This window comes from Vipera ursinii, assembly GCF_947247035.1.
Source record: "Vipera ursinii genome assembly, chromosome: 6".
NCBI classification, from domain to species: Eukaryota; Metazoa; Chordata; class Lepidosauria; order Squamata; family Viperidae; genus Vipera; species Vipera ursinii.
The window spans coordinates 62,127,355-62,199,443 of record NC_139515.1 but is presented as its reverse complement, the minus strand read 5'-3'; the positions used below and the strand labels follow the sequence as shown (position 1 = coordinate 62,199,443).

The 72,089-nt window shown below is 41.9% G+C and overlaps 1 protein-coding gene across 5 annotated transcripts; it reads right to left on the bottom strand.

Moving 5' to 3' along the window:
- Positions 1 to 19,895: 19,895 nt before the first annotated feature.
- On the bottom strand, positions 19,896 to 60,409 carry CSNK1E (casein kinase 1 epsilon). 5 transcript variants are annotated; one of them, XR_014492856.1, is made up of 13 exons: positions 60,215 to 60,409; positions 57,643 to 57,757; positions 56,384 to 56,471; positions 41,714 to 41,824; positions 41,424 to 41,572; positions 40,329 to 40,557; positions 28,843 to 29,013; positions 27,126 to 27,274; positions 26,005 to 26,197; positions 25,359 to 25,498; positions 22,917 to 22,982; positions 20,513 to 21,569; positions 19,896 to 20,028 (listed from the first exon to the last, which is right to left on the bottom strand). XR_014492856.1 is itself a non-coding variant. In XM_083365794.1 (11 exons), exons 2-10 carry the CDS (start codon positions 56,457 to 56,459, stop codon positions 22,950 to 22,952), a joined length of 1,251 nt encoding a protein of 416 aa, XP_083221920.1. In that variant the 5' UTR covers positions 56,460 to 56,471; positions 60,215 to 60,409; the 3' UTR covers positions 19,896 to 21,569; positions 22,917 to 22,949. The 5 variants fall into 5 exon arrangements, 1 of the variants encoding a protein (XP_083221920.1); XR_014492857.1 differs by lacking the exon at positions 57,643 to 57,757; XR_014492858.1 differs by lacking the exon at positions 57,643 to 57,757 and having other exon boundaries at positions 20,611 to 21,569.
- Positions 60,410 to 72,089: the final 11,680 nt, after the last annotated feature.

The window sequence follows — 72,089 nt, the reverse complement described above, 5'->3', positions numbered from 1 at the left end:
TCTGTGGGCACGCCGACCCTCCGGAGCTGCGGACAGCCCCTGACGTTTGGTCTTTCCGCCATGACCTGAAGACTTGGTTATTCCAACAAGCGGGTCTGGACTGACTATGTTTTTTAAATTTGGTTTTTTATTGAGTTAAATTGTCATGTATCTATTATATTTATTGTTTAATTCTTTTTTAAATTTTGTATTCCATGTTTCTTAAATTTTTTGTTATGAGCCGCCCTGAGTCCTTAGGGAGAAGGGTGGCATATAAATTCAATAAATTCAATTCAATTCAATTCAAAAAACAAAACAAAAAACAGTAAAAGAAATGATTGGTCCATTAGTGGGTGAAAGTGGCAAGAAGGTGAGAAGCAACAGGGAGAAAGCAGAACTATTTAACTCGTTTTTTGCATCTGTCTTTACACAAAGGGAAAAAACAGTCCAACCTACAAAAAACAGTGCCATAAAAAACAGAATAGAAACACAAGTTAAGATAGGCTAGAAAATGGTAAGTGAGCACCTGTCCAGCCTAGACAAGTTCAAATCACCAGGACCAGCTGGATTACACCCCAAGGTCCTCAAGGAACTGGCAGATGTGATCTAAGAACCAGTGAACTATATTTTTCAAAGATCCTGGAACACTGGGGAACTATCAGAGGATTGGAAAAGAGCTGATGTAGTTCCTATCTTCAAAAAAAGGAAAAAGATAGATCCAGGAAATTACAGACCTATCAGCCTGACCTCAATACCTGGGAAGATTCTGGAAAAGATAATCAAACAACAAATCAGCGAACACCTAGAGGCAAACAAAGTCATCACTAAAAGCCAACATGGGTTTTTCAAAAACAGATCATGCCAGACAAATCTTATTGCATTCTTTGACAAGTGACAAAATTAGTGGACCAGAGGAATGCTGTAGATATAATTTACTTGGACTTCAGTAAGGCATTTGATAAAGTAGATCACAACCTACTACTTGATAAGATAGAAAAATGTGGGTTAGATAGCATCACCACCAAATGGATTCGTAGGCAGGAAAAATCAAATGCACAGGTATAGTATAGGTGGTACCTTGCTCAATAGTAGTAACTGTGAGAGGGATCTCGGAGTCGTAGTGGACAATCACTTAAAATATGAGCCAAGAGTGTGCTGCAGCTGCCAAAAAAGCCAACACAGTGCTAGGCTGCATTAACAGAGGGATAGAATCAAGATCACGTGAACTATTAATACCACTTTACAATGCCTTGTCAACCTTTAATTTTATTTGAATACTGGCAGCATATTTCTGAGTCCCTGTTTTCTATCTCTTTCTAGTTCCTGCATCATTTTATCATGTAATGCTCAGTGTTGTGGAGGTGGTGGTCTATTTTGCTCAAAGTTTAGCAATTTATGATACTATGTTGTTCAACTGAAGTTGATTTTTACAGTAATATTTTACACCATTGCCACTAGCTGAAAGAGTAGACTAAAATACACACACAAACACACACGACAGATAGACATATCCCCCAAAGCATGTTGTCATGGATTCATGACAGTAGTGACAAACTGAGGCAGAGCACAGCGATGCCAATTCTTTGGAAAATTGTTTTTATTATAAAAGTATGTTGCTGTATTATAAAAGAAAGGCTACCTTTGTTTTAAAAAGCCACCCTGTTATGTTCTTGGTTCAGTTAGGCATTGACGAGGCAGAACGGTGAAACAGCAAGCATGTTTATTAAATAACAATAGAAGCAGTCCTAATGGCTGCTGAACAGGTTTATATACAGTTCGCCTCTAGGCAGCAGCCAATAGATTTAAAGTAACAATTCCCGCCAAAAGCATAGTTAAGTGCCTGGAGACAGGCAGTCTGGGCTTCAGCAACAAAAGCGTTAAGCAATCATTCACATTGAGTACAGCAATTAAGGTCAATACATTGTGCAACTGATTGCAGCAATTAAGGCCAATACATTACACCCCTTCCCCCTAGATAGCTCATACTCTCAAATGCTTGACACAGTCCTGCAAATACTTAGGCGGTAGTTGTGAGCATTCCAAACATCTAGGGGTTGCTGGGGACTCCCGGTCTACACATTTGCTTGCCAGGCTGGGTAGACCAGGACTCTGAGAGCCGGTGGAATCGGGTCGACTCGAATCCCCTTGGCTGGGGATTGTTTGGTAGGTCCAAGCCAAAGTCCACCTGGGGAACGGAGTCTGTCAGCCTGGTGTCTAGAGCCGCTTGCCAGTACTGCTCAGTGGGTGCAATCCGTGTGACCAGAGGGATTTCACTTACGGACGATCTGCCATCTCCTTGGCTGAGAGTGCTTTTGGAGTGTTGAGTTACCGAAGGCTCTGCCATCGGGCCGCTGCTGCACTGTCCTTGTGGTTGGCCCTCTTAAGAGCCCTGAACCAGTGACTGGTTCGCTAGCCTTCGCCGCAGTTGGTCGATGTACAGCTGAATTACTCGACCATCTTCCAAGGCCACTTTGTACTAAAGTGGCCCTGACACCTTAGCAACCACAGCTACCACCCACAAAGCCCCTTGACTGTAATTCTTGGCCAAACCCGGTCACCAGCTTGCAGACTTCGCTGTGGTTTTGGCTGTGCTGTGTCCGAGGCAACTTGGTCAGGGTGCAGCCAGTCCAGCTTTGTAATTAAGCACCGGCCCCATCTGAGTTCAGCCGGGCTCCTGCCCATGGACGTGCAGGGAGTTGTCCATTGGCAGAGTAAGAGATCTGTCAGCCTATGGTGCCAGTTGCCAGTGAAGATTCTTTTGAGGGCTTCTTTGGTCATTCGGGCCATGCGTTCTGCTTGGCATTCAAGGTCGGGTGAAAGGGAGCCGAAGTGGAATGCCTTATTAGATTAGCCCTGAGGAAGGACTGGAATTCTGTGGCAGTGAACTGGGCCCCATTGTCTGAGACCAGCATGTCTGGTAACTCGTGCGTTGCAAAGATCCTGCGCATTTCCTGGATGGTCCTGGCAGTAGTCATGGTTGGGACTGGTGCGACCTCTAACCATTTGGAGTAGCTGTTTACCACAATAAGGAACAACTGTCCCTGAAAAGGCCCAGCAAAATCAATGTGAATTCTTGACCATGGCTTGTGTGTAGCTTCCCATTGGTGGACATGGGCCTGAGGCATTTCTGGCCTTGATTCCTGGCATGTGAAGCAACTGTGTACTTGGGCCTCAATATCTTTATCTAGCCCAGGCCACCAGAGGTAGCTCTTCATGAGTGCCTTCATCCGGACTATTCCCAGATGTCCCTCGTGCAGTGACTTTAGTACCCTGGGCCTTAACGAGCTCAGGACTATGACCCAACTCCCCCATAGAAGGCATCTCTTATGAGCTGAGAGCTCATCTCTCCTCATGAAGAAGCTCTGGAATTCTGGCCCTGGACATTTGTCCAGCCATCCTGTGTGCACCAGGTTTAACACGCGGCTAAGCATTTTGTCAGCGGCTGTCTCAGCAGCCACATCCCCACTGTGAAGGGGAGAGTCTGGCAAATACTGGATAGCCAGGATGCGTGCAGCTGGAGCAGGGTCTGGCTCTGCGTGAGGCAGGGGCAACCTGCTAAGGCCATCTGCATGGCCCATTTCCTTGCCTGGTTTGTGAATCAGCTCGTAGCTGTAAGCTGAAAGAAAGATAGACCACCTCAGCATCATGGGGACAGAATCTGAGGTGTCTTCTTGTTCGTGGTGAACAACCCTAGTTTGTGGTCTGTGAAGACCATGAAATGGCGGCCATACAAGTAATCAGGGAACTTTTTTATGCTGGCCACTATGGCCAGGGCCTCTCTGTCGATTTGAGCATAACTGCGCTCCGCTGATGACAGAGTCCTAGAGTAGTTCGCAATGGGAGTCTGTTTCCCATCAGGCCTCAAATGGCTCAACACTGCCCCTACCCCATATGGCGATGCACCACATGCGATGCAGACAGGCAGCTTTTCATTAAAGTGAGTGAGTACTGAGTTTAAAGACAGCAGTGATTTGACTGCTGCAAAGCTTTTCTCATCCACTGACACTGGGCCTTCTTGTCCAAGAGCCAGTGTAACGGCTCTGCCACTGCGGCCTTGTGTGGGAGGGAGGCATGATAAAAGTTCAGGAGTCCCAAGAAGGCCTGAAGCTCCCCCTTAGACTTAGGGCTGGGAGCTTGCTGGATTGCCTTTAGCTTTGAATCCGCCAGGTGAATGCCTGCGGCATCTATGCAGTAACCGAGGAACTCAGTCGAGTCTACCCCAATCTTACCCCAATCCTTTAATTTCAGCCCTGCTTTGCGGAACTGCTGAAGGACAGCCTTGAGCTGTTCTGCTAGTATTTCCCTTGACTCCCTGGCGATAAGGACATCATCGAAGTAGGGACACACTCTGGGATTCCCTTGAGCGTACGCTCCATCACTCACTGGAGAAGACCAGGGGCAATGCTGACCCCAAACTGGAGGCGCTTAACCCTGAAGGCCCCCCTGTGGGTGACAATTGTCTGAGCATCTGCCATGGTGTTGTCCACGGGCAGCTGCTGGTAGGCTTGCACCAAATCTAATTGGCGAAGATGTGACCACCCTGTAGGGATGCCAGAATGTGGCTGACCACAGGCGCTGGGTATGTGTGTTGTTGAAGTGCACGGTTAATCGTGCACTTATAGTCCGTGCATATTTGCACCTCCCCATTGGCCTTAAGTGGCATAACTATGGGGGTCTCCCACACCCCACTATCAACTGATTGTAACACCCCTTGTTGCATGAGCTTGTCCAGCTCTGCATCTATTTTGGGTTTGAAGGTGAAAGGCGAGGCTTGATGTGTATCGGGGTTACTGTAGGATCAAGGTGAAGGGTGATAGGAAGACCCTTGTACTTCCCTAAACTTGAGTTGAAGACATCAGCAAACCCTTGGCGGACTGCAGACAGGTCTGCCACTTGTGTCCTGTGAATGCCATTTACTTGGATGCCCAAGGCATCAAACCAATCGAAGCCGATGAGGCTTGTGCATTGGCCTTCCACTACTATGATATCTAGTGGCCCCTCAAACCCCTTGAATTGCACCAGAAGTGTGGCTTCACCTTTGACCGCTACATGGGAGTTTTGGAAGTCTGTTAGCAATAGTGTAGATGGCCGGAGTTTGGCCCGTCTGCTGCTGTGATTGCAAATGTGCCTGAATGTCCCTTGGGAAATTATAGACAGGGCTGACCCTGTGTCCAGTTCCATGTTGCATGGAAGTCCCTGAAGCTTGACCTGGAGTCTAAGCTTCTGTTTAAGGGGGCAATGGGGACCAGTGCAGAACACGATCCTCTGGCTGGAGCAAAAGCCTACTTGGTGTTGCCCCGGGGCCCTGGTACCTCTCCTGAATGTGTCTTCTGGTGGACCGTCCCTCTGACAACCTCTGGAGACAGTGGCAATGTGGCCTGGTTTGCCACATGCCTGGCATGTTGCTGTTCAGAACCGGCATTGCGAGTGCTGATGGCAGCCTCTGCAGCCCATGCATCTAGGGAAAGGAACTGTCTTGTCAGCTGGTCTCTGTCCCCTCTCTGGTTGCTTTTGCAGCTGATTGATTTTGAAGTCCGATTCGCAGTCTTCTGTATGTCAGCGTCCTTGTGGTGGATGGCTTCTGGGTTGGGTGTCCTCTTGGAGGGCCGCAACGCTTTAACTGCCCCTCCGGCGGCTTTGGTGGCCATCACCTCCTTCAAGGCATCTTGTAGTGAGAGGGTCTCTTCCCTCAGTCTTTCCTCTAAGTCTGCAAAGTTGCAAAGCTGGGACGCCTGTCAAGGGGCGGCTGTCGCAGACTCACCAGGCTGTTGCTCCTGCTGCTCAAATGCATGCCTCCACACTATTACGGATAGTTTCGGCTCTTCAGATCCACATAGGTGACTGACTCGAGCGGAGCAGGGGTGACCAGGTTTTTGGTTATGTCAAAGGTAGCCAGGCCACACACGCACAGGAGTGTCACGGCCTTCAACCGTCTTATATTCACATAGTACATTCTATTCGCTACCTCAGAGTCATTTAAATTCTACACCATGTCTGGTCAGAAGAGTTGCCTGGTAATCAGCAGCCACCTCAAGAAGTCCTCTATGGAGACAAGTGGTGGACAATGAGTTGTCAACATGGGCTCAGCTGCTGTGGCATAGCACCACAAAAAGAAGTGTCAAAGAGCTAAAAATGGAGAAAAGTTGAGGCAAGGGGTCTAGAAGAGAGAGGAGAGGAGAAGAGAAGAGAGGGGAGGGAGGGGAGGGGAGAGGAGACGATTGCTTACCCAAGGTCAGTGGTGGCAACAATGTTCAGTCGTGTGCAGGATTTAGTGGCAAGAAATAAAGAGCTTCAGTGAGACTGTTGGTAAACCAAGTAGCTGCAGAGTTTAGGCACAGGCATCCTTGCCTGGAGTAGAAGGTAAGTATTCTTAAATGGGTTCCCACATTAGGCTAAATAATATGACAATCCTCATGTTTTTGGTTTAGCACTACAGTGCCTCTTAAAAATATCTTGTAAATTAACCCCCATTCTGAGAGGCCTGAATAGACAGAACTAAGTCCACCTCGCACTTTGACTGCCATTGACCTTTACCTAACTCTAACCAAGATCAGACTGTTAGTTGAGAAGAATCCTATGCTTAGGTTTTTAGCAATGAATTAGTTAAATTGAGCTTTCATATGTGGACCTGATGCCTTTTTAATATAGGGTTGAAACAGTGAAGAGTAGTTGGTGCCTTTATCATTCCAATAAGGGTCACTAGAAAGGGAGATGCAGCCACTAGATAATTTTCTGATTTAATAGCCCATAACATCAGAGATGGAATATCAATGGACCAATAACATTCAATATTACGGATGTGACAGGTGATGAGTTTATTTCATTTTGTATAAACTGAGACTAGCCAAAGAGGAAGCAGCAGTAGCAGGAAGGCCTGCCTAACAACATCTGAGCAAGAGACACAGTTGATCTCTCTTCAACCACTTTTTTCATCTGTAGTGTGAAAAAATGTATTGAAACCTCAGGTCTTATTTCAGCAAGTAACTGAACAATAGTGTAGCAATTCTACTGCTCTTATTTCAAATTCTTGAAATAAAAGAATGGTTGTTACTTTTTAATTTGTTCCTGTCATTCCCTTTTCCAAATACATCAGGTGTATTTAACCTACTGATTTAACTACATTAAGAAAGGGGCTTCTCATTAAAGTCTTTTCCACATACAATACAGGTGTACTTGTGTTTCAGAATTGACACCAAGTTTGTCTAGTTCTGCATTTCTGGATTTTGAGCTGGAATAACCAAGATATTTTTCTTTCTTTTTGATTGGGCTAGGTAGAAGGAAACGTCTTCAGTACAAGAAAGAATTCAAACCACAGAAACTAGTGGATATTGGTAAGTTCAGCCTAATAGGTGGCAGCCAATTATAATTGTTAAATAGTGGGTTCTTGGGTGCAGGAATGACGACGCGAGGCTGAGTACAGGATAACTCATACTTTTATTTCTTGCTGGAACTGTACTGAAGCAAGGGCTGCAACCAGCCGCAATATATAGTCTAGCCGCTAGGCGGCAGCCAATAGGTTTGAACCAACCATTGCCGCCTGCGGCTAGCCAATTGCAGGACAGGAGACAGTTAGTTTGGGTTGCTGGAGAGCCATTAGCTGCTCCAGCAACCCATGTGGTGTAACACAAGAGCCCAGTACATAACACCCCTTCCCTCTTAGATCAAACTATGACAATAACATTTAGTCTTGACAGTCCATGTGAGGGGTGGCTTGGCCGCAAGTTTGAGGACCTTGGGAGGGACTTATGACGCAGTCCTCGCTTAATGGCCATTCTGGAAACCTTTTCCTGAGCTGATCAATGTGTCTTCTGACAACTCGCCCTCACTCCAACCCCACTTCATAAGATAAGGGTCCGGATGCCTTGGTGATTTGACCAGGAACCCACAAATTCCCCTGACCATAGTTCCTCGCCCAAACCCAATTGCCCATGTGCAGCCCCCTCGGGGGTTTTGGTCGAGAGGCTTCTGCTGCCACTCTGTCTGGATGCAACCTGTCCAGTTTAGTAATCAAACGCCTATCAGCAATTGCCGGTTGACGAGGCCACAGCCGCGGCTCAAATGATTGTGACTCACAGAGGGGCATTCAAGGTTAAATGCTTACAGTTTGGATTCAATGTTGCACCGGGTATTTTCCAAGGGATTATGGAACGTAAACTTAAGGGTATTCAGGGCGTCTGCCCTTATTTTGATGATGTTCTTATTGCTGGGGAATCCCCTGAAGTGTTGGCCAGTAGGCTCAGGGCTATTTTGCAGAGGTTTCGCGAAGCAGGCCTCAAATTAAAAAAGAACAAGTGTAGTATTGGGGTTTCATCAACAGAATTCTTGGGTTTCCACATTGATGCTAACGGCATTCACCCCGCTGATTCTAAAGTGAAGGCCATTAAAATGGCTCCTAGGCCCAAATCAAAAGGAGAGCTTCAAGCATTTTTGGGTCTCCTAAATTTTTATCACACATTCCTACCTCACAAGGCAGCAATAGCAGAGCCCCTCCACAGGGTACTAGACAAAAAAGTTCCTTGGAAATGGACTAATTTACACGAAAAATGTTTCCAGGACTTGAAAGCAATACTGTCAGAAAAGTCCACTGTAACTCATTACATAGAGTCTAAACCTGTATGTCTTGCATGTGATGCATCTCCCTATGGGGTGGGGGCAGTCTTAAGCCACATAGATAAAAATGGGAAACAGGTTCCTATAGCATTTTACTCAAGGACATTGTCCTCTGCTGAGTACAACTATGCCCAGATTGACAAAGAGGCTCTGACCATAGCTGCTGGAATAAAAAAATTTCATGATTATTTATATGGCAGGGATTTCACTGTCTACACTGACCACAAACCTCTGTTGGGACTGTTCACAACAAACAAATAAACCCCCCACATACTATCTCCAAGAATGTTGAGATGGTCTATTTTCCTGTCTGCATACAATTTTAAACTAATTCACAAACCGGAAAAGGAAATGGGCCATGCTGATGGCCTCAGCAGACTACCACTGCCACTAATGGATCCAGATCCGACTCCTGCTGCTAGAATACTATCCATACAGGACATACCTGAGTTTCCCCTCCATGCTGGGGACATTGCTGCTGAAACTGCCACAGATAAAATACTTAGTAGAGTGTTGTCATGGGTATACACGGGCTGGTTGGAAAAAAGTCCAGGCTCTGAACTTCAAAGCTATTTTGTCAGGAGGCATGAGTTGTTTGCACATAAAGGGTGCATTTTATGGGGGAACAGAGTCATAATTCCCACTTCCCTAAGACACAGGGTTTTACACTCATAACATGAAGGCCATCCAGGCATTGTCAGAATGAAAGCTTTATCTAGAAGCTATCTTTGGTGGCCTGGCCTTGATAAGGCCATTGAGGCTCAAGTCCATGGTTGTTATACATGCCAGCAATCTAGGTCTGAAATGCCACAGGCCCCAGTTCGCAGGTAGGAGGAAACGCACACTCCCTGATCTAGGATTCACATAGACTATGCTGGGCCTTTTCAGGGGCAGCTCTTCCTGATAGTAGTGGATAGCCACTCAAAATGGCTGGAAGTAATTCCAGTTCCTAACATGACTACTGCTAGGACCATTCAGGTGCTGAGAAAACTCTTTGCACCACATGGGTTGCCTGATGTCTTAGTTTCTGACAATGGGGCCCAATCCACTGCTGCTGAATTTCAGGCTTTCCTTAGAGCTAATCTCATCAGACTTGCAATGTCTGCACCTTTGCATCCATCTTCTAATGGTCAAGCTGAACGCATGGTGAAGACAACGAAGGAGGCACTCAAGTGCATTGTCACAGGTGACTGCCATCACAGATTGGCAGATTTCTTACTCTGCCAGCATTCTACACCCTGCACGGCCACAGGTAAAAGTCCTGCAGAACTATGTTGGGGGAGGCATTTGATTACTAAACTGGACAGGTTGCATCCAGACAGAGTGGCAGCAGAAGCCTCTTGACCAAAACCCCTGAGGGGGCTGCACATGGGCGATTGGGTTTGGGCCAGGAACTATGGTCAGGGGAATTTGTGGGTTCCTGGTCAAATCACCAAGGCATCCAGACCCGTATCTTATGAAGTGGGGTTGGAGGGAGGGTGAGTTGTCAGAAGACACATTGATCAGCTCAGGAAAAGGTTTCCAGAACGGCCATTAAGGGAGGACTGTGTCATAAGTCCCTCCCAAGGTCCTCAAACTTGCGGCCAAGCCAGCCCTCACATGGACTACCAGGACTTTTCCTTCTCAGTGGAGATGGAACCAGAGGGAGAACCAGGGAGCTCGGGAGTGCAACATGGACCCCCTGACGAAGCGAGCTAACCAAACCTCAGCAACCGCTGTGCCTACTCTGCCGAACAGACTGACTCTGGGGTGGGCCAACCTGGTGAGGCCAGTCAGAGTGTTTCAAATCCCCTTGACTCTGGAGCACAAAGGGACACAAATCTACCCAGCCCACTGGGTAGACCACAAAGTGATGGGAACTCCGAGACGTTCCTCTAGGGCACACAAGCCTCCTTCGTACCTTAAAGATTACATTGTACAATAAAGAGATATATATTGTTGTAAAACCTGTTGCCACTAAACTACAGAAACTAGTGCTTTGTGCAGCAGGTGTAGGAACAGAGGGCCGTATCGATCTCAGGGAAGGTCTCTCCGCTGCTTACAAGCGGTGAGGCACTCCGACCCTCTGGTTCCGCCCCGAGGTCCCGGGAGTGAGGATGTGCAGCCTCCTGAGCTCCGGCTGGTGTACTTGAATGCCAGGTCGGTCGTTAACAAAGCTCCTCTCGTCCGTGACTTGGTCGAGGGTGAGCAGGCGGACCTGGCTTGCATCAGGGAAACTTGGTTGGGCCCAGAGGGCGGCATTCCTCTGGTTGATCTTTGCCCACCAGGTTTCCGGGTGCTGCACTGGCCTTGGGCTCAGGGTAGGGGTGGGGGAGTGGCTGTTGTTATGAGGGAGACCTTGTGCCCACGGGAGGCCACCGTTCCCCAGATAGTCGGGTGTGAGTCTCTCTTTTTGAGATGCGGCCCTGGTGCGCAGTTGGGCTTGCTGCTGGTGTACCTTTCGCCTAGTCACGCAGCAGCAGCCCTGCCTGAGCTTCTCGATGTCCTCTCTGGGTTGGTGATTAAGTTCCTGAAACTTATAGTTTTGGGGGACTTCAATCTACCATCTCTGGGAGGGTCATCTGAGTTGGCTCGGGAGTTCATGGCTTCCATGACAGCCATGGACCTGATGCAAGTAATTTCGGGACCGACTCATGAGGGAGGCCACACCCTTGACCTAGTTTTCTTATCTGGATGGTGGTTAGATGATCTTGGTGGGGGCTCCCCAATTGTTATGCCCCTGTCATGGACCGATCATCATCTCCTGCGGCTGGTCTTCCGTTTTGCCACCCCCCGCCGTGGGTGTGTGGAACCTATCAAATGGTACCGCCCCAGACGCTTAATGGATCCCCAGAGGTTCCAGGCAGCGCTGGGGTCCCCACCTGCCTCCCTTGCTCACAGCTCGGCAGACGCCTTAGTGGAAGCCTGGGAAAGAGCAGCCACTGAGGCTCTTGACCGAGTTGTACCCCTGCGGCCCCTGACCCGGTGCAGATCCCGTCGAGCTCCATGGTTCTCCGTGGAGCTCCGGGAGATGAAGCGTCGGAGACGGGGCCTAGAGAGCGGTTGGAGATCCAGCCGATCCGAATCCGATCGATTGCGACTAAGAACCTATACTAGGTCTTATCTCGCTGCGATAAGGGAGGCGAGGTCTAACCACTTCGCCACCCTTATCGCGTCCGCAGATAATTGCCCGGCCGCCCTGTTTAGGGTGACTCGCTCCCTCCTGAATCAGGAGGTGAGGGAGGATCCCTTGCAGGGTCGTGCCGAGGAGTTTAACCAGCATCTGTCGGACAAAATCGCTCGGATTCGGACCGGTCTGGACTCTGACTGGGCAGAGTCTGTCGAGCAGGACACGGGTGGTCTTGTCGATATCACCTGGGAGGAGTTTGATTCTGTGACTCCGGAGGAAGTGGACAGGATCATGGGGAGGCTGAGCACCACCACATGTTTATTGGACCCGTGTCCTTCCTGGCTGGTTTATGCAGCCCGGGAGAGGACACGTAGCTGGTTCCAGGCAGTTATATCGGCCTCTTTGAGTGAGGGTAGCTTCCCCGCCGTCTTGAAAGAGGCGGTGGTGAGGCCTCTCCTCAAGAAGCCTGCCTTGGACCCAGCTATATTGAACAACTTTCGTCCTGTCTCCAACCTTCGCTTTCTTGCGAAGGTTGTTGAGAGTGTGGTGGCACATCAGCTCCCTCTGGTCCTGGATGAAGCGGATTATCTAGACCCGTACCAATCGGGTTTCAGGCCCGGGTACAGCACGGAGACGGCATTGGTCGCGCTGGTGAATGATCTCTGGAGGGCTCGGGACAGGGAGCATTCCTCTGTCCTGGTCCTATTAGACCTCTCAGCGGCTTTCGATACCATCGACCATGGTATCTTGCTGCGGCGTCTCGGGGGATTGGGAGTGGGAGGCACGGTTTTGCAGTGGTTCTCCTCCTATCTCCAGGGACGCTCGCAGTCGGTGTTGGCAGGAGGGCAGAGGTCGACCGCGAGGTCTCTCATTTGTGGAGTTCCTCAGGGGTCGGTCCTCTCGCCTCTCCTGTTCAACATCTATATGAAACCGCTGGGTGAGATCATTCGTGGTTTTGGAGTTGGGTATCATCAGTATGCTGATGATACCCAGCTTTTCTTTTCGACCCCAAACCACCCCAGTGATGCCCTCACCGTGATGTCCCGCTGCCTGGAGGCGGTTCGGGTCTGGATGGGGAGGAACAGACTTCAACTCAACCCCGACAAGACCAAGTGGCTTTGCATACCTTCATCCCGGGTTTATTCGGACATTCCACCTCTCGCTATGGGGGGCGAATTATTACCCCCCGTAGATAGGGCTCGCAACTTGGGAGTCCTCCTAGATTCACGGCTCACCCTGGAAGACCATATAGGAGCTGTGACTAGGGGGGCTTTCGCCCAGGTTCGCCTGGTGCGCCAGTTGCGGCCCTATCTAAGCCGGGATGATCTATGCACGGTCACTCACGCACTCGTGACCTCTCGACTAGACTACTGCAACGCCCTCTACATGGGGCTGCCCTTGAGGACCACCCGGAAGCTCCAACTGGCACAGAATGCAGCCGCGAGAGTTGTGTTGGGAGTTTCCCGATACTCCCATGTCACACCTCTGCTCCGTGAGCTGCATTGGCTGCCAGTTGTCTTCCGGGTGAGATTCAAGGTACTAGTTATGGTATTTAAAGCCCTACATGGCAGGGGGCCGGAGTACCTTAGGGAACACCTGCTGCCGGCGTCAACTTCCCTCTGCCCTGTGCGTTCCCACAGAGAGGGACTCCTCAGGGTGCCACCGGTCAGAGAATGTAGATTGGTGGCCCCCAGGGGGAGATCTTTCTCTGTGGGCACCCCGGAGTTATGGAACCAGTTACCGGTTGAGCTCCGGACGGCGCCCGATCTTCGCTCCTTTCGCCGCGATCTGAAAACATACCTGTTCGAACAAGCCGGCCTGGCCTGAGGGTGGGATTGCTGGGGTTTTTATTATCATTTTATTGGGGGTTTTATTAATGTATTTATTGTTTTTATGGGCATGTATTTAATTACTTTTTAATTTTTGTAACTTTATGTTTTATTCTTGCCCTGTACACCGCCCTGAGTCCTTCGAGAGAAGGGCGGTATAGAAATATTAATAAATTAAATTAAATTAAATTATTACTGCAAATGGAAGCCTGATCATTTAGACGTTGTTTAATCTCATTATATTCCACAGTGATTTTTATTATTTTTATTATTATCACTTTATTGTGTGTGTGTGTGTGTTGATTAATAAGTCTTGACAACTGTTAAGACTAAATGTTATTGTCATAGTTTGATCTAAGAGGGGAGGGATGTTATGTACTGGGCTCTTGTGTTACACCACGTGGGTTGCTGGAGCAGCTAACAGCTCTCCAGCAACCCAGACTAACTGTCTCCTGTCTTGCAATTGGCTAGCCCCAGGTGGCAATGGTTGGTTCAAACCTATTGGCTGCCGCCTAGGGGCTAGACTATATATTGCGGCTGGTTGCAGCCCTTGCTTCAGTACAGTTCCAGCAAGAAATAAAAGTATGAGTTATCCTGTACTCAGCCTCATGTCATTATTCCTGCACCCAAGAACCCACTATTTAACATACCATTTGTTATCTTTCACAGTGCAATCAAACTATAGTGTTGGGGAGGGAGAGAAAAAACACGGGGCATGATTCCTTGAGCACAGATGAAAAGATACAATAAAATGCAATAAAAATAGCAAAAACTGGAATTGTGCTCTATGGCAGCCTCTTGCTATCACAATAACTTTAATATCCAGTGGCAGAATGGCTATTGTCATCTAAGAAACTCCTTTCTGGGCCCTGCCCCAGATGTGTGCAGTGTGATATGCTCTTCGTGAGGGTTGACTGTAAGAATCTGTTCAAACCTCTGCTGGCTTAACTTTCTCCCTGCAGTGTAGCAGTGTCTTCCTGTATTTGTTGACTTTATGACTGGCTTGGCTGTAGAGTTCCACATGCTTGTGATCCTGGGAGACTTCCTTGGGCCTGGAATAAGAGGTAGTGTCTATGGCTACCATGAATAGGTCCAATTTAGAGCTGGCCACACATTACATTTTGTTTTTGTTTTAAGGCAGTGGCATGGTGATCTGGGTTGCAGAATATTAATATCAGTTCCATGGACAGATAAAACTCTTTTGGCCACTGATTTCCGGTGGCCATCCCCCACTGCAAAAAGACAGGGTTTATTTAATTGGCCTGCCCCAGATGACTGACGGATACAATGAAGTTTCAACCAAGGCCTCTGTCATAGTTTGGAATAAGCACACGGCAAAGGGCTTTGGACTAGATCACACCGGTATGGACTCTCTGTGGTTGCTGGTCTTGTAGAAGTCCTGCAGGCTCACTGCAGAGCAATGTGAGATAGAGTGATGCAAGAATTGCCAACAGAGCTGCTGGTAAAAGTTGAAGAGAGAAGGTGACCAGGCACAGATAAGAGCACATCCTGTGAAATACCGTTCCTCAAGGATCTGGCAGGCTCCCACTCTTCTAACCTTCTGAAAAGCCTTAAAAAGCTGGTTCTTCCCACAACCACTAGGATTTAGCAAGGCTAGAGTCCAGTGATTGTAATTGTTAGGCTGCCAGGATTTGGGTTTGAGAGTTGGTTGGATTTTTTTATGATTTCGTGAGTTGCCCAGAATGATGACACAGAGAATTCTTTTGAATAAATGAACTAAACAATTTGTGATCCAACTGTCCCATTCTAGTTTTTAGTACATCAGCAATAGAAAGGGAAGAGATTAACATCAATGTGTACTTCTGGCATGCCTAAAGTTACGCTAGATGTTAATTAATTCAAAGGGAATTCCATCACAAAGCTTTACTACTTCAAAATATCTGCCGGCTTATAATCAAATAAAGATTGATTGATACATCATAATATAAACCACCAAAAGAGCAGGCGAAATTACATTTTTAGAATACTACTCACATGGTTTCCCTGATAGACTTTAAGATGATCATCCTCAAAAAAGGTTAGACCAAAAAAAAAGGTTATCTATATTTTTATTCTCAGCAGTAAGAAACTATTTAAACGTAAATTATTGGAGCCAACTACTAAGCTTTCTTTTGGGTAAAGAAAGTGAAAAGGTGTGCATGTACACATGCTTCTATGTATACAGCACTTTTGAATAAAGGGGGATAAAAAGACTACAGATTTTCTTATAAATATGGTATAAGAAATAGATTCTTCCTTGCCTTTTCATCCTTCCTGTTAAAGCCTTTGAGATTGTATCTTGGAAAGCAACCCCAGCCCCAGGAAACTCACTCTCCTCCTGTGCACTCATATTTCAAGTCCCAATTAGGACGAGATGAGCTAGCAATAAAGGCACTGCTGTTCCTCATAGCATAGTTCTTGCCTCCACCAGCTGATCTGATGACGGCAGTTGGGAATCTACAATAGGAGGGCATTGACTGTCTGTGCCAGTTAAGTACAACCAGTTCTGATCTTTCTCCGCAGAGGCTCCATCTGACTAAGAGTAGCAGATTCAGGTTGGCTTCTGTGCCAATAAAACAATTGTTTTTCTTGCTATAAATTGGCAACAACGAAATCTGTACCTATAACAAGTCTGTTTTCTCTCTAAGTAATAGTTAATTATTCTTATACTTGAAACTGAGGATTGTTTTGCATTTTATGTGGATCAATTGTGGATGATAAATTATTGTTCATGGTACAGCATGAAGTAAACCAAAGGAGATTTATTTGAATCATAGCTAAGTAATTAATAATTAATACAAATAATAAAGTAGACTGGACTTTAATGTGATGCACGAAGCAGATCAATGCTTTGGTCTGTTCCAGGTCAACTGAGCAAGAATATTTGAAAAATTCAATGACGTGTATTTAATATCGCTTAATTATTTATATAATCTAATCCCTGTTCCAGTTTTTAAGGTTGTTTTATTTAGAATAAGGTTCAATTGTCTATTTCACTACTGTGCCAATAATTACACTGTACTTTCAATTTCACACAGTGATGGGTCTTAGTTTGGGTGATTTTTTTATACGTGTCTTGGTGTACATATAAGCATATTAATCAATCTGTTACACAGTAGCACAAAGTGATTAAGCACATAGTGCCTACTGAGACAATATTTTTCTGGTACTACACGTGCCCAATTAAGTTCCAACCATCATAATCACCCAGTTACCATTGACAAAAACAGCTGCAGCAGCTTTGTCGTTCAGAATATTCACTATTGGAAGCCAGTCTCCCTTTTCAAGGAAGACACTTTGTAGATTCTACATAGCACTAAATTCATAGAAACAATTTTGTGATTGTAAAGACTGAGGGGAGTGGTTTTTTGCTAGCTTCTACCATTGTTAAGAGGGACACGGTGGCTCAGTGGGTTAGGATGCTGAGCTTGTCGATCAGATGGCAGTTTGGCGGGTCGAATCCCGAGTGCCGTGTAACAGACTGAGCACCTGTTACTCATCCCAGCTTCTGCCAACCTAGCAGTTCGAAAGCACGTAAAAATGCAAGTAGAATAGGGACTACTACAGTGGGAAGGTAACAGCGTTCCATGTGCCTTTGGCATCGTCATGCCGGCCACATGACCACAGAGATGTCCTCGGACAAGCGCTGGCTCTTCAGCTTTGAAACAGAGATGAGCACCAGCCCCTAGAGTTTTTTGTTTTTTTTTATGCCATTTATATCCCGCCCTTCTCCGAAGACTTAGGGCGGCTTACAATCCAAGAAGCACAAATCAATGTGCTTAGCAATAGGCTTCATTCTATGTATATGCTTGCTTATTAGGACTTTTGCCCCCCCCCCCCAAGTGGCATTTTTACAAAGTCAGCTTATTGCCCCCAACAATCTGGGTCCTCATTTTACCTACCTCGGAAGGATGGAAGGCTGAGTCAACCTTGAGCCTGGTGGGACTTGAACCTGCACTAATTGCAGGCAGCTGGTGTTACTTAAGGAGGCATTAGCCCACTGCTCCACCAAGGCTGGAAACGACTAGCACGCATGTGCGGGGGAACCTTTACCTTTTTACCATTGTTAAGCAGCAATGACTCCATTAAGAGATCAAACTAAAACATTAGAAAATCTCAACTATGCTATCTGCAGAGAACAACTAAACAGGGTAAAGAAATCTGGTACAGCTTTCTCAAGTGTAGGAACAACAAATCCAGGCTGAAGCAGAGAATATAGATAGCCAAGGGGAGCATTATAGTCCAACAGGGCATGAGGAGCCCCCCCCCCCCTGCAATTTAGATGGGCTACTGTGGAAGACATGGGGATTGCAGGCAAAATGCAGCTCCATGAAGTTACCAGTACCATTAGGTGTAAACAATAGGCAGTGGAAAATAAGCTATATAGACTGATAGAATCTGGTGATAAGAGCTTGTGTTATTTACTATACCTTACTATATCTGCAATGCCTTCCATATATTAGGCTGTTAGGGTGAAAGACAAAGCTGCACTTAAGATCTGATATGAAGCAGACAGAACAGATCCATCTCTATTGTTTAAGTCAGTGGAGAGAACATGATCTAGATAGGTTGCCTTTCTGTTTTGGACTATTGAGCGAGAGTGGCAAAAAGACAATCACAATCACTATTAACCAGATCTGATTGCCATGGCTGGGTGTTACTTGTCTATATTTATATAGGATTGTGCTGGATACTGCAGCATCATGTTCAAACACAAGGCAGCCTTTTGACCACTAGTATGTATAGTTAGCATGTTAGGATTTTTCAAATGAAAATTGCCAGATACGTGATATGAACAGAACATTAAAAATTGCTTTTGTTCACTGGAATTAAGTATAAAAGAGCCTTGGTGGAGCAGTGGGCTGATGCCTCCTTAAGTAACACCAGCTGCCTGCAATTAGTGCAGGTTCGCATCCCACCAGGCTCAAGGTTGACTCAGCCTTCCATCCTTCCGAGGTAGGTAAAATGAGGACCCAGATTGTTGGGGGCAATTAAGCTGACTTTGTAATAATGCCACTTGGGGTGTGTGTGAAAGCCCTAATAAGCAGGCATATACATAGAATGAAGGCTATTGCTAAGCTTGTAAGCCGCCCTGAGTCTTCGGAGAAGGGCGGGATATAAATGGAATTAAAATTAAAAAAATTTTTAAAAATTAAAAATTAAATCAAGGGAGACAAACACACATTATTTAAAATAGCCTCAATTAATGCCAGGCTGGAAAATATTTGTGGGTTGATCTGGCTCTGCTGTATTTTTTTTAAAGTCTTTAGTGTAGACAAGGTCAAGAATCAGAAGCAGGAAAAATTCCAAGAATATTTTTCTTGTTATAGAATAGGATGAAAACATCTTGAAAGCCCGTCAAGAGTTTTTCTCTGCCCCATTTTATATCATACAAAATCAGAGCGGGATTGATTTGAAAGTTAAGCATTGCGCTACAAAGCAAAGCTTTCACATTAAGGTGCTTCTGAGCAGAGAAACCAGATGGCATTTCTGCTAGCCAACGGTCATGGCTGGTCAGAGAGCCTGTTTTGGTGGGTGTCAAATGCACCTGTGAAATTTTGAACCTTTGAGTCCAGCCTCTGAATTTCTTAACCACTTTTTAAACTTCTGCTCCAATTTATTGGCTGGAAGACCATGTGCCCCTCTGGGACGCAGATTCACTCAACTGACCAATCAATGGCTTGCCTCCAGAAGTTGTGGGTGCTGCATCACTGGAGGTTTTCAAGAAGAGACTGGACAACCACTTGTCCAGAATGGTATAGGGTCTACTGCTTGAGAAGTGGGTTGGACTAGATGACCTCCAAGGTCCTTTCCAGTTCCTTTCTCACACTTTCTATTTTCTCATGACAGCCATATATTCTCCTTTAATATTTCAATGTTCTTTTCTTCCTTCCCAAGAGGAAATCTACATTCTTTCACATTACTTTGCTTTTAACCTTACATTAAGGTTAAATCACCGTTGGGTGATCTTATAAAGTAAGAACTTAAGCAAAAATAAATATAACAGAATTTTGGGGAAGTACATCGGAGGTTAGAGATGATTTTTCTTACACAAAGGACAGGGAGCAATTAATGCAGGATTCCTTAATTACATACAATGGAATCCTATTAATTTAAAAATGATACATTCTCTACTGCTAAATGAAATTCCAAGCGGTATTTTTATTTTTTATTATTTAAATTCTAAAAGGATCCACGGTTAATGCATTTTTGGAAATATTGATTTTGAGTTAATTTAGATTGGCTTCAATCTAATCTGAAATTTCAATTTCCAAAATCTGTATTGTCTGAGTGCAAAACAAAGATTATATAGATTGAAGCATGTACAATTTGCTTTTCTGCTATTATACCAGAATCAATTAAGAAAATGAAAGCTAAATCTGCTTTATTTTTAGATGAGAAAATGATGTACACACTCTTCTTAGTCAATCTTTTTCCTGGAACTTGGAAATGATGACGTTGCATGTAAAATGATACTTCTTGCCTACATCACAAGGTTGACTGCAGAGAAGAGGAGAAAAAGGCAGAAACTTCTATCACTTTATCATTTTCTACTTTATTACTTCAAATTAACAACCACAATAAAGCTCAAAAAAGTCCAATATTTACACAGGAAAAAAGTACAAAATTCCCACCCCCCAAAGTTCAATTTTTTGTTTTTTTTGTTTTTGTTTTAAAATTACAAAGTAATAAAAAGGTTTTTTTTACTTAATTAAAAAAAAGGAGAGACACAGTAAGCAGGGTAAATAAATTAGGGGAAAAAACCTGTGTTAAATAGAAGAATTAAAAAAAGAAAACCAAAAACGCCAAGGCCGATCCACTTCCAAACATTCCAGACTGCCCAACGTTAAAAAAAAAAAAATCCAAGCTAACGGCTGGAGGACAGGTAATGATGGTTGTGATGCAGAACTAAAGACAGATTGTTTTCTTGAATAAAACCTAAAAATTTAAAAACAATGGGACAAAAAGGTAGAAGTCTTCTAACTGAGGAGGGAAAATGTGTGTGGCCTTCCAAAATTGATGGTGCAAGGAGTAACCTCTGCAACCACATGGCTTCTCCTCCCGCCCCAATCCTTCACATACCCCTCCCTTTTCCTCAGCTCCATCCCCTGACTCCTGCAGGAAAAAAAACCAAAAACAAAATAAAAATAATAAAACTAAACACATGCAAACCGGTTGCTTGAGAGAGAGAAGAGAGGAGAGAGAGAGAGAGAGAGAGAGAAGAAAGAGAGAGAGAGAAGAGAGGAGAGAGAGACTGCCGTCCCTTGCACTAGAAGCAGGGTACATGTCTACACCCTTCACATTTGTTGCTGCCTTGCACAGCAGCTACCGCTACCCACATCCACACCCTTAACACACAACTGCTGCCGTGCCAGTCCTGTTCACCTTATTGGTATGCCTATAGCATCCCACACGAATGCACACACAGGGGCAGCGGTGTCCCAAAAAGAGAATGCTTGAATACAAATAACAGCCTTCGTCCACTGAATCTCCCCTGGAGGCAGTGCCAGCTTACCACGGCAGCCAAATTTGAAACGAATGTTAAACCACCTCCTGAAGCTCCTTGGAGCTGGAATTTTGAGTTTCCTGTAAACAACCTCCTCCCCACCCAAGAACTACAGAACAAAGATGTGATTAAAATTATGTTGGAAACCTTCTTTTCTTAACTAAGTGGACTTTCAAAACAATATTGAGTAAGGCTTCTCTTTCTGTGAATGATACATAATAGATCGAAAAGGGGAGCAGAAAGATCTGGGCGATGGCCACGGCCTGCTGGCGGGAGACGGGCAAGGACTATGGAGAGGAAGCTGCACAACAGCAGCCAAGGTGTTCTTGCAAGGCTCCTGGTATGAGTGACTCGTCAAAGGCAATTTGGTTCGGGAACACAGCCGATGATCTCAGGAAAGACAAGAATGCCAGCACAGGGCAGCTCCTCTCCTTGTTGCTGGCAAAAAAAAAAAAGTTGGCTTTTTTTGCTTGTTTTTTTCCTTTTAATTTGTTTTTGTTGTTTTGTTTTTTAAAAGAAAAATACAGTGAAGACACTAGAAAAGAAAAAGAAAAAAAAACAGAGTTAGAAATGGTTTCTTCTCAGAAATTCAAACATGGAGGTCTTCTGATAAATTAGCTTAGCCCTAAATAAGTTATCACGTTTAATGAAGGATTCCTCACGTCTATCAATCTTTGGAACTTTAAGGGCTAGAAACTCTGTTGAAAGAAGAAAAAGAATCTCATATCTGCACTCACGTTTTTAAAACTGTAAACCAAACATCAGAATTTATGCAATATTGTTTTATTTGCAAGGTGTGCAACGTTATCTCTGGAGCTTTAAGACATTTTCATGTTTGATTATTTTGCTTTTAAGAAATATGCTACCAGTTCACAGTGAATATTTTTAAGAACCAAACTGAAACCACGGAGAGAATCACAAAATTGTCTTAAGTGCTGTATTTATTTTATGTATACTAGCTGCGATTCTAGCTCCCATGATTTGATGCATAGATCTAGATCTGCTTTTTAAAGAAAAGAACATTTAATTCTAGTGAATTGGCAGACAATTAAACAATAGCAATTCTACTTAGTCCATGGTGTTTTTTCTTCAACCTTAACAACTTTAAGATGCATGAACTTCTCTAGCAGGCTAGCCTGAGAATTCTGGAAATTTAAGTCCACATATATTAAAGATGCCGAGGTTGAAAAAAACTGACCTATGGTCATCATGCCCTCCCCCCACCCCAAGACAAATATTCACTAACATATAAATTCTTACAAACAGAAGAAATAATTTTATTTTATTGAATCTATACCTGATTTTCTTTCAGGAACGTGAAGTAATAATATCATTTTTTTCCCCTATGACCAACCTAGTATTATAATTAGCCATAATCAAATGGAGATGTGAAACTAATAACCCTATTCCTAGTCCAACACCATAAATGCTGCACCACACATCTTTAAGAAATGTTACATAATAATTCTTTAGATTCAGCCTTTCAAGAATGTCTCTGCTACTCAGGACTGAAAGCTGCTGCTCCTAGCTCTCACGCTGCCAGTGGGGATCAATAGTTCTGTGAAATATTGTATGACTACACTTGCACAATTCCACAGTAATAAATTACCATGTCACACTGTCTAATGTACACTAATTGAAAGAGCTGGCTGCATTATTATCAGGTAAGTGTAGAACATTATGTCCTTTATTGCAAGGGCAGAAAAAAACAGTCAGGTTTTCTTGTCATGGGATTGGGTCATTTGGGCCTTTCAACACCCTGACCATCCCATTTCCATTACACTGAGATTTAAGCAGAAAATATGTGGACCCTGCATGAGCCACTTTTTGCTTGATCACATAATGCTGTCAACAAGAACAGGCTGCCAAGGCAGACACTCACCTAAGCAAACACTGGTCTGGTGGAATCCACTCTTCATTTCCCCAGGTGATCAAATGGCACACTGGTCTGCAAATAAACAAAGAACTGAATAGGCTGCAGAAGAGGACCATAGGAAAGGTACAGAGGGACGGTCCTAATTTCTTTCTCTCCTTTTTGAAGAGGTGATCCCATCACATTCCCTCTCTTAAAATGTATCCCTCTGTCTATGGAGATTCTCAGTCATCCAGGTCATGGTTGTCCCAAAGATGCTTTTCCATGAGGTAAATGGATTTTCTTGGGTTTTTTTTAAAGACGTTTTGCTTCTCCTCCAAGAAGCAAAACGTCTTCAAAGAAAAACAAGAAAGTCTAGTTGCCTCCTGAAAAAGCACCTTTGGGGTATTTTCTTAACAGGAATGTTATTATTTATTATTATTGTCAGTACTATTTTTTAATATATTGTAAAAAGTGACGTCTATTGCTGGTCTATGACTGTAATAAAGTTATATTCTATTCTATTCCTCTGTCCTCATCCTGAGAAAGATTTTCATCAATGTATTAAGTAGATAACTTAGGGTGAATGCATTTTTAAAATGATATTCCCAAGATGATTTTGATATTTTTGCATCTACTGGGAAATTAATTTTCATACTTAAGTGAGAAGTATGATAAAAGCAAATCCACAAAAAATAGATTATGATGCCAATTCAGGCAGTCCTCGAATTACAAAGGCAGAATTTCTGCTGCTACGCAACACAGTCATAAAGTGCAACATCATGGGACTGTAGGTCGATGAAGATTCCCAGATATCCAGGCAGAGGTGTTTGGAAGTTGAGTCATGGCAACCGGACTTCTTTCCTTGTTGGTTCAAAACATTTCACTGCTTATCCAAGTACCTTCTTCAGTCTGAACAAATTGGTCAGAAGGATCCCATATATGTCCTCCAGGGAGGTTTCATTTCTCATCTAATCTGCACAGGCTCATTAGGTGAGTAGGCAGAGAGTTATTGGGATGTAAAAGTTCCAACTGCTACATCCTCGACCCTAGTTGGTAAGCCTGTGAAGTGGTCTCAATCTTCCTGGGGAATGATGAAAAAGCAGCATAAGAGTGGAGAATAGTTTGTGTCTGAGGCCTCCATCTCTACTGAGGGAAGGATTTTCCACGCTGGCATAAATGGACTCCTTTACTCCTCTCTCAAACCATCTATCTTCCCTATCCAAAACGTGAACATTATTGACCTCAAATAGTTCCTTTTTCTTCTGAAGGTGTACTGCCGATTCTGGCCCTGTGGTTTTTCTTTCTCTGTGCTGGGTCATCCTCTTGTGTAAAGGCTGCTTGGGTTCTCTAATGTAGAGTTCTGAACAGTCCACTGTGCTGGACTGCATACACAGCATTACTCTTTATCTTTTGGTGTCCGCTCTTTAGAGTGGACAAGCCTCTCTCTTAGTGTGTTGGTGGGTTTGAAGAACACAGGTATGTGGTGTTTTCCAAATATCTGTTTTAGCTTCTCCTATACACCAGCGGTGTAAGGAATGACCCAGTTCTTCTGTTGACTTTGAGTCTCAGCTTTGTCTGCCATTCTTTTGTTGGATCCAGATGTTGACTCAATACAAGCCCAATCTGCATACAGGCAGGCCTTAAGAATTGCCAGGTGCCTGATTTAGTTCCTTTAGGCAACCTTGGTGGTGGGGATTTTTTCTGTCCTATGATGTAGTGTCCTGATGACTCCTAGTTTGTGCTGAAGTAGATAGTGTGAGTCAAACAGCAGGTATTGGTCTCTTGTGTATTGGTTTCCTGTTGATCTCTTATTTCTAGGTTGCCAATGGTCCGTCAGAACCTCAGTCTAGGAATGCCAGCCTATTGTCCTTGGTGTCTTACTAAGTATTGGTATTACTTGATGTTTGATCCACAGTGTTTGTGTGGTCTGTGAAGGCTTATATTTCCTGGATTGCTTAGTTACAGAAATCTCTAAAGTTCCTATTGAGCAAGCATCTCCTTGCAAGTTCCTGCCAGCTTCTGCCAATCAAAGTCAGCAGGGAACCTGGCAGGAAGTTGCAAGTCTCAGGTGACTTGCAAGCCAGCCGGCACATAGGGAAATGGCTGCTAGTAGGTGGGAGAGTATGTGTGAGTGATGGGGGAAGCAGAGAGTGTAGCAGGTCTGCTGTGATGTCCAGAAATTGAAGGACCCATCGTAACTACCTTGTAAATTCAATGGGTCACTGAACAAGTGGCTATAAACCAAGGACTACCTGTAGATAGTTCTCAGAATCAAAGGAAGTTGAGGTACCACATATCAACAATATTTATCCTCTCTTTGCCTGATCAGTTCAGTGGGCTAGGATAAAATCTACTTAAGCTTTTATTGCTGGTCTTATTGTGCCCTGCTCCGATCAGTTTTGTCAGAAAAGACAGTACAGAATGTTGGTTTTTTTTTTCAGTGAAAGAGGATCATCAAAAGAAACTCACCTGTGACGCTGAAATCCGTGAGACTTCTTGCCGTCCTGTGAGGTCAGATGAGGAGATGTTGGCGGGGGCTCCTCGGTGTAACCTCATGCTGACCTTGCGTTCCCTGTCTACCCGTGAAATTGCCCTGGGAGATGTGTTTCCTGGCAAGAAGGGAGTAATTGCTATTATTTATAACACTGAACTTTTGCAGTTAGTTATATAAAGAAAACAAAGATGAGAGAAGAAAGAAGAGAGGAGGAAAAGAAAAAGGAAGAAAAAGTTATAGGGTGCGAAGATATGACACACTAAGGGTAATGTTCTATGGACCCTGGGAGAGTGGGTTTGTTGGATTTGTACTCTGAAAGGAAGGAGAGCTCCTACTTCCAATACTGGAAAGGAAACAGACTTGTTCCTCAACAGGTTCCATGATCAGGATTAATCTATTGCAGCTTTGAAACTGAAATAGATTTACTCTTTATTGGCTTTAATAAGAGATTCCTTTTTTTTTTAGCCTTATTTTTCAGATAAATTTTCCAAAACAGAAGATAGGGTTGACTGGTCAGGATTTGAGATGAAAAGAAAGTAGGGGAAGTGGGCAATAGATCAGCATGGCTGGCTACACTTCTGCTACCACTAAAGGCTTAAATGTGATTTTCTGTCCACTCACCAGACTGCTGGATGCGGGAAGTGGGTGTGGAGGCCATGGGTTCAGCGACATTGCGGAGGCGGTTAGCAGTGGCCCCAGCAGGAGGGCCAGGAGGCAGCGCCCGCGTAGCAGAACCCCGGAGCTGCCCCATCCTTTCCTCTCGCTCATGTTCTCGTCTCTCCCGGTCCATATCCTCCGGATTCCGGGCTGCTCCCTGAAATATTTAATGCGCCACAATGCTTTAATAACTGCCGAGAAGTATAAATCACCTTATGCACATGCATGCAACAGCTGCTGAGAAAACCTGAGAGGCAAAACTCCCTGATTGCTGCCTACTGAGTCAGAGTCTATTTTGCAGAGCTTTCCCAGGTTCCTCCACTTCTGCGTGGGACAAGAAGTATGTGTGTGTAAGCCTGTAGCCATCAAGCTCTTTGTTTACACATTCACCTTTTGCTGCACATCAGCATTTATCCTTTCAGTTCTGCTGTCCCAAGGGAAAGCAATATTCCAACTGAAGATTCAGTAAAATATCAGAATCCATTATTGTGGTGGTAAAACATAAAGGCACTTGGAGAACAGATGCACCTTTGGAACTCAACATCTTAAAATATAGAAAATTAAGCTTGTTTTACTGTAGTATCTATCTTAGAAAGAAGTAAAATGTGGGCACTTCCAATTTTTCTGTCTTGCCACAGGGCTTGTGGCTATGGGTCAGTAAGAAAATATACAGGACTTGGATCTATCTTGGGCTGCCTTTAGAATTCTTATGCACTGAGATCTTGATGCTACTTTATAGGCAAGCACTATAAAAGCCACTATAACCAGTACATTGAAAAGCTTATTTCACAAAGAAATCTTCTCAATTTAGAACCCCATAAATACAGGATTTCATCCCAACCACTAACCACCTCCGGCTAGTTGTATATTACAGGAACCAAAGTCCAACACATTGGAGGGAACCAGGTTGAAAATAGTGGCAAATCTGCACTACAGGGATGCAAAAACATAATTCCACATTAAAGAGAGAAAGGCTTCATAGGCATCCTTAGCCTTTAGCCCCTTCCCCATCTCTCTGCAGCTGCCTGGTATGCAAATAATTCTACTATACCAACCAGCCCCCTTTAAAAATCAGGGTTACTCACAAATTTAAGCATATTCCAGTCAAATACATAGTCATAGGAGAAACCCTGACGGTGGAAGAGATTGCGGAACAGCTGCCTCAGATAAGAGTAATCTGGTTTGTCATCAAACCGCAGTGAACGGCAAAAGTTGAGGTATGTAGAGAACTCAGCTGGGGGAGAAATGAGAGACAGCAGCAAGGAATAATTAGCAAGAACAATTTTACTCCTCTCTGGGCGCTGTTTTTCCACCACCACCACCCCACCTATATATAGTTTTGTGCTATAGCTCCCAATAGCACTAGTCCAGTTGAGAGTGTAGAGAAAGCCTTCTGTCTGCAATGCACACATTAATCTTGAGAAGTGAAGTGGGTCATCCTAGTCATCTAGATAAAACACGAGCCTCCAAACATTTGGAGACAGGGGAAAAATTTGGAATTCTGAAAGCCCACTATGAACATTCCTCAAAATGACTGCCAAGATGGATGTGGCCAATCACCATTTATTAATAGCACTTAGCAATAGCATTTAGACTTGTACAGTGCTTCATAGTGCTTTACAGTCCCCTTTAAGTGGTTTACAGAGTCAGCCTATTGCCCCCAACAATCTGGGTCCTCATTTTACCGACCTCGGGATGATGGAAGGCCGAGTCAACCTTGAGCCGGTGAGAATCGAACTGCTGGCAGTCGGCACAATACTGCATCCTAACCACTGCACCATCACTGCTCATATTAAAAGACAAACCGTGGAGACTTGCTCTCAACTACCCTTTCTAACCATCTCCAAATCATTTGCCTTTTTCATAAACAGGTGGATCCCAAACTGAGCTAGAAATGCCTACAATTTTTTTCTGTTTAGAAAAAAACCTGGTATATATCAGTTTACATATATCAGGGGTTTCAGAAAAATCTCTGATATATACCCAAACTACTGAAAAATTCTTGGAAATATTTGCAGTTCTCAATTGTGCCAGCTTTGTAGCAAGGTATCTTCCCATTTAACTTTTTTTAGTTACAAAAATAGAAAAAATGGCTAGCAAACATCAAGACAGCAGTTACTCAATAGCACATTGAGGTTTGTAGATACCAGGCTAAAGGCCCAAAAGATGGAAATTCATCCTTTTTTGATTCTTTTAAAATTAAAATTAAGGTGGATATGTTGGAGACAGGATTAATCTATTAAAATCCTCTCTGGAGATCCCCTTTGCCTCGTCACTAAAAGAAGATCTAGCTATTTTGGCCAAGGATCTCTGGATCTTTTCCAAAACTGAACCTAATTCTGCACTCCCCCCCCCGCTCAAGTAAACATATTATTTATTCACCCTAATCCTTGGTACTATTTTCATCTTTTTCCTCCAGTTCACTTATGGAGCCATCTAAATGTGCAGCTTTCCCTTCTAGATTCATACAAGCTACATATAACCTGCATGCCACTTTCTAAGAGCTATTAACCTCTATGGTTTTTACTCCAAAAATCTGAGACTCAGTGCAACCTTTCTTCACTCAAGGGTACCTCTATAATTGTTTCTGAATTACAACTGCTATTAAATGGCTACTAAAGATAAGATTCACAGGAAACCCTGTAGTGCTGTCCAGTATTTTGCAAACAGCATAAAGACCTTCCACTTAAATTGATAAGATAGGCGACAAAAAACTAGATTAGGATTATTAAATTGGGCGTGCTTATGCCTATACCACTAAGAAGAACCTAGAACTTGCAAATGAGTACAGGGAAATCTTACAAGGATAGCCTTTGCAGAGCACTTCAATTGGTGTTGACATCTTCTTTTCACTGATGCGCTCGTATTTCTGTCGCTTTGTGGCAGCTTTTAGGCCTTGCCAAGGCAATGAGCCAAGATTGAAGTACATCAGTACATAGCCCAAGCTCTCCAAATCATCACGGCGACTTTGTTCTGGAAAAAAACAGATGCAAATACAGGCATAGCTAGAGATGTTCCAGCAACAACTCAAAACAAAGGAAAATTATTGTCATCTTGCAACAGCTCAAAACAACACTAGGGAAAAAGACAAACTGAAAGCTATATAATCTGCTATTTGGTCAAAGCTGCCAGGAATCCAGGCGTTAATTTATGTTTGCATTTAAAATGCATGTTAGGTGTTCATTTCTTCTTAAAAACTGAAAAATTCCTGAAAACTATGCAAGAAGTCATGGGGAAGGCTCTGAAATTGTACAATTTCATGCAAGGGCAGAAAAGGCACAGATGCAGAAATCATCCCTTAATAGTGTAATGTCCATAAAAAACCAGAAAACCAATTAAATCCTTATAATTAGATATCAAAAATATATGTGCTACATCTAGAAAAACTCCTACAGTTTGGTAATGTCAAGTGTTTGCTTCCCCACAACAGAAAGTGAATTAATGATATAAACAAATGTTAAAAATCCAGAATTCTCTAACATTAAAAATAGAATTTTGTATATAATTTCAAAGAAAAGTATAGGCTCTTTTAATTTCTTATTATACACCCTATTGTTGTACCCTATTGATTTCAGAACCAGATTGCACAATACAAATATTTAAATTTGGTCCTATATTTTTACTTTCCATTTTAAATTCAGATTCTCTCCAACATCCAGGGAAATATCTTTAATCAAGATTACTATCCTCAAAGTAGGGACGCAAGGAAACACACGTCATTTCATTCTTATAAATTTTGAGCTTCTACCCTGCTTTTTTATGTACTACACCTTTTTTCCAGCATGCATTCTAAAGCTCAGGACTCCTAATTTAAAACAAAGCAATTATTTCATATTTAAATTGTGGGATGCGAGATTGGGAGGTTAGGAATAGAAATGGGGTGGGGGAAAAATTGTAGTATATAATTAAGCACTCCAATTCAATGAACACTTAGTCAACTATGATCGATTTTGACTAAACTTTAGGCAAAAAAAGTCTATTTTGTCAAAAAAGAAAAAAAATCTGTTTTATAATTCTGAATTTTTGGTTTCTTTGTGTATTACGCCGTTTTCTTATTGAGATTACATCCAGAGCACTGGAAGAAATATTCTTTAAAAATATGAGATTGTTTTCATTAATGATCATATTCCCCCAATCTGCAAAAAAATGGAGATTTGTACAAATGTATGAATTTTTTTAACCCACACTGTATGCTAAAAAAAATCTACTTAATGAGACTTCAAAGCAGGATTCAAAATATATTTTATCCAGTATTGTTCCTATCCTATGTTTTAAAGTCCACAACCCTAGTAAGCTTTTAAATTAGCCAATCGAGGACACTGTAATAGTATCTTTGCATCAGTGCCGAATGAGGTACTAGGATATTCTAGTTCAGCATATACCTTCTGGGTCATGTTGGCTCAGTCATCCTCAGGCTAGCTTACATTTAAGAGTTGCTGCAAGGACAAATTAGAATAGGGAAAAAGAACCAGCACATCATTCTAAACTCCCAGAAGAAGTTCCCGATATAAATGTTAGTCCTTGGCTTATAACCATAATTAACTCCAAACTTTCCACTGCTAAGCCAGGCAGTTGTTAAGCGACTTTTGTCCCATTTTACAATCTTTTTGCCAGTTGTTAAGTGAATCCAGCTTTCCCAACTGACTTTGCTTGTCAGAAACCAGCTGGAAAGATTACAAATGGTGATCACATGACCCCAGGACAGCGCAACTGTCATAAATACATGCCAGCTGCCTAGCGCCCCAATTCTGATCACATGATCATGGGCATAAGCTGCAACGGTTGTAAGTCTGAAAAACAGTCATGTCACTTTTTACAGTGCCATTGTAACTTCGAATGATCACTAAATGAATGGTTCTAAGTTAAGGACTACTTGTACATGTATTACCCAGATTTGACTCTACCACGACACAAGATGCTACAAAGCAATGCCACAGGCTATCTAGGAGGGCTGGGCATTGCTCAAAAATGCTTCTAAGGAACAAAGAGGCTCACACAAGGACCGCTTTGCAATTCCTGAAATTAAACATGCCTTTTCCTGAGACTATCACAAGAAAAAACACAGCTTTATTAAGGAGTTGCAGACAAGTGGGATGTAAGCATCTTTCTGTGTTTAACTCTGAACTCCTGTTTGACCTTAATTTCAAATAGATCTCTCAAGCTATCTATTTTAGAAACAGAAAAGGGGGCCCAAAGATTGTCTCATGCAAAATTCCAGAGGGAGAGCCATGTTTTATATTTTATTCCATATTTAACAGAATACCTTCCTGAATCCTATTTAACGAACAGAATAAAAATGTCACATCTATCAGAATTAGATATGCTGTGACAAACAGTGGTTTTTTTTAAAGCAACTGTATCACATCTATATTAAGGTAAGATATTGGCAATCCATTTTAAGAGAAGGGACACATCTGCATGTTCTTTCCACCCCCACCTTTGCCTGCTGATATATACATTTCTGAATGCATTTTTATTTATTCATCCATCCAACCGTTCGTTCGTTCATCCATTTATTCAATTTCTGTGATCACCCATCTCAGTCAATAATTCTGGGAGGCTTACAATTCAGAAAATATATTATGCTTAAACATCTAAAAGCAATAAAAACTGGAAAACCAGTAAGTAACATTAAAAATTCAACATATACAAGAGAAGGATATTTGATCAAGAAATACAGAGGCAATATAGCCAGGAAATGGGGTTCTTGGCACATCCAGTGCCCCAGGCTCAGGAACAAAGACAGATTTTTAGGCCCTTACAAAGGCTAACAGGGATCTCCAAAGGGAGGATGTTCCATAGAGCAGGGACCGCTACAGAAAAAGTCTGCCTTTTCCCCAAAGATAAAGTAAATTTGTTTAAAATGTGCCATGTATATGCATTTTAATGTACATTTTTCTTTTAATGTATATATCTTTGTATAAATTAGGTAAAGGTAAAGGTTCCCCCGCACATGTGTGCTAGTCGTTTCCGACTCTAGGGGCCGGTGCTCATCTCCGTTTTAAAGCCGAAGAGCCAGCGCTTGTCCGAGGACATCTCCGTGGTCATGTGGCCGGCATGACTAGACGCCAAAGGCGCACGGATAAATTAAAATTCAGGAAATACAAAGAGTTAGTGCATCACAGTTTTCACATTCATATGGAAAATCCAAATTAGTTAAGCCCACACTAATGGGGCAAAAGATTAACCTTTCTTCATTTGCCTGTCCCTTTGGACTCCCCACCTCTAACATATATTTCAGGCAGATCTGCATTTTAAATTCTCTGCCATTATCTATTTGGCACTGTACTGTTACAAAAAGCAAGGTCCCTGTGGTATATGAAAAGAAACTAATGCATCAATTGCAGCACAATTCAACCACAAGGTTATTTCAATTTAATCAATGTATTTAACAATCTGTTGATTCTGCTCTGTGAAAACAATTTCATAGAGCACAGAGCAAAACTGCAGACTCCTTGTTTAAAAGGCAAAAAATAAAAATAAAAACCACAAGATTTCCTGAGAGATTTATGAGTATTCACACAGCTTCTGTCACTGACTTTGTCACAGCTTCATAACAAAATGGATACAAAGCCAACCAAGAACCCATTTTTCATTGCTTCCCTCAATGCTGGAAGCCATTTTACCACATTAATAGGAACAAAACACAGGACTGCCATCCTTATCCTTCTAGTGTTCTCCTTCGTACCTGCCATCTTCTTATGCTGTGAAGGCACCCAGCTCTTTGATATTTTTTTCTTGTCTTAGTCTGGATGAATGAGACAATGAAATCTGACACAAGCAGATACCTGTCTTCCAACGTTAAGTTGCCATCAAAAGGTTGGATGATGATTTATTTCCAAGGAACAGCAGTGAGTGAAGTATCTTATCCTCAGCACCCATCTGTTTTCCCTAGCTTAAATCAGGCTACCAGCAAAGTGATTTGCATTTGAAGATACGAATCTGCTGTGACACTTTAGTTTTACTTCTGTGGCTATTATCCCCACTTTTTACTAGTTCAGATAAATAAACCACATATTGAGCTTCCTACAAGCTCAATATTTTCTTGCCATGTAATGGATTCTGATCCTCAAGTTCTCTTTGTCTGTTGTTTTGACTGTGCCCCTGGACATCTGTGTATTGACCCAAATGGCTCTTGGACAAAACTATGTGGACAGCTCATCAATATGACGTGTGTATGTCTTCATTGCAGACCGGCAGAAGGAACAGCTCAGCTGTGGTCTTGTCACTGTGGGTCTCTTTGTCATGTGTGTAAGCTACTGTTAATAACAACATGTACAAACATAAAGGGGACTATGCAAACATTTACATGGCTACAATTGAGAGATTGAATCCACAACTGCTAAAATTGAGCCTTACTGCATTTCACATTTCTTTCTCTAGTTCTCACATTCAATGTGTATGAAATGCTCACATGGATAGTGATTTATTTCAGCATGTAGTCCCTTATGGGTCCTGGGGAAAATGATCAGCAGGACTAGAAAGATCTAGCCCTCTACTATACAATTCTGAACAAATGTACTGAAAAGCAGGAGTGGAGAAATCACTAGCGTATTTTTATCCTCTTCCAGCTATTTAGACACAGCCTGTTATAGGCCCTTCTTCTGGGCACCCTAGAGTATGCATTTCAAATATCTTGAGCTGATATGTAGGAAGGGGCAGGATATGTAGGAAGTCATCTTGTGAGCATCTGAAAATTGACTGGAATGTATGATTCAAGAGATGCCTTTTCACATTGCTCCTCCCAATTCTAAAGTCTCTGGCTGAAATTCCCCTCCCAACCTTGTGCTCTAATTCTCCTCTTCTATCCCAGCACATTTGATTATAATCACTCCCCAACTCTCTTCCAGACCTTAAACTTGTTCTAGGAATTAAAATAAAGGGTTTTTTTGATGCACGGTCCAGAAAAGCAGAGACAAATACATAAAATTGTAGTCTATCCTTCTCTCCTAAATCTTAATTGTAAAACAACTGGACAAAAGCAAAAGGGCAATCCAAAGGAGTGAAAAAACCAAGCATATTTACTTAAAATTTACCCCACATTTAAGAAGAGCAGAATGTGGTATTTTTGAAGAACTCTAGAATTTCAGTCTTCAATTTTTTTTGTCAAGCATTATAGCTAATGCCTTCATTTCTTGAAAGATTTCCCATCAGTCTTTGAGCACCTGTCTTCCCCAAAAGCCTCAAGACAATTTTCCTTTAGGATGTTCCAATAGTAAAATTGAAATGAAGGCTTGAAATGAAATTGTTTTAAATTTGGAATAGTTTTGAAAAGATTGAATTTTTCAAACTTGAGACATTTTGCACTCCTATTGGTGGCCATCTTTGTCAAAAAAATAGGATTAGGCTCACAAATCTTGCTAAGTCACGGTTTGTTTTAATTATAGTACCAACAAGCCACAGTGACTAAGTTTATAAACATGCTAATCCAAAACCAGATAAACCAAATGTATCTTAGCACACTATGTCAGCTTAATCACAGAACAAAGAACCACACATTAATTATGATATTTCTCAGGTTCATCTTTCTAGCATAAAATTTTCCATGAAGACCCCCAGACTGGTGTTTTCTTAAGGATCCATAAAGGAGGATGATAACATTAACTTCACCTTCTATAATTGAAACTCCCAATAGGTGTCAAAAGCAATTTACATCTTTCCTAGGCCCAAATGTCCCTAAGCTGGGGCTCTTTAAATGCAACGGCATGTTTCTACCAAGTACGGTTGTTGAAATCAAAACTTTAAAAAGTCTTACACTTTTTAAAACACTTCTTAGCCACTTGGGGCTGTGGATAAGTAAATAGCTGTAAAAACTGACATTGCAAATTTATTAATGTGCTATATTTATCACTTGAAACCTGCACAATTCTAGATGGCTTACAGAATTTACAATTTAAAACAAAATACAAAATCAGTATTAAAATGAATTAATAAAACTGATAAACCTAATTTACAGTCCAAATACTGAGAATACTAGCTAAAATTAGACATTATATATGGGCCACTGATTGCAAATGATCCCTAAAGATCCCTTAGAACAGCCACCTTTTCACCAGCTTCTGGGAGGTCATAAGAATGGGTATCTTTGACAAGCATTCCCAGTTGTTCCAGTCAGAAACTATTGGGAAAGGCAGTCTAATGGATATCCAGGTCCTGCTCTATGGATTATAAGTAAATTTAATACAACTCGCCTGTGGAATGATTTAGCCAGGATTGCCGTGCTTAGGAACTACATCCTAAAAACATCTGCAGAACACCAAGCTAAGGAAACAGCACATAAGATTTTAAAATCTATCAGTCTAACTACATTCTTAGGAACCAAAGGCTCCCTGGGAAATATTTATGAGAACCAAATTAAAATGTAGTTTAATCTGGGTTTAATATAATACATGAATTGATTTACTATGTTTAGTCAACCACATTTTTTGGGGGGGATGGATTTATGTCATCCCCATAACAGATACCCAACATGATGGTGTAGCACTGGGAACCAAGCTAGGAGTTCCTTGTAGCAAAGGTTGGATTGCCTCTCTTACTAATCATCCTCCCACTGCATGCTGCCTAAGGGAGAACACTCAACATATCTGAAGAGTATACTGTATAGCTTGGGTTGCATAGAGAACAGCTAAATCAAGGATGCAAGTTGAAATTCTGAGCAAATCACCTGCATTCAAGTAAACCATACTTTTTTTTCTAAGAAAATTTTTGCGGAAACAGATCCTTGGGAAAGGACTTTTTCAAAGTTGGAAAATCATCAAGTCAAGCCCAACAATGTGCACTGCAAATGTCAATCAACGCGCCCACCCCAATTCTAATAACTCTTTCTCTCTCAAAAGGTATTATGCTATCATATTTATTTGTATCCCATCTTTATTATTCTTATAAATAACTCAGAGTAGCATACATATCCGATATTCCCTATTTTTTTTCACAACAACCATCCTGTGAAATAAATTGGTCTAAGAGTGACTTGTCCAAAGTCACCAAGCTGGCTTTCATGCTTAAGATGGCACTAGAACTCACACTCTCCCAGTTTCTAGCCTGGTGCCTTAACTACTAGACCAAACCAGCTTTTATTTGTGAAATCAGACAATAAGCAAAATCAGACTAAATGTTATCACAAATATTGGACTGGGGTGAATCTTTCATACAATTCAGTGTTAGATAATTACAAATGCAGAGAAAAATCTTGCATCTAGTCATTCCTGCTGCTCAGGACTTTCCAGGCAAATGAAAGTGTGTCCTGGATTAAATCAATTATTAAAAATATAATTATTTGAGATAGAGACAATGAAGCCTATCTCTCACACTTCTAGCCCGCTAAAAACAGAAACTTGTGAAGTGCAAGTATTTCTGGGCAATGTTCAAAATGCAGAGCATGTGGAACACTGTCTCTCCACCCCCTGATCTATGTGTGACGTGGATAATGTTTACAACACCCCCCAATTTTCCAAGTAGCAACATTACTTTTATCAGCTTCAACACAGTCAAGTGCAGACATTCTGTCAACTTTAAGTTTCTCTGCAGCTGCAAGAACTATTTCCGTATCCAAACTCCTAAAAAGCAAAGCCACATCATGTCTGTTTGTGGAATGTGGGATCTGTTTTGCATGCTTTTGAAGCCATAATGGTCCCTTCTTTGATCATGCCAGTGGCCAATGCAAGCAACAATTTTATTTTTATCCCAGGTTTATTATATTTAGAAATAACTTAAAGGGGTAAACATACCTAATGCTCCTTTCCCCCTCTTATTTTTAGTTGTGTAGTTATGTATTATTTTTTCACATTTCTGAAACGCCCCTTCCCCACAACAAAAGCTCACTGAGGTACATTGGGCTGAGAGAGAGTGACTGGCGCAAAGGCAGCTAGCTTTCTGCCTAAGGCGGGGCTAGAAGTCATGGTCTCCCAGTTTCTAGCCTGGTCCCTTAACCACTAGACCAGGGGTAGGCAACCTTGGCTCTTTTATGACTCATGGACTTCAACTCCCAGAATTCCTGAGCCAGCATAGCATAGCTAGCTCAGGAATTCTGGGAGTTGAAGTCAAGTAATAAAAGATCCATGGTTGCCTACCCCTGCACTAGACCAAACTGGCTCTCAATCTACAGACCTATATTTCACGGTGTACGAGGTTGGTTAAAATTTGACATTTAACCAGTCAGGACAGGAACTCTAATAGCATACTGTATCGCTGCTTCACATTCTGTAGTGATGTGATTGTGGCAACAATCATGAAAAAGTGATTTGGAACCTGCCTACAATTTTCACTAGATTCAGAAATTGCCTTGCAGCATCATAGCATAAATCAATTCAGTCCCCTTCATCTCCTAATGGAGAGCTAAGTTTCATGATAAGCTATCAAGCAAAGAAAATATACTTAGTTGTTGCAGGCATATTGTATCTGAACCTAGAGGTTTTCAGCTTTTTAAAATAATTGCCATTGAAACATTCACACATTTGTCCAATGCTTTGAAATATCCATTCATGCAATGAATCCTAAAATATCTAAATACTTATTCACATGTTTGAATAATATATGATTATCGGTGTTGGATTCATTGTTTAGATGCCTTTTTACAAACCAGTTCACAAAGGGACCTGAATTTCAGAACTCTGGAATAGAATGAACTAACTCAAAATAATCAATCATTCTATAAGTCTGTCTTCTCTCCTAAAATTAAAGAGTCCAAACACCCAATCTTTTCCTTATATAGCCATTATTGTACTTTATAGTCTTCTCTAGATTCTTTAGCTTTTTAATCTTCATTAGGAGCACTCAGTATGAGTATAAAACATGCCGGCTCATTTTTGAATATTAAGACTACACTGGTAGGATGGGAATGCAAAAATCCTTTGATTTGCCAGCATCTTCAATTAAAACTTTAACCAGAAATTTTAATGAGTCCCTGAATAACTGGTGTTGGTGAAAACGTGTTTACAATAAAGGACAAGCCAATGAACAACTAGCCACAGCCAAATTTAATTCCCAAATAGTAGCCAATTCAATAGTTATAAACTGTTGCCTTCTTTAAAAGGCATTAAAAAACTACTTCTGAAATGTTTCAAATAGCAAATTTGTATCACAACAAATCTATCATTCTAAAATGGGAGAGTCAATCCATTTAAACAACCTTTAGCTGTTTAACAATCTTACAACTTATATATCTGTTACATCCTCACTGAATCTTATCCATATTTTTGAATTTATATTTGTTTTCTAACTATTTTTACTTGCAGTGGGAATTCATTAAGGACTTCCTACGGATAATTCTTTTAAACAATTATTTCATGGCATTTAGTGACATAGGCAGTCTAGAAATTTAATAATAAAATACATGTTCCAATTTAAAGATTTTTTTAAAAAACTGGTGATGCACATTTACATCTCTGTAAAAGCAAGGAATGTTGTGCTAATGCAAAATGTGATTAATGGGGGCATCATATTCAAACAATTTATGGTTTGTGACAATCCGTTTGAGTCAGGATTCCAACATGTTGAATTTTATCAGTGCTTCCAATTAATTCATTTTTAAAATTTTTATTCAAGTTATTAGGGATAATCAGCCATGAAACATGACGATGTCTGTTTCTAATGTACTTATATATAAACTGGTTCCATCTTATAACTGTAGTAGGAGTTCATTAAATCCATCCTTCCTGAGCCAAAAACTATACTGCAATTGAGAACTGAATCACAAAAGTATACATTAAGTCTGGGAAATCAAAATCAATTAAGTTTACTTAGGTTAGGTTTGTATATTTTGCTAATGGTTTGTTTAATGGTTTAACAGACCAAGTAACAGACAATTACTTGGCCTGCATAATTTAGAAATAAACCAAGCTTTTACATACAGTAGCTGGGTTCATATACAAGTAGTCTTCGACTTACAACCATTTGTTTAGTGACCACAGTCACAATGGATGCTTGGAAACTGGCAGGTATTTGTGACAGTTGCGATGTGCTAGAATCACCTTTTGCGACCTTTTGACAAAGTTTGGTCAGGGGTTAAGGAACTACACTAGAAAGCCGGAGACTGTGAGTTCAAGTCCTGCCTTAGTCGTGGAATTCAGCTGGATGACTTTGGGCCACTCATACTCTCTCAGCCCAACCCACCTCACAGGGTTGTTGTGGGGGAGGGGGGAAGAGGAAGGTGTGTTGGATAAATTAGCCACCTTAAGTTATTTGCAAAAATAATAAAGGCAGGATATAAACAAATAAACCAATAAATTCAATGGGGAAGCCAGATTCACTTAACAATCATTTAATCACTGCAGCAGGAAAAGTCATAAAATGGGGCAAAATGTACTTAACTTATCTTGCTTAGCTTAAATTTTGGGCTCAATTGTGGCCATACGTTTAGGACTACCTGTAACACATTACAAACCGACAAGCTGCCATTTTGGCATCATCATCATAGAATTGGAAGGGACTTTGGAGGTCTTCTAGTCCAACCCCCTGCTCAGGCAGGAAAGCCTATACTACAGGTGTCAAACTCACAATGTCACATGACGTACTGCGATGTATTGCGACTTTTTTTTCCATTGCCGGCGATAGGGTGGGCGCGGTTTTAGCGTGATGCATCCGGCCCGCAGGCCAGCAATTTGACACCCCTGGCCTATACCATTTCAGACAAATGGCTGTTCAGTCTCTTCTTAAAAACTTCCATTGTTGGAGCATTCACAGCTTCTGGAGGCAGGTTGTTCCACTGATTAATTGTTCTGTAGGAAATTTCTCCTTAGTTTTAGGTTGCTTCTCTATTTGATTAGTTTCCATCCATTGCTTCCTGTCCTGCCTTCAGGTGCTTTAGAGAATAGCTTGATTCTCTCTTCTTTGTGGCAGCCCCTGAGATATTGGAACACTGCTATCATGTCACCCCTCACCCTTCTCTTCATTAATCTAGACATACCCAATTCCAGCAACCGTTCCTCATATGTTTATAAGGCTCAACTTGCTATATAAATTCTGTCTCAGAAATGCAACCTGAAGGAAATCTAAGATTTAAGTTTCTCAAGTTGTCTCTTCTTTATAATTTCTACAGAATATTTAATCAATTTCTTCATGCATTCCTAATCTGAAAAATAATGTGATCATCTTGCACTGTCATAGGGCAAAATATCATGCAATATGAACAAAATACCTCAAGATTAAAGGAACAATGCTTACATTAAATTGGTAATTAGTATATCCCACTCCACCAAAATTATAACCAATATAACGATACAAATTTTGATTTAATTGATCTCCCACCACCGTATTGGATTTTGAACAATATGGGAACATAAAATAGTTACCAATCCCAAGGTGAGTGTTGATAGAGGCATAACGGGCTGTGCCAGTTAGGTTTTTGTTTTCCCGATAGGGAATGTGCTGGTGGGTACGGGCATCTCGGTACTTCTTAGCCAGACCAAAATCAATGATGTACACTAGGTTGCCTTTTTTGCCAAGTCCCATAAGGAAATTGTCCGGTTTCACATCTCGGTGGATAAAATTCTTGGAATGAATGTACTCAATACGGCTGATCTGGAAATGGATTGGGAAGAACGGAGGAAAGGTGAGAGAAAGGAGAGGAAGAGAGTGCCAATATACATTGTAATCTCATTAACTGGAAGACCCACTGTAACTTCAAACAAGAAATCAGGGGATCTCAATACTTGCCACAGTTCAACACAAAAGTGAAGCCCTACCTACCCACACAGGTGAAAGTGGAATTCATCTAGTCCTAGGCTGGGAGCCAAAAGACAGAAAGTTTCAATGGAATAGCGAAAAGAACATGGAGAACTCTTTAAAAGTTAATACACGTCCTCAACTTTTGCAAGATGTCCCAGCTGCTAGTCTACAGCACAGCACTGCTCCTACCTTTTGCCTTCTACAACAGCTAGAGCAGGGGTGTCAAACTCAATTTCATTGAGGGCCGCATCAGCATTGCGGTTGCCCTCAGGGGGCCGGGTGGGTATGGCCAGGGTGGGCGTGGCCTACTGGGTGGGCGTGGCTAGAGTGCGTATGGCCTACTGGGTGGGCATGGCCAGCTCTACATCGTTCGCATCAAGGGTGCCTATGGGGGCCTGGGCAGGAGTGGGACAGATCTGAGGGTCTCTGCCAGAAGGAGGGTCTCTGGGCCAGAGCCAAGGCAGTGGGGACCGTTCCCTCACTGTTTCCAGGATGGCTTCGTGGGCCGCATGAAACCACTTCGCGGGCCGCATTCGGCCCCCGGGCCTTGTGTTTGACATGTCTGAGCTAGAGAGATAATAGGGACGTGCCAATGTTTTTCAGCTTCATCCGGGTGCCCCAGCTTCATCTGAAGCTGAATGCTCTAGCTTCATCTGAGTGCCCCAAGCAATTGTTGTGAAAGGGAATCAGGAAGAGCACAAGAACAAATAAGAACTTACCATCTGATCTGCCAGAAGCAGAACAGTCTTGAGACTGAACTTGCGGGAGCAGAAGTTAAAAAGGTCTTCTAGGCTGGGTCCCAGAAGTTCCATCACCATCACATTATAGTCACCCTCTGCCCCGCACCACTTAATGGAAGGAATGCCCACTAGAGAGAGATGAGAAGAGGACATTGGCAAGGAGATATGCACACACATCATTCATTCATTCACAAATCTCTTTAGATCTTTCCAAAGCCTTTGTGAAATACTGAAGCACAAGCATCAGGCTCTGAAGCCTATGAACATACCTCCACCTTGCATCATCTTGTAAAACTTGCTTTCAATGTGGAGCTGTGGGTGCTTGGTTTTCACACATTCCAATTTAATGGCTACTTCTTCTCCTGTGGCAATATTGGCACCTGCATATGAGGCAACAGTAAAAAATAAATAAATAAATTCAAGCCTTTGGTATATTTGTCATTTTATCTTTCCCTCAAGGAGCTTTGGGGGATCTTCTTCTCTATTTTATCACTCTCCCAGCTTTGCACTGCACACTGAGTAGGCAGGGCACAATGAGGCTCATAAATATAACCCATATTCATGACCAGGGATTTGACCTTATTAACTCTAGCCCAACACTACTCAATACTATTTATTTATTTTTATTTTATTTATTTTAATGCCATTTGTATCCCGCCCTTCTCCGAAGACTCAGGGCGGCTTACAAGCTTAGCAGTAGCCTTCATTCTATGTATATGCCTGCTTATTAGGGCTTTCCCCCCCAAGCGGCATTATTACAAAGTCAGCTTAATTGCCCCCAACAATCTGGGTCCAATACTAAAGAGAGTTTAGAATGAAATGTATAAAAATAAAAACTAATTTACATTATTCTAGCAAGCATTTGATTATCACTATCACAATCCGTCTCCTGATGTGAATACATAGTCCTGTAATGTTGCAGATAAAGCTGTAAGCATATTTTTAAGAAATGGCATCATTTTTTCAACTCAAGTACATGCCGCCACAGCAAAACCATGTCAACTTTGCAAAAGCTATGAATCAGAATGTTGTAAGAAGCGGGGTGGTGGTGTATGTGTTTGCTTTCATATTTGTTCACTTCACATACTCAGACTACTGCTAATCCACTTCCAACAGAACACAGTATACAGTATGCAGTGAACAAGCGAACAACTAGTTAGCTTTTATTTCTGAAAACCACACAATCCCATGTGAGTTACCTCCTCACATGCTCCTTTCGGGTATCACGGTCTTCAGCTTTAGGTAATTACATTTCACAATATAAAAAACTTTACAGTTCAATCCTTTCAGAAATAAACCATGAAAACAAAAGTTAAAGCACACAGAGATTACTATACAAAAGCTGCTATTATATTTCTGTGTTAATGAAGAGTTGAGAGGGAGCCAAATTTAGCTGCAACTAAATCCAGAGACTGTTTTAAGTGTAGTATGTAATCCTATTTTTACAAATATTTTTTTTTCCAAAGGTGGGGTGTGTGTAAATGTGTCTTTTTTGTTGCGTAAGAGATGTAGCACATATATATATACAGCATATGTATAAAAAAATGAAAACAGGAAGTAGGCACATAAGCTGTAAGCAATTAATCCACAATCTCTTTCCTAATATCAGCATTGTGCAAAGTGTTTCAGTAACCTTTTCCCCCCCTAGACATTACAGCTCTACAGCAGAAGAGTTAATAAGATAGTTTGGGCCCAAAGTAAAGATTTCCATTTGTAGAATACATTCTGCAAGAACAAATTCAACACAGAAGACTGCACAAATAACGGAATGAAGAGGAAGTGTTATAAATTTTCATATCCTTTAAAATGCTCAAATTCTGACATGCCATTCCAAGCTGAAGCACAATTATGCCTGTCTAGCCAAGTAAAATATACATATTAACCATAATTTTAACGTGACTTAAGATTTATCCTAGTAAAGCAAAAACAGGAATGAAACTAGCAGCAGTTATCAAAAATATTTGTACAGCAATCATTCTCCAGTTTTCCAAAATTGCAAAGATTTTTCATGCCTGTGCTAAGACATGAGATCACATTCTCGTTTTTCCCCACACCCCTATTATGTTTTTTGTTAAAGAGTAACCCCGTCTTAACCCTATCCAAACATCCTTTTCAGAATGGAAATGCAGAATGAAAAGGCTATGGGGAGGGAACCTACTCTGTACATGGCCTCAATCAAAATGGGGAACGGTTTTCACTTTCAGTGGCTTTATTTTTATAAGCTTTAATCAGTATCTTATTTTTTTTTCATATAGCAGCTTTTAAAGCATACCTCTATGCTTCAACTGATGGTTCTTTGGAAAAGTGGTTATCAAACATACTACAAGTAGTTTTTTTAAAATAATTTTATGATCTATCTTACAGTCATTCCATCAAGTTACAGGAAGGGAGGAAATAGGAAGCAGGCTATTCCATGGGCTCACATTCAAAATTTTAGGCTGATGCTCTCTTTTGAATTATTTCTATTCTATCCTTAATGAAGGCAAGAACTTCAGCTACACAACTGATCCGAATAACTGAGTATTCATGGTTTTCTTTTTGCCTCCCCATCCAGAGAGCAAAATATCTATTTTACAGCACTTATAATATACCCTAAACCCCAGGATTCTGGGCAAAATACAAAAACTTCAAATAACAAAATGATAATAACATCCAAATTAATCTCTAAACCAAACCTTAATCACAAAAAGGAAATAAAAAAATCAAATCCAAAATAGGCACCGCTGAGACTAAAAGCACACTGGAATAAAACAGACTTAATATGGTTATGGAATTGAAGCAAATTTGGGGCTGACCCTATTTCTAAGGTGACAGTATTCCGTAAGGCAGAAGTTATTATAGAAAAGCCTTCAATCTCTCCTATACCCTGTGAACATTACAAAGAGGACTTTTAACAACTTCTGTAGCCTAAATGGGCAGATTCAATTCAAGCAAAGTATTTGCCTAGTACAGGGGTAGGCAACCTTGGCTCTTTTATGACTCGTGGAATTCTGGGAGTTGAAGTCCACGAGTCATAAAAGAGCCAAGGTTGCCTACCCCTGGCCTAGTGAGAATCCCAATCCCAAGGACCCTTTAGGACTTTACCAGCACTTCAAATTGAGCCTAGAAGTTACAAAGAAAGCAGGGCAATGGCTTTCGTATAGGTGTAATTTGATAGGTGGGCCTGTCCTGTCAGTAATTCTGCTGCCAGCTGTAGCTTCCACATGATCTCCAAGGGCAGACACACATAGAACATGTTGTACTGTCTCATCAAGCGGTGATCAAAGCATGAGTTTCTGAAGCCAGGCATCCTGGTTGGGCTTGGCAAAATTTGGTCCACCTAACCATGTATGTTTAGGCTGTTTAGGCCTTCAAGGGGAACCCAAATCCATTTAGAGTAACTGGTGGGCCAGTGTTATCAGAGTGCACAGATATCTCCTGACCTCTACCATCTGTCTTGATAGGATTTAATCTGATCTTGCTTTTGCTTCATCCCGATTCTCAGAGTGGTCCAAAGATCAGTCTGAGGCTTCCGCAGCATCACCAACTCTTTAAATAAATACACTTTTGAACTTTACTTCCTTAATCCCACACAGCTACAAACCCAACAAATAATTTTTGGTGCAGCAAAAACATTCTTAGTTCAGTAGAACAGCATACAGCAGCTCATGAATCTTTAAAATACCACAGCCACACAAAAATTAGAAACTTGCCTAAGAAAGGCATCAAAGAATGCAGACAGTGCCCACTGAGCTATCAAAACACAGCCCCTTCCTCTGTGGTATTTGTCGCAACCAGCAAAGTACCCTTTCAATATTCTATGTTGAAGGCATCCTTTATCTCCCAGTCAGCAGACTGAACAATCTGTGAGAAGGGCAGAATTTATTTTCCCAGTGCCATTTTTAGTTTCAATATGACAATAAAGCCACATTAGCAAACTGAATGTTATCAACATGCTGAACAAGCAGAGGAAACCTCAGCGCGCTATTCATTAATTGGTGGCTGTTTCTCTATTGCAGCACTATCGTTTTCACCACCATTTTCCCCCAGTGACATCATCAAACCAAATAACTCACTAGAGAATATGAAGCTGTCACGACGTCATAGTTCCAGTCATTGCTGGGTGACATCTCTAAGGCAAACAGAGCGAGTCCTTCGCCCTCTGCCTCAATTGGTCAAGAGGTAACATACCTGTTGCACAGCAACCATGACATGTGATCATTGGGCCATGTAGCATTAACAGACTGTTCTTGTCCTGCTCCATAGCGCTGTACCAGTTAGACATATTATTACTACGCTCCGTTTAGGAGGGAGGCTTGCTTGCTGGAGTGAGAAGCACCACCAAAAGATTTCCAAATATAGTTTATTTCTCAAGAACATCAAAAAACAAAACAAAAACCCAGCTCTTTTTTATTCAATCAGTTGAATAAATCTGGGTTCTCAGGTTCATGCTTTTTTCTTTTTAGTTCAAGATGTGCATTGCCACAATTTTAAATCTTCAGTGTTGTCTGAAAATGATTGTTTTGAAAAACGTGTTTTTAAAATTCCCTGCGCACCTTTATTTCCTTAATTATTGTAATAATACAACAGGTGGCACTTCTAGAAATTCTACTACATTCTCAGGTACACCAAAGTCTCACCCTTAGTGTTGTAAAAAAGCTAGGTAAAGAGCTGAAAGAAAAAGTTGAGACTAAAACTTCTAATGAACGAAAAAGTACCTTAAGGGTTGTTTTTTATTTATTTTTATTTCCAATAAAAATGTACTTATGATTTCATCATCATCATTCTAGTCACTGTCTATCTGATTTCAGCTAGTTGCAGAATATTAATTCAGAATCCCTAATTCACATGTAACAATCCTATTCTGCAGCTAAACACGTAACTAAATACACATCAGGATTCTGGAGTGTATCTAGAATGTGCTATGCAGAGGATGATGCTGAAATCACAGGATACTTCCCTCCACCCCAAATATACCATTCAGCAGGGCCAAAGAACTTATGAACATCATACATTGTTGGACTACAATTCCCACTACCTACACTTAAGCATATAGCCTATGATCCAGGATTGAAAGCATAGTCTTACAACTTTAAGGAGGGATATGTTTGCCAACCTTGTTCTAACATCTAATGTGAGGTTGCAGACAACTATGTGTTGCCTGCCAGATGGACAAGATTAGAGATCCCACTACTGCACAAACTCAGAATTGTGGGAGTGTAGTCCAACAAATCTAAGGGGTATCTATTCAGTGCCTGAATATGTATACACACTATAATACATATTACCCCTAAAAGTAAGAAAGGATTAAACTCCAGAACCTCCCTTTCAGAAATAAATAACTGGCATATGATAAATGAGTTGAGACTTCTGTATTTTTCTGCAGATTGGCAGACACAAGTCAGATATTCTTACAAAGCTTTAAAAAATCAGCATAACAACAAAAATGAGCCTTTTGCAACCGCTCCTGAAGTAGTATTTATTCTGCAACGGAATAAAGATCAAGACATCGCAACTTTAGCTCTGACATTATTAAAAAAAAAATTAGGAACGGAAGCAAATCTCTGAACAAATGTAGTGATGCAATCAGAGAGCAAAGGGGGAGGGGAGGGAACACCCAAACATGAAGCAGCATATCACTGACCCAAGACTGAACTTTATTCTGGGGTGCCATGATACTCCATTTTAATCACTGCCCTGAAGGCTAGGTGTATATTAATTACTGTGATCTTCCATCTTAATCCCTTTTTTTGAATAAGACAGAACATGCACTTACACAACTTTTATTTCCGTTTCTAGACAGTCAGCCATTATCTATCAGGCTCAACATTACTCGTGGGGAAGATAGGTGTTACACTGCTGGCTATTTCTCTCTACATCTACTCCTTTCCTTTGGAAGCTTTTGCTTCGCTCCACAGTCCATCAGCTAGCTGCTGGGCTCTGACTGCATCTGCTAAAATCATCAGCAAACCAAAATTATTGCTGACATTTAAGTCATGTTGTCACTCAGCTTTAGAGCTACAACCCCAATGAGATTGGCCAGGGGAGGGAAGCTGCAAATATACCACGAATGATATCTGAGTCACTGTTTCAACCTCACCGTCTGCAGACTCAGGGAAAAATGGCACCCATTTAGAACAGCAGTAGTTATTTTTGTGAATGGCCTTGGAATCCCACAAGTGATAAAAGTACCGTATATGACATCTGAAGGTACCAATTAACACATCAATAATAGTGAGAGATGTGGAGTTTTGGTTGGAGGCCTCATAACTGTATGAAGAAGCGTGCCATCTTTAAATTAACATCCAACCTAATATTATCTGCTGTCTCTTGCAGATCTCCTTCTCATCATTTTGCTACTAAACTTTCCAGGTAAAGAGGTTTAAAAGACATTTAAACTATTAAGCAAAGCATTAAATCGATGATTTTAAATTTTAGACTTTGCCATCAATAGTTTTTGATGTATTTGTAAAGTAAGGATGCAGATACAGTTGCTAAAATAGGTTACTTTACAACTGAGTACTGTACTGCTTTTACAACGAGGTTATACACCCTATAATTCTTAGGCAAGTCATTCATGTAGAAATTTGTACATACAACTCATCTATCATCCTGCAAATTTAGCAGTGATGCCTAAGTATGCCCATATTCCTATTGTCTTCTACTTGCCTCAGCCCTTTTCTATACTGGGCATGTCTTAACTTCCTTCTCCACCATCTAAAAATGTAATGTTCCTGCATAAATTACTTTAATTGAAGAGGCATGATCCAGCCTCCCAGATTAGCTGGTTAGGCTGGACTGATCCTGGAAGTCGGATGATCCATTTACATGTCAATAAAATATAAATTCCATGCCCACACTGATTATATAAGCACTTAAAACCGAAATCTTATGCTCTCGTAATTAAATACCGTTCATGGTATTTAATCGTTAAGTCAAATGCAGAAAAAAAATTCCAATTTAAGTCAAAACTTTTTAAAAGTAGCTTTTATCAAAAATGATCCAAGTTTGGAGACATTAAATGTTAAAACGTTGACTTTCTGCATACAAAGGATTAACATTCAAACAATGAACTGATTGTAACACAAGTTGGACAAATGCTATTTAACTTGGATGTTCTTCAGAAACTATTTCTGATTGCAGTTGGATTTTGGAAATTAATTGGGGCATGGTTAAATAAACAATAGTAAAGATTTACAGCTTGTATAAGCGAGACATCAGAGGCAACACTTTTTAGTTTGTACTATAAATTAAATGCATTGCAGTTGCAAATAAAATCTTTCCCCCTTACTAAGCTTAACTTCTGGCGACTTGGGGAAACATCCATATTAGCCAGTCCGGAAATGGTTTGCCATTGCCTTCTTCTAATCTAGTGTGCTTTTTAGACCTTCTCAATCTAGTCTACCCAATACTCTCTAATTTAAATGCAAACTAGGTCCAACCATGCTTCACTTTTTGAAATTGGCCATGTCCATAATACAGTTACTAAAAGTTGAGCTCAACTATATTCTTTATTTAAAATAGTACAGCTTTAGCACAACTATATATAGCCATTTGTTTTTGACAAAAATATCAAATGCAAAGAGATGGCATGATTTTTTTTTGCAACAGCCAACCCATAAACCTTTCTGGCCTGTTACAAAATTTCTACCGAGTGCACTAATAAAGTCCCTAAGACTTAATTCCAAAACCTATGCAGAACACAAAGTACTTCAATGAGTCCTTTCTAGCATCCTTCTCACCCTTATATTAGCTTGCACTGTCTCACCACAAACTTCACCCTTTCTGTCCTATCCCAGACCTATGGTTCTCCAGATGTGTAAAGCAGCATCCTTGGTGTACAGTATTCACAGACCTCATGCTGCTTTCTCAACCAAAATCTATATTGTGTTATACATAAGGTAGGTAAATGGCTTTTAAGATTACATGTAACACCGTGCAGTAGCTTGAGACACATGAGAAACCGTTCCTGTTGAAAAGATGCAAATGTTCCCGAATTTTTAATTAGTGATCTGAGAGAGCTGGAAATGATTAAAAAAAATTCCTATCCAGCATTTACCCCATCTCATTCATGTGTGGGAGCTTTCTCCAGAACCTATTTGTTTCAAAGATATGCATACACGACCAAATCCATGGGCATGTTGAAGTTGACAATGTTATAGAAAAGATGTCACCAATTTAAGTAAAAATGGTGTGTCTCACCACTGCAGAAATGCAGATGCACAATCAAGTAAGCAGTCACACAAACATCTACTAGTGTTCCACAACAGAGCTATGACATTTCTCCTTCTCCATCTCCCCCCCCTCCCTTGTCATTTTGTGTTACTGAATGGCAAATGAAAGGGAGGACTAGAACAGATGGGTGAAGTCAGGCATAGAGACAGAATTAACAGGCCAAGAAACAAAGGGAATGGATCCTCTGCCTGAAGAAGGTACAAGCAATCAGGAACTGTCCAAGCAGATATTACCAGCATGCACTGCTAAGCTGCCTTTGGCTCACTGTCTTTTTTTAAACGGCTTTCTAGAGGAACAACCTAGGCCTCCGTGATGATGACGTTAATGCAGAATTAAACAACTCCTATTAAATTCTTCCTCTGATCCAACACTGCTTTTCCCATGCTGCATCAGATTCTGTTCCGAGAACTATACAACCACCACCACCCCTCTCTGTCATATTAGTCCCACCAGTACTGCTCAGCTGAGCCTAAAATCAAACAAACCTCACCGCTCAAAGCAAAGCCTCCACATTCCAGACATTTGTTTACAAAAGCCATTCAACAATAGAATCAGAGAATTCGAGAGACTTAGGAGATGTCCAGCTCAATGGAGGCTAGTCTCACCAGTCAACCATCCAGGCATTCTTCCCCAGAAAAAGGTATGACCCAGGTTAACTCACATGAATCAGAATCAGACATCCAGGTTGGAATACTGAGAACACAGTCTAAATACTACAAGTATCCAGATTGTGCAGATGCTAATCAACCAATATTTGACGTATCTTTGAGAGGACGTTTTTTTTGTACAAAAGAAACACAAAATCAGAATAGCAAAAAGCAAGCTTACAGCAAGAAAACATTTTTTTCAGTTATCTCATAATCAGATCAAGAGGAAGCTGAAGTAATTACTGGATGAATCTGGATTTGGGAAACTCAAACCTGTCTACGCAAATATTGATGTTTGGAGCCTTCCAGAACTCACTGTTCTTCAGAAAACCAGTATCCTTTACATTCTTCAAACATACAATTGGATAACTGAGACTGAATCTAAAATAAACCAAAATAAAGACCTAAATAAAGCATATTTGTCTTCACCCCTGCTAACTTATATGGAGACATCCCTGCAGTTTTCTTAGTATGGTATGGAAACTGCTTGCCACTGATTTATTCTGAGACATTCTTTTGAATTCACAAACTAGCCAGCACCTAGATTTCCACTTAAATTTTCCTCATCCAATATTAACAAGAAACTCTATGTTTAAATAGGAATTTATAACATTTCCTATCAAAGAGACATCTTATAATGTGGGGGCATAAAATAGTTTCCCAGCTTTGGCAATTCCCAGCTGTAGACTCCAACTCATAGAACTGCACATCCAAAATGTTCACTGTTGAGAATTATGGGAGTTGAAGTTGACCTCATCACACATCATGTAGACAGCTTTATGAGTTTTATTTTGAGTTGCCCATAGCACTTTGGTTACTGAAATACAAAAGTGCAGTAAATAAAATAATTTAAAACTATCAGCAACAGGTATTCAATCTTTGTCTAAACTCAGCTTCTTACACTGAAATGGGGAATGTAATACTACTCTTATTGCTGCATAGTATAGTATACCCTACTTTAGCTAAAAATTTAAAAAAGCAGCATCCACAGGATGCCTGATACAACCATGATGGAAGCAATGACACAACCATTGCATTTACTGTCGCAATGATCACCATGCAATTCTGTATCCTGTATGATACAAACCTTACATCAATAGCAGCCATGTATTAATTAACACAGAGGTCCCCAACCTTTTGGGCACCAGGGACCGGTTCCACAAAGAGAGGTTTTCCCATGGACCAGAGGGTGAATGGTTTTGTGTGCTGCCTGCATCCAAGGATGGGGCTTTGTTTGTGCGGACCGGTTGCTGGCGTGCTGCGGCCCGGTACTGGTCTGCCCGACCGGGGTTTGGGGACCCTTGAACTAACATATATAATGAAGCTGAGCTTTTACAAAAAAAGGCCAGCAAGTCATTTAAATTACATTACTTAAATCGAGGGTCCCTGGGCCATGGCCCATTACCAGGCCACGGCCTGTTTGAAACAAAGCCATGTGAGTGGCAGGCAAGTGCGTGTGTGCGAACCTCCACTTGTGCAAGTGGTGGGTCCTTGTGCATGAAGCTCCACTCACATTGAGTGGAAGGCTCTTGAGCCCTCTGTTTGTGGAAGGGGAGCTTTGCACATGAGCACAAGCACCCCACTCTCAAGTGACCCACTCAAGCAAGTGGAGGTTTGCATGTGAGCTCAAGCACCCTCCGCTCATGCTTGAAGGTCCACTCACGCGAGTAGAGGGCTCATACCCACCACTCGCACCAATGGAGCTGTGCATGTGTGCACCTGACACCTATACGCCCCTGAGCCAGGCTGCTAAGGTGGAACGGTTGGGGAGCTCTGATTTAAATGACATTATTAACCACTACCACCCCGAACTTGGGAAAGAAAACCAAACTAGGAGCAGAAAACCAACAGTGTATATACTGTATACAGTACAAGTAGTTTGAAAATATAGAAATTTCCTCCTGCTAATGTCTATATAGTATTGCAGGGGTGTCAAACTCAATTTCATTGAGGGCCGCATCAGCATTGCGGTTGCCCTCAGGGGGCCGGGTGGGTATGACCAGGGTGGGTGTGGCCTACTAGGTGGGCATGGCTAGAGTGTGTATGGCCTACTGGGTGGGCGTGGCCAGCTCTACATCGTTCGCATCAAGGCTGCCTATGGGGGCCTGGGCAGGAGTGGGACAGATCTGAGGGTCTCTGGCAGGAGGAGGGTCTCTGGGCCAGGGCCAAGGCAGTGGGGGCCGTTCCCTCACTGTTTCCAGGATGGCTTCGCGGGCCGCATGAAACCACTTCGCGGGCCGGATCTGGCCCCTGGGCCTTGTGTTTGACATGTCTGTAGTATTGGGTCAAGTAAGCACAGACAAAAATCTGTACTTATTGAAGTGCTTATGTGATTTAGTAAATTTACAGACCAATTGGAGAAAAAGTGTCCAGCAAATTCAAATGTATTTAATTGAACCAATTTACATAATTTGTGCCAGTTTATATCATCTCTGTGATTATTTAATTGTATTAATTATGCAAAGGACTTGAACTGCTACAAACCACTTAAACATGAATTACCTGGATTGTTTCGGTTTGAGGATGAAGTTTGAACTAAAATTTGGTCCCGGTTGGAAGTTTGCTGAATAAAGGTCAGTAAAAAACTGAGGTTTTATTGTATTCTCACCAGTAAAAAAACACAATTCATAATTCAATTAATAATATTTTAAAGTTTTTTAAACTTGCAAAAGTTTGCTATAAAAGCCACTTCAGAACCAGTTTTTTAAGTAGGCCAGTGTTGCACAGTCCATAGGGATGGGACAAACCCAGAGAAAGTCCTAGTCCTCACCCATCATTTCCACTGCATAGGCTTCAATCAAAGTGCTTTCACAGAATGCTTCACAGAGTCATTCAAAAATAAGAACAGATTAGCAAAAACAAAACTTGCAAAGAGAGATGGATACGTATTTAATGGATCACTATTGTACCATGGCATATCTGGTGGCAGAAGAAATGAACAGGGCCTTTGAGACAGAAGATAAACTACCTGGACATAGGTAGACAAATAGGTAGACAACCTTCTGTTTAGACAAATAGAAGTTAGAAATTAAGAAATGGAATGAAAGTTCAGCATATGTATACGTTTTAACAGGCTCCTCACACATAAACCTCTATCCAACTTAGTCAAAATATCTCAATATGTTGTATATTGATTACTGAGAAAGATGCTTTGATTTCCATTAAGTTTATAAAGAAGTATTCCTTTTCAGAATCAACAAACTATGTCTAAGAGATAGGTTAATGTGCAGACAAAAAGCAACATACTAACAAAGCCTGTCTTTACTGTTTATCACGTTTCTAAAATTTCACACAACAGCCTTTTAAAAGCTCTGCTGAGTATAAAACTAGCTCAACAAAATGTAACATGATTTACATACAAAAAAAGGATGGGTCAGTTGAGAAGGAAATAACCACAAGTTGCCATACTGAAGAACTTCAAAAAGCAGCAAAGGTGAAGAATCTTGTAACAATGCCAGGAAGCATTGCAACATGATACAGTGTGGCTGGAGGCTGGGAAAGCCAACAACATGCAAAGAGGCATCGTGTTACTGAACAGTTAGTAGGTAGTGCTTTCAATGTAAGACTGCAGCTTTCTTTAATCTGGTACTCTCCAGGTATTTTGAATTATAACTCAGTTAATCTCTGAAAAGCATCCACCGCCACGCTAACAAAAAATATAGTCCAACACAAACAGAGAACCATACTTAAAAAACTTTATTAACTTCAGCAGCATAAAGAGTAAAGATTGGTCAGACTTTATTGAAAGATTCACATGTTTTTAAAATGGATGTCAAGGCTCTGATATAAGTTATTTAAGGTAAATCCATAAGAGTACAAAAGCCTCTTGTTGTTCCATCTCCCTTTCAGACAAGACAATGCAGGAAGTAAGCATGCCCTAAATATCCAGATTCCTTCCTCTGGTTCTATAACATGCTGAGCAAGCAGTCAAAACTACATGAGACAAATAATTTCTCAAATCATTCTGCAACTAAGTTGCTACTGGGGTAGCGACCACCAATTCCCAAATTTACTATTCTTTGCTGGTTATATGCCAGATGGAATTATAATCAACAGCTCCTACACTGTGAATGACCAATTCTCCCAAACTTTTTTCTAACTCCTCCCCCTTTAAAAATCCCTACTATAAGCCCCAGACTAAGAACTTGTTTTATAAGAAATGATCAACATTAGCTATCCAGAAAAAAAGTTTAATATAGATTATTAATAAAGGGGAGTTTTCTTACCAAGTTGCTACAAACGAGTCAAAATGATTTTACAATTATAAAGCATGTGTACTCCAAACTATTCAACATTTAACTGCATCAAGATCAGATGGCAAGCTGGAAATCACCAGGAACAAGGGTTTTGGTCTACTCTGCTCTTATTTATGTTATGTTAACAGAGAGTAACTTTGAAAGAGCAGCAGCGCACATACAGTGGGTCAAAAAAGTATTTAGTCAGCCACCAATTGTGCAAGTTCTCCCACTTAAAAAGATGAGAGAGGCCTATAATTTTTATCATAGGTATACCTCAAGTATGAGAGACAAAATGGGGGGAAAGAATCCAGGAAATCACATTGTAGGATTTCTAATGAATTAATTCGTACATTCCTCGGTAAAATAAGTATTTGGTCACCTACAAACAAGCCAGATTTCCGACTCTCACAGACCTGTAACTTCTTCTTTAAGAGGCTTCTCTGTCCTCCACTTGTTACCTGTATGAATGGCACCTGGTTGAACTTGTTATCAGTATAAAAGACACCAGTCCACAACCTCAAACAGTCACACTCCAAACTCCACTATGGCCAAGACCAAAGAGCTGTCGAAGGACACCAGAAACAAAATTGTAGACCTGCACCATGCTGGGAAGACTAAATTTGCAATAGGCAAGCAGCTTGGTGTGAAGAAATCAACTGTGGGAGCAATTATTAGAAAATGGAAGACATACAAGACCACTGATAATCTCCCTCGTTCTGGGGCTCCATGCAAGATCTCACCCCGTGGGGTCAAAATGATCACAAGAACGGTGAGCAAAAATCCCAGAACCACACGGGGGGACCTAGTGAATGCCCTGCAGAGAGCTGGGACCAAAGTAACAAAGGCTACCATCGGTAACACACTACGCCGCCAGGGACTCAAATCCTGCAGTGCCAGATGTGTCCCCCTGCTTAAGCCAGTACATGTCCGGGCCCGTCTGAAGTTTGCTAGAGAGCATTTGGATGATCCAGAACAGGACTGGGAGAATGTCATATGGTCAGATGAAACCAAAGTAGAACTTTTTGGTAAAAACTCAACTCGTCGTGTTTGGAGGAGAAAGAATGCTGAGTTGCATCCAAAGAACACCATACCTACTGTGAAGCATGGGGTGGAAACATCATGCTTTGGGGCTGTTTTTCTGCAAAGGGACCAAGATGACTGATCCATGTAAAGGAAAGAATGAATGGGGCCATGTATCGTGAGATTTTGAGTGAAAACCTCCTTCCATCAGCAAGGGCACTGAAGATGAAACGTGGCTGGGTCTTTCAGCATGACAATGATCCCAAACACACCGCCCGGGCAACGAAGGAGTGGCTTCGTAAGAAGCATTTCAAGGTCCTGGAGTGGCCTAGCCAGTCTCCAGATCTCAACCCCATAGAAAACCTTTGGAGGGAGTTGAAAGTCCGTGTTGCCCAGCGACAGCCCCAAAACATCACTGCTCTAGAGGAGATCTGCATGGAGAAATGGGCCAAAATACCAGCAACAGTGTGTGCAAACCTTGTGAAGACTTACAGAAAACATTTGACCTCTGTCATTGCCAACAAAGGTATTGAGATGAACTTTTGTTACTGACCAAATATTTATTTTCCACCATAATTTGCAAATAAATTCGTTAGAAATCCTACAATGTGATTTCCTGGATTCTTTCCCCCCATTTTGTCTCTCATAGTTGAGGTATACCTATGATGAAAATTACAGGCCTCTCTCATCTTTTTAAGTGGGAGAACTTGCACAATTGGTGGCTGACTAAATACTTTTTTGTCCCACTGTACATTCCATTCTCCAGGATACCAGAGTTCCTTAGCCTGAGATAACATTTCTACGGTAATGAGAAACTCACCCAAATAAATGTCTCCAAAGGACCCACTACCAATTTTTCGTCCCAGCCGATACTTGTTTCCCACTCGAAGCTCCATGATTCAGATGCACTGGAAATAAAGCACAAGACAGGCAGGGTCAAGTTAGAAGAGTACATATGAAAAAGATCCAAGTTCATTCTTAGATGGCCTCTATTAAAAGTATTTCAATCATTGGATATAGTGCCTTATTCTTATGTAGACTCAGTTTCCTGATCTGTAAGACATTTAAAGACATTTAACTTTCGGTTTAGCAATTAGTGGCCTAATATCTCTTCAACAAGTTGTGGAAAAAGGATAAAAAATAAGAGTACAAGTACAACCCAGTCCCCAAAGTAAGCTTAAATCCAAAGCCACGGTCACCCACAATCTTTTTTACTGAAGCAAATCTCACAGAAATTTATGAAACTGATTTATACTGTAAGCCCATGTATTGATGATCATAATTTCTGGCATAAATTTCATAAAAGAGAACCTAATGATTAAAAAGGCTAGCCCATTTCAGAAAAATCATTCCAGTATACTCATGTACCAACAGTGACAGGTCCTCCAGAGTCATTCCGAATCATCAGATGAGACCAAGAAGGGATGGGAGATATAGAAATTGGTTCCCCAAATATACACATCTTCTACTGTACAACTATTCCTTCCCATAAACAGGTCAAATTCCTTCACTGCATTTTGCCACATTATTTACAACTTAGTCTGGGTCATAAATCCATATGCTTCTAAAAATTTGAAAGAAGGTTTTTCCCCCAAGCATACTCATTAACATGAGTTCCAGCCAAATCTGAGCCTTACCACCTCTGGTGCATATGGCAGGAGCAATCTCTTAGCATAGGCCTGTACCAAATGGAGTCCTGGAGGGTCCCCAGCAATATTCCCTGATGGCCACCATCTTGTGCTTTCTCCCTTTTCAAGTAATATGGATCTGTCTGAAGGAGGGAAGGAGACACCACGGCTCCTTTTACAGGATGCTGTCATACAGCTAATTTATGTAATGCATGTTAATTAATACACTCTTTGCTCCTGTGGAGCAAGTTGCTTCGAAGGCGCAAATGTTAAGATAGGGAGGTAATTTTGTTTGATAAAGCCCATCCAAACCTAATAATCAAAAAAGACCAAGCATTTTCTCCTCCTTCCCATATGGATTGGTCATAATCTATACATTTTTGGCTCATCCAAGTTATACTCCTAAAACTATCGTACAATTAGCATAAAAACTGGAAAGAGCAGTCAGTACCTAACTCAAGTAATGCTGGAAATGTCTGTTCTCCAAAGTTTTCAAGATTTCCCCACCATTATTGCTGAAAGCATCATCCAGGGGTAAAGAAGACAGAGTCCAGTGGCTGATCATACTGCAACCCATAACATACAGGAAATCATGGTTCAGGTCACTGGAAGCCTATCCAGCCACCACATTTTTTCAGCTAGTATGAGCTTGTCGATCAGATGGTCGGCAGTTTGGCGGGTCGAATCTCGAGTGCCGTGTAACAGAGTGAGCGCCTGTTACTCGTCCCAGCTTCTGCCAACCTAGCAGTTCGAAAGCACGTAAAAATGCAAGTAGAAAAATAGGGACCACTACGGTGGGAAGGTAACAGTGTTCCGTGTGCCTTTGGCGTCTAGTCACGCCGGACACATGACCATGGAGACGTCCTCGGACAAGCGCTGGCTCTTCAGCTTTGAAACGGAGATGAGCACCGGTCCCTAGAGTTGGAAACGACTAGCACGCATGTGTGGGGGAACCTTTACCTTTTATGACCATGGAACTTCTTGGAAAAGTATTAACATTTAGATGTGGGTTATCTGATACAGTTTTAAAGGAGCATTTCCAGCCAAATCACCTCCAACCTGTTTTTTTTAAGTTTTATATCTTAAGAGAACCACTAATAAATTAGGAAGGAGCTGAGAGTTCATAAGCGTGTCTTGTCCTCTTGTCAGAAAGAATCCTGAGTACCTCCCCATATAGTAGACTTACTTTTCTAGTAAGAGTGCTTTGGATTGTAACAACAATAAGATAAGTAAGTGTCTTAGGAAAAGGATTTATCAGAGGCAGCAAGCAGAGTTCATGGGGAAGTCTAAGAACAGTCAGTCAAAACTGGAAAAATTTGTTCCCACTCCATTCATTGATAGATTGCTTCCAATCTCAGATACAATTTGAGATATTTTTTTTAAAAAAAGTTATGTCTGCTTTTTCCAAAATGAAACAGCCAATCTAATGAAGAATTCAATCTTCTGGGTTCATCTCTCCACCCATCAGCTTAACAAAGCATATACTCTGCATGAATAGATGCTTATAATATACAACTATCCCTTTTTTCTGTTTACTCAGAAAACCACCTTCAGCACTCACAACCTCATGAATTATATAAATATAAATCATATTACATAAACAATTACATTTTTCATTCACACACACACACAGGCCCCACACTTCTCACCATAGTGCTGAATCTACAGGTAAGCAATCTACCCACTTTCAAACAATGATTGTAAATTAAAGTACCTCCACATTAGCCTTGCTTGATTTGCTGGGAGTAAAAAAAATACAAATAAGATTACTGCCAAAACTGGGTGAGAACTAACTTAATATATAAATAATGCTACTAGGTTAGAAGACAGGAGTATGAAAGGCAGGTTTTATATAGCTTCAAATATAATGGAGAAATGATAAATACGATGCCATCTTTTTTTAAAAAAAAAAATCTTAATGTGCCAGAACAAAGATCCTTGCTCCTCTCCCGACTCCCTCTGAACTGTTATCAAAAAGGAGCTAAAGGCCACAGATCAACCACACAATGAATCCAAACATTAAAAGGAGAAATTGAAAAAATCGGTAAGGCCATCTCACTTAAGCTATCGGCACAACTTAAGAATTAAATAATGTTCGTATTATATTGATATGCTTAAGAGCCAAAATGATTGAAAGGGGGAGGGGGGAACAAAACAAGGCAGCAGTCCATGAGAAATGGCACAAAACTTATATTTGCTAGAGACTGTACGATCTTATGGCAAAGGCTCTGAGCCACTACTAAGCAGCAATATTTTAGAAGAAACGTGGAAGGAGAGAGAGGGAAGCTCCCTTGCTATCCCCCCCTCCCCAATACCCAGCCTTGTCTGTGCACAAAAGGAGATGGCTATTTACAATAACATCTCCCCTCACCACAGACAGACAGACACACACACACACACACAAACGCACGCACACCCTATTTGCCCAAGGCAGCGCTTTTAGGAACGCAATGCTGGTTACTCTCTGGTTACTCCCCTTTAACAAAAAGCCCAGACGGGGTTGAAAAAGTGGGGGGGGGGGAGGAGACACCCGCCTGAGCGCTGGTTATTTGGAAATCACCAGATGTGGAAAGCAGAAGGGGAAAGCAAAACAATAGTCCCCCTTCCTCTTCCCCCAAATTGGTCACGAGGGCGATCTCAACTCTCTCCCCCCCCCCCTCCATATCCCCCGGTAAATCAACCGAGAAGAAAAGGATCGAGTCTCTTTCTATATACCTCTAAAGAAAGAGAGAGAAAGAGAAGGGGGAACCCATCCTGAAATCCAGGCGCGGGAGGGGGTGCCGACGATCCTTTGTCTTCGTCCCCAAATCCGAAAACAAAACAAACATCTTCCTTCCCCCCCCCCCCCCCGCTTCTCAGTCGCTTAGACTCGCCTCCCTCCCCAGGACGACGGGCGCAGCGCCGTTCCCCTCCCCCGCCTAATCCCTCCTCTCTCAACAAAAAAAAACAACAAAGAGGCGGTGGAGCGGCCTTTCCCCCCGGATTTGCACCTCCAAACTTGCCCGGAGCCCCTCAATACTTACCCCGCCTAGAAGGAGCCTTCCTCCCGCTGCTGCTCCGGGGGCTGTCAGGGGGGAGGGAAAGCCGGGAGGGGAGGATGACGGAGGATTGGGAAGGGAGGCTGATCGCCGTAGCCAGCGCTGCGCTGCGCTGCTGCCGCCGCTTCCTCTTTCTCCGTGCGCTGCCTGCTCAACCGCCTCCCTCCTTCCCCTTCAGCCTCTCTCTCCCAGTGTACAGCCGGAGCGCTCGCTCATTGAGTTGCCATTGAGTCTGACGGCCAAACCCGCTGATGTCATCCTACAGATCCTTGGGCCCGCCCTCAGAAATTTAAAGGGCCAGCATCTTGTTTTTGTTCCTTCTGCTGCCTTGTCAACAGCCGATTAATAGGGCTCGCTGGAAATATATATACAGTGCTTTTTTTTGTAAAAGAAAAAGGTGCCGGAACTTACACATGTCATACAACCCACCTTGCCTACCCTACAAGGTTCCATCCAAAAAAGGTGCCGGAATATATATATTCCTCAAAAAACCTTGACAAATACTTAAACATATATATATATATATATATATATATATATATATATATATATATATATATATATATATATATATATATATATATATATATATATATATATATATATATATATATATATATATATATATATATATGTTTTTCCCCGCGTAGAATTAAAGGTATATATATATATATATCCAACCCACCCACCCCCGCCCGCTATTTTCATCATTACACACATGCACAAAGTTTGCTGACAAACACTGTAATCATAAATGCCTACCGATGTCACATCTGCAATGCAAAATAATTCAATCCAGCAGAACCGCTGCCAGAGGTTTTGGGAGAAAGAATGAAGGATGTTTCCATTTTTCAGCTAAGGATATTAGAGGCGGCTCTGCTCACTTGGGAGTAAAAATGGAGAATCCTGAGACATTTTTGAAACTGAAATAATTATTCTAGCATATGTTTATTTAATTCTATGGCTTCTAAATTTATCTATTTCAGGCAAAGAATAGCAGAGGCTTAATTACTGTAACAGTGGAGACTTAACTGCCCAGGCTGGGATTTTGTGTGCGTTGTGTTTGTGTCTGTGTACAAAGACACGCACACTTTCAAGTCAGTTTTTTACTCCTGGCAACTGACTAGATTAGTTCCTGCAGTTTTCTTTGCAAGGTTTTTCAGAAGTCATTTGCCATTGCCTCTTTCCTAGGGCCAGCATAGGTCCAAGGTCACCTATCTCAAGAGTCCCAACCCCTCCTAGGCCATGGACTCCTGAGCTGGTACTGGTTTGTGGCCTGTTAGGAACTGGGCCGCATAAGCAAGTTAAGCTTCATCTGAGCATGTGCAGGATCTAGGTAGTGCACGAAACCACCATTACCCTGGTCTGTGGAAAAAATTGTTTTCCATTGAACCAGTCTCTGGTGCCCAAAAGGTTGGGGGCCACCACCCTAGCTGGTTTTGTACCTAAGGCAGGACTAGAATTCATGGTTTCTAGCCAAGTGCTTAACCATTACACCAAACTGACAATTATTTACTACTTAACAATCATTAATATTATCAAATGAAATATCTCCAATTATATTTTTGAAAAACCAAGTTTGGGTTAAAATTGCATCTTTCATTTAGTTTTCAATATGATTTAATATGATTCAGAGCAATATCTACTTTTATCTTCTTGGGCCTTGACCCAGCTTTGCAAAAGTTGCTAGTCCTATTCTCTATTTATGCAGCCATTGGATTCATAAATACACATCTCTAGTGCAAAAATATAGCTTATCACAGTGATGCTATGAATCGACAGTTATGCAGCTAAATATGTATAATTTGACAAATGAGAGCAGAATTTTTACAATTGTTTTATGAATCGTGATATAATTAATAGTATAATTCTATTCTCTACTGAATTCAGCAGACATCATTTCTTAATGAATCTGATACCTGAGAACATCTTAAATTCCACATTTCCACAAACTTTTCTTTCTGCCAGACTCCAGATATTTAATCCTTTATTAAATTACTTCTCTATATTTATGTTTAAATCTCTTATATATCATACTACAAACATATCTATTCAGATTTTGTACAGTATATATGAAACAATAAGGTTATTTCTCATGAGATTTAAAATCAAACACATTAACAAAACACTTTAAAGTTAGCTAAATTAATAGTGAAATTACTTTTTCCCCTAAACTGCAGCAACGAATAAAATATTTTATTAAATATCTTATTACTGTATTGCATATAAATTACCTTTTGTCTGGAAGCTCACAGCAGCATATATTTATATTTATATTTATTAAATTTTTATACCACCCTTCTCCCGAAGGACTCAGGGTGGTGTACAGGGCAATAAATATTAAAAACGAAGTACAAAAGTTAAAAAACAAATATTATGCCCGATATATACAGTAATTAAAAAACCATGTTAAAACCCCAACCCCTAACCCATCAAACCAGGCCGGATTGCTCAAATAAATAAGTTTTTAGATCCCGCCGGAAGGAGCGAAGGTCGGGGGCCATCCGGAGCTCAACCGGGAGGCGGTTCCACAGGTCTGGCGCGCCCACAGAGAACGCCCTCCCCCTAGGGGCCACCAATCGAGATTCTTTGATCGGAGGCACCCTGAGGAGGCCCTCTCTGTGGGAGCGCACTGGACGGAGGGAAGTTGACGCCGGCCGCAGGTGCTGCCGTAGGTAATCCGGACCCATGCCATGTAGGGCTTTGTAAGTCATTACCAACACCTTGAATCTCACCCGGAGGGCAACCGGCAGCCAATGCAGCTCGCAGAGCAAAGGTGTAACATGGGAGTATCGGGAGACTCCCAACACAACTCGCGCGGCTGCATTCTGCACCAGTTGGAGCCTCCGAGTGGTCTTCAAGGGCAGCCCCATGTAGAGAGCATTACAGTAGTCCAGACGAGAGGTCACGAGCGCATGAGTGACTGTACGCAAGGCATCCCGGTCCAGATAGGGCTGCAACTGGCGCACCAGGTGAACCTGGGCAAAGGCCAGTGGATTTCCCCTTATTTTGCCAGCAACAACCTAGGAAGGTAAGTTGACTGGCGAAAAGCCATCCAGAGACTTGAACCTGGACTTTATCTTGACTTTTCTCATTGAAATCCAACACCTTCTTTACCCTGGTTCTTGATTTTAAGCATAACCTTTAAAGAACCGAACTGTATGCTTCTTTCATGTTCAGAGACAATATGCCTGACTATCAGTTGCTAAGGAACAAAAATAAAAGAGGACTAGGGTGCTTTTAAAATGTTTCTGTTGGGTTTTTTAGTAAATAGGACAAGTTTTGGTCTGTTACAGAAAGATTTCTGTTATATTTCAGTGGGCAAAACCAGGGGGCTTTCTCCAGTCGCATCTAGCCCAGATTAAACATGGCCCAGAAATCTCTTTTTTTTCCTGCCATGTCCTCATGATATTGTCTTCCCAACCCGTACCTCAAGCTGCTTCAAGTGGTCCTTAATTTGTCTGGTGTTTTTCCCTTTATGCAGGCAAAAATACATCACCGTTTTGCTATGAGTGCAATTGGATGTGCTGGTGTGGTGTCACTCAAGTGACCCTAAGGTGGGATCATTCTGGCACATACTATTTTCAGCTGGTGCAGATTTGGCCTCTGCCTTTTGATTCCTAGGGTATTATCTGCCAGGGCCATTCTTTCCTTCCTGTAGCTAGTGGCATATGGTCAGAAGGAACCCATTGGCCAGCATTCTTCTTGCATCTCAGAAAGCTTGTAAGCTATTAAAGAGGTAAATAGCTAGTGATATAATATGCCTGTTGCACTCCAGGCTTGTGTCCATAGAACTCCCTATTAAGATGGTTTTAAAAAGTTTTCAAACAGATGTCAGAGAACATCTGCCTTCTCTGTAAAATTATTGCCCCCAAAATCCATGAACTCTGTTTTTTTAGAAACTCTATCTTGGTTTCTGTAACATACAGAAGACTTGAGACTGAGACTACTGCTAGAGAAACAATTACAAAATGAACAAGCTTATATATAATAATAATTAATGTCATAGGAGGTAGAACTGTTTTTTCTACTGGTAAAATGAGTTTGCTTAAATATATAACTCTTAAATAAGCATTTAGTTCTTAATGCATGTACTGGGTTCGTATATCACAGTAAGGCATAATGTAGTTTGATTGGTTTTGACAGAGTTTATTATGCGAGCCTGCCCATTATAATTTTTAAACCAAGTTGATGGTTCAGCATATTTGGCAATCCTACCCAATGGTGATATAATAAACTACAATTAAACAGACCATAGCTTAGTGCAATGTATGAATTAGATAACTTTGTTTCCCCCCCCCGCTAAATACACTTTCAGGGAGTAGCTTTTCATTTTAACTAGAATCTCTTAATCTTTACCCCTATAATGTTGCATTTTTATATTGGCTTATATCCAATCCTTACTATATAATTATCTGAGCTTTTATTTTTTATGGCAAATTTCTAACATTCATTTTACTTTTTTTGCCTATGCCTCATAGAAATTCTTTCAAATTTAATTCTACATAGCTTAAAAAACTCAGCTAGAACAAATCTATTGAGAGGGATATACATGCCATCACAAAAATTCAATCTTTATTATTCTACTAGGGTGAAATGCACAATTTAGTCCTATCTAGAATAGGTTCATTAAATCTATAGGATATAAATAAATCATATTAATCATAATATATTATAAAGAAGGGTAAGTTTAGATTTCATTGTTAACCAGAGTTCTTGACTATTTTTCCGTATTCAATTTTTATACACACATGAACATGCACACAGAGAAACACACAAAACTTGCCAACCTAATTGCAGATGACAAGTTCTGGAGTGGAGATGTAATTCAGAATTCCCACAGCAATGTTAAAATAATTTTAAAATGATAAATCACAGAACTTTTCAAAGTACTAAACTTTACATACAGTGAATAAGTCTACCTAAATTTTACCATTTTTTTTTTAAAAAAAAGAACTGTAAAGACTTTAAAACAGGTGTGTTCAACCCAGGCCCATGGGCCACAGATGGCCCTGGATATGTAGTAATGCAGACCCACATGATTATAAATTTTTAACATTATTGTGTGACTTTTAGCAATAATTTATATACTTTTTATAATATATATTTTATATGTGGCCCAAGACAATTCCTCTTCACTCTCTGTGGCCTAGGCAAGTCAAAAGTTTGGACACCCTTGCTTTAAAAGATAGGGGCAGGAAAAAAAAACTGGACCCATTTTCAAAAGGACAAAATAAATGTTCTGTGGAAAGCCTTTAACAGGAACAAGCTTACTTTCAAGGTGATACCAGGCCTAGTATATATTATATCTCTTACAGAGTATTCAGTAGACAAATGTGAATTACTGCTTTGAACCAGTAAGGACTTTAAACATTTTGATGATGCTTCTTGTAGAAGGAGATGTCTCCTTGCCCTGATCTAGAGAACATGGATTCACAACAATTCCACTTAGGACTCTTTTGATATTGGCAGATAATTTTCACTTCCCCAACATGGTTACTATAAACCAATGATGAGCTATTTGGAGATACATTGGAAGAGCTTTGTGATGCCTGAGGCTTCCTTCCAGAGACACCCCAGTGTGCCCTTTTGCTTCTCCTCCACATTCTCCTCAACCAACACTGTGGTTTATAAAGTGTGGGCTACATGTGTGTCCCATGTGTCCATGACAGCCATAAGAATGCCTATGGCTATTCATTACAGGATTTGCAAAGTAAGAGTACCAGAATAGACTGAAGCACCAATTGTCCAATCCTATCACCAATCTTGAACAGTAGCAATTAGTTATTCCAGACAGCTTCCCCCCAAATCTCCTCAGAGATCCCCTGGACTATTACAGCGTATTAAGTTGAGCTACTCTCATCTTCCCTCCTTATGTCAAGTGTCCTCCTTATAGGTAAATGGACCAGCCAACCAAACAAGAGAGGTGGCACAGTCTTCACATCATTGCCCATGACATCTCCTTTCAGAATCAGTCAAATAGGGAGCTATCTCTAGACAATGAATATGAACAACAGCCAGTTCTAAATCCATCTGAAAGCTCTAAAAGTCAGAGTTCCTGAAACATGTCAGAAAAATCTGCAATACTAACAAGAGTGTCAGGGAGATGATGTTGAAGGAAATAGGCAAGAACTGTTACATAAACAAAGAGGGCTCAAACATTCCTTTAGACCTAGGAAACAAGATAATATTTGGAAGAGAGTCATCCAAGCTCCTCCCTGGTTCACTGGGGTATAATAAGGAGGAGAGGTAAAACACAATAAGGTTTGCAAGATGCTGTTAATATAGGCAATTTCAATAAAGTAGTGTGTAACTCTAATTTTCCTATGTAGTTGACTTTCTCATCAATTCTATCTTCTTATAAGCCTCAAGGAAGCAAAATTGTTTTCCCTTTGGACCTGCTAATAGATTAATTGGCAGCAGAGATATTCTTTGGCCAGCCATTCTACCTTGTATCTCTCCTTCCCTGATGTATTTAACAAAGTCCCAGAGGAAAGGCAGGCTGGATGCTGGAGGAGAGAACTCAAAAAGTGTCGATGTGGACTCCTTTTGGATTGCTTTCCCTCAAACATTGTCATCTCAAAACCTAACCTAGTTATGTCCCTATGGTAGTACCATGGAAAATAAGAATGGGGAAGATACATCCAAGCACCAAGAAGACAAGGAAATAGAGATCCTCCAATATAGGGCCTATGAGGCCACAGCCATAGCCACTAGGGCCATCCTTGCCATTTCAGTTTTTAGAGCTTCTATTCCATGGATTAATCAACTCATCCCTCTTATGTCAGGAACTCATATAGTCTGGGTTTCTGCTTTCATATTAAATATTATTTATTTATTTTATTTATTTATTTAGATTTATATACCGCCCTTTCCCGAAGGACTCAGGGCGGTTTACAGGTTATTTAAAAGAAAATCAATACAAAAGCTAAAAACAATTTAAAAAGATTACATCATTCCCTGAGAAAAAATAAAAACCCCAGTTAAACAATTCTCAGCCTGGGCCAGAGAGCTCGAAGAACCAGGTCTTCAGGTCCCAGCGTAATGAATGGAGGTCAGAGGCAGTCCTAAGCTCCGCGGGCAGCTGTTTCCAAAGGGCAGGCGCGCCCACTGAGAAGGCCCTCCCCCTGGGTGTTACCCGCCGGCAATCTTTAACCGGCGGCACCCTGAGAAGACCCTCCCTGTGGGAGCGCACTGGACGAAGGGAGCTTGATGCTGGCAGCAGGTGTTCCCTCAGATATCCCGGACCCTCGCCATTTAGGGCTTTATAGGTCATCACCAGCACCTTGCATCTCACCCGAAGGGCAACCGGAAGCCAATGCAGCTCGCGGAGTAGAGGTGTTACATGGGAGTATCGGGAAACCCCCATCACAACTCGCGCGGCCGCATTCTGCACCAGCATATTATGCTGATCAGCATCCAATTCTCAGCCAAAGATATGGAAGCCTAGGAATCTGTTATAGCTAAAGAACTGAACATACCTCCAAATCCAAGTTGATCCTAATATCTGACCCATTCAAAGGGGACAAGCTGCTCAGAGAGCCCTTAGATTAGGTCCTCATAGAAATAAAAAACAAAAAGAAAGTCCTGTCAGCACAATTGGCACCATATACATAGAGTAAATATCATATAAAATGGATATCATATCCCCCAAAAAATATTCAATATTCAATACACGATTGAATTACAGCAATAGGCTTTACACAGACTGTCCTTGAAGAGCATTCCAGAACGGGGTCCCCAACCCCCAGTCCATGGACCAGCATTGGTCCGTGGCATGCCAGCAACTGGTCCACATAAACAAGCAAAGCCCCATCTGCAGGATGCTGGCAACATGCAAAACCACACTGTCAACGCTGCTAACATCGAATGTTATTGCTTGACAAGAGATGAAGAAGTAGCTATTTCATATGTTAAACTTGTGTATTGCTTTAAGACATTTAGTTTAAGGTTGGGAGGGGGGACGAGTAGGATTGTACCTTTCAAAGCTATCTCTAACTAAGAAGATAAGACCTTGGGGTTTTCTAAGGGAAGGGAAACTGGTTCTTTAAATTAATTGGAGAATATGGTTAATGACAAAATTAGAAAGATGGAAAATTATGTTTTAATATATTGTGCAAGGGGCAGAGATTTCAGATTCCAGTTTCCTTCGAGCAAGCATTTGCCGGTGTATTGGGCTAATAAAGGACTTTTAAGGTAAACAATGCCTCAGAGTCACTTGAAAAGCCCATACGTGGGGAAACTTGACATCAAGCTGGAATCCACACTACTTTTTAAACTAATTAGGGAGTCCCGACCTCCCGTCGCTGTCTCCAAGTTTGGGAGGCAGTCTGGCAAAGAGTTGGGGAAGATCCCATAATGTAGGGAGTAAAATTGCCTGAAGCCAGCTCCCCGGCACCAGCAGCCACCCCAGTGGGGGAAGGACCAGCAAAGAAGCCAGCAGGGAAAGAGTTTCAGCAATCCTCCCAGCTGGGAGCTAGACCCAAACAACCAGGAGAATTGGTTTGGTCGTCAGAGTGGATTAAGCCCAGCAGAGACTCCAGGAGCCTTGGAGCAGCCAGGCCAGCTGAGATTGAATACTCGGGTGAGTGGAAAATCCTGTCTGCAGATCAGACTTCTTGCCAGACCCAGAAGTCCCCTGCCAAGCCCTCCAGACCCACAGAGACAGAGGACCCCAGCCTGGGGCCTCTGCAGCAATGGAAGGTTGGGGAGTCCCCACAAGTGAAAGGCCAACAACCTCTGAGCTTGCCCCAGCTAATAGAAGCCTTACAACAGCTGGGGGTGGTGCAAAAGCCTGGAGATCAGGAGCTGGTGGGAGGACAACAGCAAGGGTGGCAGCAGCAGGACCCAGATGTGCAACCCTTGAATGTACAGCAGGACCAGAGGAGCCAGCAGCAGAGGGGGCCCTGGCAGCCATTAAATCAGCAACCAGAGTGGGGCCAGCAGCAACTGGAGATACAACAACAGCAGTGGGGGCCCTGGCAGCCAGTGAATCAACAACCAGGAGGGGGCCAACAGCAGTGGGGGCCCCAGCAAATGTTGATCCAACAACCAAGGGGGGCACAGCAAAAATGGGGCCCCCAGCAGCCGTTGAATCAACAACTAGGGTGGGGCCAGCAGCAATGGTGGCCTTAGCAAGCAATGATGAGCCCACCCTTCACAGCAACCTTCGATGGGGACACAGAGAAACTGATTTTTTCCCTCAACCAAGTATGCTCTCACTTGGATCGCTGGGGTCACTCTTACCCGGATGGTCGATGTGATTGCATCCAACCTAGAGGGAGAAGCATCTGAATGGTTGAACAATTTATATAATGAGCAGGTCCCTAAATTGGAGGACCCCCACCTTTTCCTCCTGGGGCTGAGGGAAAGATTTGGGGACCCATCCATTGCCTTCAAAGCGGAAGAACAAATCCATAAAGCAAGCTGGCCGGCCTGTCCTAGAGTACGTGTGGGAGTTTTGAAAGGTGGCAGGTCGGATAGAGAGATGGCCTGAGCAATCAATAATTCATCTTTCTAGAGATGTATCTCAGGCATGTATCTCAGGCATGTATCTACCGAGCTGTACCCGACCAGCTGCATGAACGGTACCAGGCAGCGGTGAAATTAGATGTCCAGCTCGCCCGCTATAAAAAGCCTCCCCCACCTGAAGCTGCCCCAAAACCAGGATCCAGATGGCTACCACCCCCTCGAAAAACCCCAACAACTGCTACTGCTGAAAGACCTAGACCACCTACAGGTCCGCCAATCAAGTGCTTTTGATGTGGACAGCAGGGACATCAAGCAGCGAACTGCCCAGTTCCTTACCCACAACAGCAGAGTAGACCAGATCCAATAACAAGGAAGAAACCCACACAGCAGCCATCGAGAGAAAAGTCCAACTGGGCCACCCAGGAGCCCATTACCCAGGTTACATCCCCCACCCAGGAGGACGCTGGCCCACCGACCGGACCCACCCCAACTTTACCCGTTTTTGACGGCGACGATGAAGGAGAGAACAACCCGATGGTGAATCGACGCATCCTACCTTTTTTATTTCCTGCTAAACTCATAATCCCTAAGTCAGGGGCACAAGTAGACCTGAAAGTGCTACTCGATACCGGCTGCTCCTGATGCATCATTAGCCTGTCATGTGCCTTGAGACTGGGCATACGGGCCAAGCCACTCTCCAAACCTGTGAGGTTCGAGCAAGCCGATGGCTCCCTAATGGGAGGAACTTTAGTCACGCAATTAACGGAGCCCTTACGCCTGGAAATAGGTGAGCACTGGGAGTTTATTCACTTCCTGGTAGCTCCAAAGATGTCTGAGACTGTGATCCTATGACTAGCCTGGCTAGACAAATGGAAGCCGTTTATCTGGGGGGGAAAAGGAATGAAAACTGTGAGATTACCCATAGGGCCCGATCCCCCCATTGATTCAACAGATGTTGCAGGGGATTTTAGCTCACCCAATGAGCAAGCGCACATGGCTGCCTTACGGCCACATGGCAAGCCACTCATCCCCAGCGAGTACCAGGACCTAGCAGAGGCGTTTAGTGAGAAAGAATGGGATACCTTGTCTCCTCACCATCCCAATGATTGTTCCATTGAACTGTTACCAGGGGCCAAACTCCCCCGACCAAGAATGTACGCTATGTCCCCCCTTGAAATGGACAAGATGCAGCAATATGTGGATACAAACCTAGCAAGGGAATTCATTGAATGAGCCAAGTCTACTGTGGGAGCCCCTGTGTTGTTCAAAGAGAAAAAAGATGGGTCTCTATGTCTCTGTGTGGACTATAAAGGCCTAAATGCTGTGAGTGTGGAAAATAAATACCCTCTCCCACTCCTGAAAGACTTGATAACCTACCTGGTGAAGGGGAGCGTCTTCACCAAGTTAGACCTGAGAGAAGCATATTACCAGGTAAGAATAAAGGAGGGGGATGAGTGGAAGACAGCCTTCAACTGCCCCTTGGGGAGCTACCAATTCAAAGTCATGCCATTTGGACTGCAGGGGGCCCCAGCCGTATTTATGCAGTTGATTAATGAAGTCCTACATGAACACCTATACAAAGGGGTTCTCGTATACCTTGATGACATCCTAATATACAGCACGAATATGACTGACTACATCAGAGAAGTGTTAAAGAAACTATTGAATGACAAACTTTATGTCAAATTGTCAAAATGTGAATTTCACCAAACCTGATTAGGTTATCTTGGCTATAGAATCTTCAATGAGGGTATCAAAATGGACCCAGCCAAAGTAAAAACCATAATTAAAAATGGCAGCCCCCCAAAACCCGCAAACAGCTCCAGAGCTTCCTAGGGTTTGCCAACTTCTACTGTCAATTTATTCCCTCTTTTGCCGAGATTGCTCTACCTTTTACAGAACTACTCAAAATGGGCAAGGGAGGGGGAAAACCATGACTTGGCCAACCGCTAGCATAGACTGAGTTGTCAGAAAGCTTTTGAGAATTTAAAAAGACTATTTGCGGCTGAACCGGTCCTAAAGCACCCCTGCCCAGGGGAGCCCTTCGTAATTCAGGCAGACGCCAGCGACATGGCAGTCGGAGTGGTCTTATTGCAAAAGAATAAAAGTGGGGTCCTGCAACCTTGTGCTTACATCTCTAAGAAATTTACTGAAAGTGAGAGGATGGACAATCTGGGAGAAGGAGGCCTTTTCTATTAGGTGGGGGCTATTAAACTGGCGGCACTACTTAGAAGGGAGCAAGGTGCCTTTTGAAGTTTGGACAGATCACAAAAATTTAGAGGCACTAAAAACTCCCTGCAAATTGTCCCCAAAACAAGTATGATGGGCACAATACTTCAACTTTTTAACTTTACTCTAAAGTACATACCAGGAAGAAAAAACTTCCTAG

Bases quoted from the DNA above. Each gene is read 5' to 3' on its own strand.
- CSNK1E (XM_083365794.1), bottom strand. From the start codon at position 56,459: ATGGAGCTTCGAGTGGGAAACAAGTATCGGCTGGGACGAAAAATTGGT. The intron at 26,198-27,125 runs GTGAGTAACCCT...TAAATATTTCAG, and splicing joins ACTGGAATATGCTTAAATTT to GGAGCAGCCCGGAATCCGGA. The intron at 22,983-25,358 runs GTGAGTTTCTTT...GTTTATTTGCAG, and splicing joins CACGGATTTCAGCGTCACAG to ACCAGTGTGCCATTTGATCA.